We start from the raw sequence: 72,089 nt of genomic DNA on the forward strand, positions 1-72,089 counted from the left end.
TCATTAGCCATTTGGCTTTTTCAACCTTACCTTTGAGACCTTGAGACCTTCTGTGGCAAATTGGACAGTTGGTTTAGTATAAGAGGAACACATTGATCATTGTTCATCAATCCTCAATATTTGGCTAACGTACAAATAATTATACCTGTCAGCTGTTTCGGGTACACACTGGTTGGTCTCCATCTATTTCTCAGGTTATAATTAGCTTAAAATTTTGATTACAGATGGTAATATCTAATTTATTTAATATTAATTTTAACACAAAAGCTGGATAGCCTCATAGCTGACCATGGTGTCAACTACCTCTGGACCAGAGTCACCCTTCACTCCTTCAGTGCTCAGAAAAACAAACCCCTTTTTTTGGGGGGGGGGCACTGGGGAACCATGGCTTGAAGAAAGCCTTGGGATGCATGATTATTCCTCCCTAAGCTGATTTATTTGACTCATTGAGCTTTTGTTTACTCCTCCCCTATTTCGAACCATCTTCACCTCTCCCTTACAAACTTCACCTTAAAACCTCACTTTCTATACTCATAATTTGAAGCCAGTTTCCACCTCAATACTCTGGCCTCAACCAATTGCCCTATAAGCTAAATAGACAATGGGTATAATTCCACATAGTCTCTCTCTGCCTGGAGGTTCCACATAGACTAATGGAGCATTCCTTTATGGAAAAGAGAAACGTCCTGTGTAGTTTGGCCCCATCCTTACCAGCTTCAGGTCTACCTGTAAAAAAAAGAGTAGCAACAAAATAGTAGATGCTATTCTGAAACTCATTGCAAGTTAAAAAATAAAGTTATTGTTAGTTCTCTAAGTGAGGGAAGGGGTTGTATTAATGTTAAACACAATGTCTGTATTATTTTATTATTTTATGTTTTTTTTATAAGATTGGAATGGATTCTATAAATGAGAAAAAAGTGAAGCACTGGTGCAACCATTGGATTTAAAAGGACACTCCAGCCATCATATGCACTTTAATGTATATAACAGATAAGAGGTCCCTGGAAATGTACATGATCTTCCCCCTGCAAATGTGTGGGAAATTCTGTTTTTAAAATTTATTGGAACCAATTTAATGCATTTTTTAATACATAAATCAATGTGAAATGAGAAGGATGTGAAAACTGTTGAAAAAACTTGGACAGACTTTGGGCACTCAACAGGTTAAAGTTACGTGTTGTTCCCAATGCAAATACTTTGGGATTTCTATTTTCAATGTAAGACACATGTTCAGCAGAAAACATCACCTGATATATAATTTAATTAGCACTGGTCTGCTTCAGTGATGATTAGATAAACTTTGTGGCGAAGGTGTCTAAGGAGACCACCAAGCACATGTGCAGAAAAGGAGGGGGAAGAGGGGGGGAGGAATGGGTTGATGTGTGAGCTGCAGAGAGGGAGGGAGGAAAGAGAGCAAGAGAGTGGGAAAGAGTGAGAGATAGAGAGAGATAGAGAAAGAGGAAAGTGTGTGTGTGTGTGTGAGAGAGAGAGAGAGAGAGAATGAAGGAGCTAGAGAAGGTTTGAATGTTTAAGTGTATGATGGTATGGTATGTGTGTATATAGTGTTAGAGTAAGTGTACGCATGTGTGTGTGAGAGAGAGTGTATAATGTTAGCTTCTCCAAAATTTAAGGGACTTCTTAGCTGCTCAAATGCATTAAAGTAAATGGCTGGAGCGTCCCTTTAAAATTAGACATATGCCAATCCAGATAAACTCCTCTAAACATGGAGCAATAACCATGCAACGGAAACAAAAATATTCTTGCTGCTTCATATGTAGCATTTTGATACAAATATATTCTAGAAATATTGTCTCAATTTATTTAGAAATCTAGTTAATGTCACGTTATTGACATTGATACTCATGACGTATTGCGGTCTGGTCTTTGTAGCGTTCAATGAAGCTGCAGCAAATCAACTGCTATATAGAGAGAGATGTGAATCTTATAATTTATACAGTCCTTTGTGGTCAAATCTTATGTTTATAAGAAACTGTTTGTTGTGTATATAAATGTTCTTTCAAAGAAAAAGATGAAGCCGTGGACACTGTAATTTTCTTTATGGGAACTATCATGTAGATTCTAAATAGCATTTGTGTTATGTAATAACGTTTGTCGGTAATGAACTGGCTACACTCTGCTGTCTTAGTCCTGGGGCATTGTTTTCTGTGGAGTATACTCCATAGGTTTAATCACTGTCAGAAAAATAATCAGATGTTCTGTGATATTATATTCCTCTGCTTCTTAAAAAATGAAAGCATACTTTTAGCAGATCTTTTGGGACGAAGGAACTCTACTCATCTCTCTTTGTGCTTTGGTACTTAGAAGATACAAATTGCTGATTTTTCCCCTGATGCAAAGACCCTTGGCAAACACACTCCCTCCAAGCCAAAAGGAACTCTAAGGTCGCCAATGTCACCAGAAGCAGAATGGACCAGCAAGACCTAAGGGTTCAACAACTCCTGAATGCAGCTTTTGCTAGAGGCAGCTGAGCTGACATCACGTTAACTCTTATGCATGCAGCAATGGACTGGCAAAGAGCATGCAGTTAGATATTCGTTAGTAATTTAAATAACTGATCAGCAATGTTATATTTTATTAAGACATTTGCTGCTCAAGGAACTGTCAAGAACCCTCCTGCATGTGGTGGTAAGAAGAAAATTGATAAGAGAGAAGAGTTGGTGCGAACTCTGGAAAAAGCATAAGCTTAAGGCTTACCTGGAGCAATCCGGCGTGATGGTTTCAACCTGTACCATCCACTGCACATGAAACAGAGGCCCTGGCATAACAGGCAAGGGCCCCCAATGCCAGCACAGCCCCGCCAAACCTCTCCTCACCGCAGGCCCTTCCTCAGTCTCACCATGCTGAAGTGCCAAGGTATGATGTCATTTCCCAGCGCTCAGACGCAGCCAGCGCGTGAGGACCATGAGGGAGCAAAAGAGGATGGCTGATAGACAACACATGCATGACAGTGAGGGATTGGGTGTGTGTTCAAGTATATTTTTGTGTGCTAAGTTAAGAATGTTATTGTGTGTTTTTAACTAAGTGTGTTTGGATGTTTCAGTATGTATGTTTAAGTATGTTAGTGTGTGTGTCTTTAATTAAGCATGTTAGTGTAAACAAGGTAAAACAGATATGAAGAGCCTTGGATTTATGGCCTAGGATGCTATTATACACTAACAGCCTTGTAATATAGAGCCCCAATGGCACATTTGGATAAGCAACTTCAACACATTTTTCAGTAGTTCAGGAACAGAAATTTTCAGTATAAAGATATTGGTTTCCTTAGAAAAGCTTCTCACTGTGTGCTTCCTCAGCTTGGGCTCTACCAGCAACCTACCACCACAGATTTATCACAATGTGATGTCATTATTATATATATTTAAAAAAAATATACTATATGTGTTGTAATTCTAAACTGGTCTATATTTGACGTGTTGAAGGTAGACCTCCTAAGTCTATAAAAAAAAAGAGTTTCCTTTGTGAAAAAGTTCATAAATAATGCAGGGAATACGAATAAAAATCACTTCTGTAATATATAGGAAATAAAAATAAAGTATATGAAACACAATTCGAAGTAAAATTAAAAAGAACAATCATAAATGTCCTGCTGATTGTGTTCTGGTCATATCTGAAATCTGTGTTTTATAGCAAAGGAACATGTTGCTTTTGCTGGATAAGAGATCAGCTTAAACTAAAATACATGAGAAAATAATCTCCTTGGTGGCTGAAAAGCAATTTTGAAACCATATGGAATATGAGAATTTACCCAATATTGTATTTAATATACCAGCGCATGTAGAGCAATAAAGGTCTAGGCTCTGATTGTAAGGGCGTTCATATTTTTTACAGAAATTTACAGGCATCCAGTTACTGAAAATTTATCTGAACACTACATTGGATCAAATGAGAAAATCAAGATTTTGTTTCTGAAGAAAATAGAGGGACTTGACTAACTTTTGTGTTTACATGAGACAAACTTTTCTCTCCGATATCACTAAACATTATGAAGGACTAGCGCTGTTAGAAGAACTGAACTGACTCTTCAGACTTTCTTTATAAGTGATTCTGGTAACGACAATAGCATTTACTATTACGTCCTCTAGGTCATCTTGCCCGCAATTCTAACAATGTGATAAGGTCATTAAGTGGTTAAATTACTTAGAAGTTAGAATATTTGAAGGTGTTTTTCATTGCCTTCAGTGTAGCTTTTTTTGTGGTCCTAGGTTAGAGTTTAGACAATGATTTGCATTCCAAAGCATACATTGTCCTACACAATTAACCCCAAATAATGTTTACTGTAGATGAACCCTTGAATCAAAACAAGGGGGTACGGTTTTTCAGAGTATAATCCCACCTGAGATTATAGAGCTGTTATTAAAAAGTACAGTGGACATATATGAAGAATATGGTCATTGTTGTAAGAAACTAATCTTAGCAATGTAGATTTGATTAAAGTAGGGCATGCCTACAATAAATTTCTCCCATCATGAGATACTTATTACCTGGCAGGTCCAGAGCTGGCATGGCAAACACGGAGGGGACCCTCAAGTACATGCGTGGAAAGTGATCCCATTGATTATAACAGGAGCACTTTCTTCCCAGTTATTGGCTATTTTGTATTAAAGAATTGTTGGACCACTGTAATGGATATGGTTTTTGAAGATGATCTATATCATAGAGCTAACATCACAATGAAGATTGTACTGAGGATGATGGGAGTTACTTGTTAATAATGGCTCACCATACCTGACTGCCAATAATAGCAGGCCACAATGGAGAACTTCACAAGTCTACCTCAGGGTGCAGTCTAACTAAAAAGCACCTCCAGTATGATCAGGTGTTATCTAATGTAGACAGGTGTACTCTGTGAGTCTATAAAAGGATAGCATTAACTAGGGCTAGTTAGACTTTAGTTATGGGTTGATCATTCAACAGGAATAAGACCATGTGAAAAAAAAAGATCCAGGACTCTCACTGATGCCCAGGGCCAAGATGGCCGTGAATATTTATTTCTGGTAATTGTATTTTTGTTGGGGTCATTAGTATCGTTCTGTTTTTGAAGAACGCATATTAAAGTACTTACATAGTACTTAATATGCATTCTTCTGTATTGGGGCTAACAAGGACAGGGACTCTTTAAATTTCCACTTGGGCTCCCTCTGCTTTCAAGGCTCCAAACCAGACCATTGACAGGATTAGAGGTCAGATGGCCGTGGATTGGGGACAAAGCTGGCCACAAGGCAGAATTGCACAGTAAGCTTTGCGGCAAAAGTCTTAGGGCATCACTGCTCTCAAACTAACCTTTCCAACATGACTAAACATACAACTCTCTAGCTGCACTTACATATTTTATGAAAGCACTTTTATCTTAGTCATCAGCATTACATATAAATAAAACCTTGCCTGCATCATTCACAGTGTAGCCATTTGAAAATTAGAGAATATTATGTATTCAACTGAAAACGCTCATCTTGAAAAGCAAAATGCTGCAATATTATGCATTTTTCTTTCACACACTTTCTTTGACATGTAAGGTGACTAACCTCTTAATGCAAGCAGAACAATGCATTTGAGATGTTTAACCTCCCTCAATAACTTTTTACTGACGTCTGTTAAATATTCTTAAATTCACATTATACATCTTTGCATTAGATCAGAAGGTTAATGAATGCTTTCACATAAAATTATATGAACAATAATACCCCTTAAAGCACTACTGAAGGTTGTTCCATAGGTACAATGACATATTTCACAATGCATATAGTTGCTTTCACTAACCCCTTTTCAGTAATTTTACATATATTTCTCCAATACTCATCAAAACTATATACTGAAAGTTTGGGAGCAGAGCCATCTTTACCTAATCTATCGGATCGTCTGTTAATTCTAGTTTTTTAGACCCTTTGAATATATGTATTGTAAGAAGCACTGCATACATTGTTGCCACTGTATTAATGAAAGATAATAATATATTGTTTTATCAAGGCAAGCACAGCATTCTTTTAAAATTATACTTTATTTATAGTATTTATACTGGAGCATATACTTAGAATAAATATGTGCTAATGAGTGATTGAGTATTTGTGAATAAGTATATGCGAATGAGTGAATGAACGAGTGTGCAGTAGCATTGATGTGTAAATGGACAGGCTGTTGGGGCAAAGGGAGGCTGTTTGGGGCAAAGATGGCACAGGGAGACTGCTTGGGGCACAGGGGGTATACTGAGGATGTTTGGGGCACAGAGGGCATATGCAGGCTGTTTGGGGGCAAAGATGGTAAAGGGAGGTTGTTTGGCACAATCCATGTGATGTAAAAGAAAACGTAATTCATCAGACCAGGCCACCTTCTCCCATTGCTCTGTTGGCCAGTTATTATGGTCATGTTCCCATTGTAGGCGCTTTCAGCAGTGGCAGTGGACGCAGCGCCATACGCAATAAACTGTGATGCACTGTGTGTTATGACACCAGAACCAGCATGAACTTTTTCAGCAATTTGAACTACAGCATAAATGAACCCTGGCTGCTCATGACACTGCTTTTCCTTCCTTGGACACCCGACAAGAGCTGCAGTTTTGGCGATGCATATGAAGATATAAGATTGAAGATAGAAGAGAAGAGAGAAGGAAGAGAAGAAGCAAATAATTCACCTCTTTGGAGTTGCAAGAAATGCAATATTCCCGCCCCCACCCGCCCTGTGTTTTTGGTTATTATTTTTGGCTTTATGAGGGTGGCACTTGATGCAATTTTAGAGAATGTTTTTACCGAACATTGTTACTACATTATTAGTATTAATTGAAAGTCGTCTTTGTTAATAATAAAATCATGTCTTTATAATCCAGCACACGCATCAGTCCTTTATTTTATTTTGTTCAGTTAATTCCCCTATCATCAGTGCGAAGGTCATGCCTCTAAATATACTTACTTTTTGCACAACTTTATTGCATTTCATGCTTATCTTTAAGTCCCTTAAGAAATAATTACTCACAAGTCTCTTTCTCTTCTCTTGTCACTGGATTAGCTTAGTCAACTAATACCAAACCTAACACACAAACTCAACCTTGCCCTGCCAACATTGGATTCAAAAGTTCAGTTACCATAGCTGCAAAAAAGCATCTTAAAAATGTCTTTGTCATTGAAGGTTCTGCTACGGTTAATCTGATAAACGTGTCTTTGTGGAACAGCACAGATTTATAGTCAATTTGACATTTTTTTTGACAATACATTAGAAATAATTTTCACTCAGCCTTTCCAGGCTGAGTGAAGAGTTACATAGAAACATCAGCAAACATATCTGCCCAGGTTATTAAAGCAATTTGTTTCTTACTGACTTAAGCCGCAGTATGAATTCGAAATAGGAAGAAAAATTTCAAGGGATTATTGTAATTAGTTTTATTTTGCCTAATCCTTTTTTTTTGTAAAAGCAATTATTGGATTCATTTTATAGTCCTAAAATTTGCAACAAGTATTACATTGGTATCAGTGTACCAGTGTACCAACAGCATGTGCGACTGTTATCACTAACTTTCCTGGCTCTTGAATCTTTGACCTTAAAAACCCATGGGTTGAATATAAGGCACCTTTCTTCTTGTATATTTAACAAAGCCAAACTGGGGATGCTTTAGGCAATATTGGACATGCCTTGGAGCATCTCAGACATGTCACTGTAAGAGCTCTCCTACTCTTACTCCATATAAAGATGGAGCAACTAAGCACCTTGTGATACCTGTTAAAAAAGAAATAACATGAATTATAACTTAAAATCTATAATATTAACCTACAAATGCAAGTATATTCACAAATAAATTACATAGCTCATCAAAACTACACAATGTAAAATTAATGAATAAAAACTTCTATTATAACTCCTCAACAACCTATGAGTCGGTCTGCATTGCTTATTTTTGTAACTGTGTTAAATGTTTTAAAATTCTTGCATTTCCTATTCTCTATATATTGATTGTAAAATGTTAATAACCTGGATAGTCAGTGCTTTTTGTAGGTTAATATTGCTACAGTAAAGCTGTTCGCTCTTTCCAGACAATTCTTTCTCTTAAATATTAGACGATAGTATAGAATATTTGTGACATAGCATTGCAACCATACACGCAATTTTTGTTTTTCCGAATTGTAATTGACCATTATCAATAATATGGACTCTAAAAAAACTATTAACATAATTATGTTACTGTACAATGGGCAGACAACATTTGAGCATATGGAGACATTATTGTCCTAGGAACATTGGAGAACAGATGGAGAACACCAAAAATTTTAATTTCTGATGATTTTTGTGACGGATTGTCCTGTGCCCCAGACTGGACACATCCGCCCGTCAGCTCCTTCCCTCTCCCAGTAAGCGGACGCGCTGTGGCTGTCCGAAGAAAGCAGTCACAGACCAGCACTTCCCTCAATCATGAGACAGGACTTCATACTTTGAGGTTAAAAACAGAACTCTCTTTATTACAAACACACAGAACTTGTATACACTCTCCATTCACTGTGCACCGAACCCAACCCCCAATCCCATGAGCCACATCCCATCACCAATCCCATCAGCCACATCCCCTCACAAATCCCATCGGTATACAGGGGATGTATCAGGTGAGGGGATTAAGGGATACAATGGGTTTCCCCCACCTGTGTTATCCCCCCTGTAGTGCGGGTGCCGTCTGGGCAGACAGGACTGTGCTGGCTGATTAAGAGCCCCAGCCAGATTATAGGATCGTCTTTTTGAAGGCTGGAGCTGCAGCCACATTCAAACAGGGTACAAATAAATATAATAATAATAATATAACAGTGAAGATCAGACAGGGTTCTTTTTTTATTTTTTTTCATTTTTTAATCCTGAATTATGGCTGAATTGGCATTTTATGGGGAGCCTGTAGGCACATGTTATTAAAAAAGCCTTTGAGGCACAGTACAGTAGGTGGCACATTAAAATTAGTAGGACACACTATGCAAAGATTTTCAAAACCCTGTGGATTATGAGCAAAAGTGGGCAGAACTTGGTCACAATTCGATGGACTATTAGGCACCTCTGTTGTTAGTTTTCATATTGCTGCCTAAATAAAAAGGTAATAGATGCACGATCCAAAATAGTCATATGACATACCTGGATCTGACATGAATAAAGTGGAGGAATCATTATAGTACAAACAAAAGTGCATCTTGGTTATATGACAAACAGTAAGCTTCGATTTTTGCACTGGTTTGTATAAAGTAATAGCACCCAAAGAGAATTATCCTCAGAATGTTGTGTTGACAATTAAAATGTAGAAATATTATTTCTGAATCAACCTCTAAAAATATAAAAAAACACCAACTCTTTCTTTTGTCCATTTTGGCCCTATGAATAATTCGCATTAAACTGTGTAATAAGCTACAAATGTTTCTGGAACTTTGAGACTCATCTATTAAGAATAAAATACTTCTACCATTTAATACGCTTTGGCATAGCACTTAGTCAAGTAAGTCCACCCCAAACATATTGTAAAATGTTACTTTGGTCACAATGCAGGTAAGCGTTTAAAATACTGCAAAACAGTTGGAGACTATTTCAGATTTTTTTACCTCCTGTCAACTAATCGTTTTCATAGGGAACATTATTAGAACCATCTGTTTGCCACCATTGGTGAATCACTACTTGTGATGGATTATTAAAAACTCCTTGGATCATCTCATGGAAAAGGTGTAAATGAGACCTATATAGTTGATTTTTTTTAAATTAAAAAGATTAAAACATTATTACTATGTCCATTTATTTTTGCACCTATTCGCTAGAAAACAGGGTGTAACTTTATTATAATATAATACGTAGTAAATAAGAGTAAAATACATGTGAATAAGAGTAAAACACAAATCTCACTAAACCACAATTTTTCATACAAAAATCCAAAGTGAGCCCAGAGCCCCTGCCATTCTTAATAAATGATGTATGTAATACATAGGACAGGGCATTGGAGGAATGGCAGTACTGTTACTAGACAATTATAGTCTTCACAGGCAGACTGAGACCATCCAGGGTTCCGGGCAACAAAATGTCATGGGCCCCCATGGCGATGCCCCTCCCTTAGCCACTCAATATCATGACCACACCTCTTCTTGGTTAAGTAAAAATATATCACTGTAAACAAGAACTAACACAAGGAAGTACAAGGCTCATTAAAATCATATTAAAATTCAGACACAGAATATCTCTTTTTAAATAGAAGTGTTTTACCAAAAATGAATTCACCAACTATTAACATGAATGTTTACCCTAAAACTTACAGGAGAAGAACAGTAGGTTGGCCTGGCTAATGTTTTGGTACCTACTTACGCACACTACATTGAAGTTTCAACTTCCTTTTGCACCGGAGACCCGGGAAAATGCTTTTAACTCAAGAATGTTGTAATAGTGTTCGGACAGTCCCATGGCCCGAGGGGAACCACATTTAAAGGAAAAAATCAGCTCTGCACAGGGGCATAACTAAAGTATTTAGCACCTAGGTGGATTCTATATGTGGTCACACACAGGTCCAATGTGACCACTCAGTCTACTCTGCAAAAGTAAATAAATTTACTACCTCTGTCTTAGAACCCCTATTTCTACAATTTGATCAGTGAGTTCCTCAAAGATATATTTATGTTTACTATATACTGAGCCAGGCATTTATGGTATAATTATTATTGTTATCTTTTATTTATATAGCACCAACAATTTACAAAGTGCTTCTTACCATACATATATTGAAGGGGTATGACAAGACTAGAATTGACAGACTAAAACAAACTGATACATAGAGAAAGGTAGTGTGGGGGTAAAATATAACTCTCTCATCAATATGTACTGACCCAGACATTGATGCTGGTAAAGTATAACTCCCATCACTATACATTGGGCCAGACACAGACAGTCGTACAGCATAAGTCTTACCACTATATAGGAGTCAGACACAGATGGTGGTTCAGCATAACTCCCATCACTATATACTGAGCACAAAACAGACAATGGTACAACATAACTTCCATTACTTTACACAGAGTCAGGCATTAACGGTGGTACAGCTTAACTCCCATTACTATATGCTGAGCCAGACATTCACAATGGTACAACATAACTCCCATCAATATATACTGAGCCAGACATTGACAGTGGTATTCTATAACTGCCATCCCTTTCTACTGAGCCAGCCACATATTGTGGTACAACTTAATTCCAATAATTTTATACTGAGCCAGTCACTGATGATCGTACACCATGACTTCTATCATACTCTCACTCACACACTCTCACAATGTTTCCCTGCCTTTCCCATTTCCGTTCCTCTATCAGTAAAACCATTTTAAATGCAATTTAAGTGACAGAGAGCATTGAGGCAAACATACAATGCAGCACCTTTCTGGGGATATTCTAAGAGACACCCAATGTGGAACAACATCTTTAAAGATAACAAACCTAAAAAAATCTAAAAGGCTTGATTTTTTAGATATACTATCATAGTTAGCTGGCACTGGCAGTTGAACTGCAATGGGAAGTTTAATGCGTGTTATGTAACATAAGAGATAGCTGTGGAAGTGGGCTCCGACAAGTATATAATTTCAAGAAACATGTAATTAAAATAGACTTGTCTCCATGTTAATTTTAGCCTGTTAGCAATGTTAGTCATACTACATTAAGTTAAAAATAATATGATCATTAAATCAGATTTGTGCATTAACAAAGAAACAGAATTTGACGGGAGATAAGATTTCAGCCGATCAAGTCTGCCCATTTTTCCTAACTCAGACATTAATCAGTCCTTGATCTTGTCTTAGATTCAGTATATATATATGCCATTTGCATGCATATTAAAATTCCCTTACTGTAGTGCTACTACTTCTGATGGGCAGCTATTCCATTTATCTAAAACATACTCAGTAAAAGTAAAACTTCTTATTACATCGAATACGCCGACCCTCTAGTTTTAGATTATGACCACTTATTCTAACATTTCTCTTTATTTGAAATAAATGTCCCTCCTGTACTTTGTTAAATGCCTTAATGTATTGTAATGTTTCCATCACATCTCTACCTTCTCTTCTTTTCTCTAAGCTGTATATATATCCTGCAAACCATTCACAATTTTAGTGAAAGGTTTGATTAAGAGATCACACAAAATGTGTTTTTAATGGTAAATGTCTTTTAGTAGCAGGTCAGTTCATCGGACCTGGAAGCTCAAATCAAAAATATATGCTATTCCATGCCTTCCCCTTGTTTGTATGTTTTTTCTTTATTTCAACTAATTTTCTTATTTAATGTTATCTTCGTAATTTAGGTTTTTATTTCAGACCATATCTTCTCTCTTCCTTTCACTTGTACCTATTACGTCAAATTGTCTTTCTGATTAATTTGATAATGGATTTAGCCAGAATAAGATTTACATCCGGCGCTCAACATGAAATGCCCGCACCGCGGCAGAGCGAGAAGACGGATGCCTCCCGCTCTCACCGCAGGACTCCAGCAACAAGGTAAGTTGGGGGGGTGTAGTTTGAAGGGGCAGAGGGGGGGGTGTAGTTTGAAGGGGCGGGGGGGGTGTAGCTTGAAGGGGCAGGGGGGGTGTAGCTTGAAGGGGTAGAGGGGGGTGTAGCTTGAAGGGGCAGAGGAGGGGTAGTTTGAAGGGGCAGAGGAGGGGTAGTTTAAAGGGGCAGAGGGGGGTAGTTGGAAGGGGCAGAGGGGAGGGGTAGTTTGAGGGGGGGTAGTTTGAAGGGGCAGAGAGGGGGGGTAGTTTGAAGGGGCAGAGAGGGGGGTAGTGAGGGGGGGCGCCAGAGGAGTAGTCCGCACAGGGCGCCACAACGCCTAAGGCCGGCTCTGCCAGTGGCCTAACTACATGGGGCCCAGTGCCCAGTGCGACCCTTGTGACCCCTTGTTCCTGTCTCCTCGTACCTTATGGCCTGGACCGCACCAGTCCAAGTTGGAAGAGCCCTTTCTAAACTATTTAGAACTGGCACAGGGAGACAGGAGCGTATCGGGGTCATGTAACGTCAAGTGACCCCGCGGTGAAACCGAGGCTGCCGGCACAGTGTGAGAGCCGGAGACAAAGCTGCTGGAGCAGTGAGAGGTAAGCAGGGAAGGAAGGGAGGTGGGAAATATGTATATTAGTTTGTATTTATGTATGTATGTGAGCATGGATGTGTAATTGTGTGAAAGCATGGATGTGTAATTCTGTGTGTGTGTGAGAGAATGTATGTGTAAGTGGGGTGAGATGGAGTGTGTATTACAATTAATGTGTATGTGTATATTAGTGTGTATGAGTAGGTGTGTGTACTTTGTGCAAGTGTCTTTACGTATGTTTGCCAGAGTGCATGTTGGAGGGGAGAGCAAGGGGCAATGATGGCACAGACTAGCTGTTGGGGGCCCCGGGGTAATATTCACACCAGGGCCGTGTGGTTTCTAAGTACACCCCTGCAAAGTGTGATACAGAAACTGGTGGTCACTCACCACAAATTACACACATTTATTCATACTCACTAACACTCACGTATGCACTGTACACATACATGCTCACACAAACACAAAATTACACTTCTGTGCTCATACACACAATTACACATCTGTGCTAACACACATAATTACACATCTATACACACAATTACACATCCATGCTCACACACACACATAATTACACATCCATGCTCACACACACACACAATTACCTATCCAATGCTCAAAAACAATTACACATCCATGCTCACACACACAAGATTACACATTCATGATCAAAAGTTTGCATACCCTTGGAACTGGTAATAAATGAGAATATAGAAAATATGAATGAGCAGGCAAAACACATTTCTTTTCTTTCTACATACCCTTAGTTCCTAATACTGTGTATTGACCCCTTTAGCATCAATGACAGCATACAGTCTTTTGTAATAGTTGTCCATGAGACCCCAAATTCTTGCAGGTGGTATAGCTGCCCATTCATTGTGACACAATGCCTACAGGTCATGCAAAGTCTTTGGTCGTCTTGCATGAATCGCACGTTTCAGATCTCCCCAGAGTGGCTCGATGATATTAAGGACAGGAGACTGTGATGGGCACTCAAGAAGCTTCACCTTTTTCTGTTGTAACCACTGGAGGGTCAACTTGGCCTTGTGCTTAGGGTCATTGTCATGCTGGAAACATAGTGCATATTGTTGTGACCATAAAGCTCTATTTTGGTCTTGTCACTCCCTGACAATAGTATTTGTATCTTTCACATATTTAAGACAAAAATTCTGAGCTTTTTAGTTCATTTTCCTCCAATTTATGGGGGGAGTCTGGCCTGGTTGTTGTGGCTTAGTACTGATCGCCAAATTTACCAAAATTCTGTAAATTTGCAATTCATACGTGTCCGAAAGCTCAAGTCTAATGTCTACCATATCTACTACTCCTCCCTGTTCCATTAACTTTAGTCACCCAGTCAAATGAATAAATGAAATCAGTTTGACAGAATCTCCCTGCAGTACACCCACAGCTGTGTCTGATCATGTTAACCATTTACATTCTGATATTTAACAATCCTTTCCTTTAGACATTCATCAAAACGGTCTCCATAGAAAACCAATAACCAATCATGGTCTGTTTGTTACCTGACTTAATATTTGCCCAGACCCTTACTCTGTTGTGCGATCACTGTTACTATAGACCTTAACATCACAACATACTGTGAAAGGAACATGGGACAGTAACACACAATGTCCACCTCTTTTATTTAAATGCCTCTTTTCAGAGCATTTGTGAACAAAGAAAAATTAGGTTCCAGGGGCTTAATCAAGGAGCTAATTTAACATACATACCACACAATATTTAAGCTGATTAAAAAAATAAAAGCCCGCTTCATATTAAGAAAAATGCCTATATGACAGACAGGGCCGGCCCAAGACAAAATGCCGCCTGGGGCGAAGTTTAAAATGCCGCCCCCCCCATTCTCTACCCTTGCTCTACCTCCCTCCCTGCCCCCCCCATTATCTACCCTTCCTCTCCCTCTCTCTCCCTCCCTATTATTTACCCTTACTCTCCCTCCCTATTATCTACCCTATCCCCCCCTTTGTACTTATCTTTCAGCAGTCCTGCGGCGAGTCTCCCTGCTCGGTCTAGGTGCCGGCTTGTAATGCTGAGCGCCGGAAATGACGTCATCTTCCGGCGCTCAGCATTACAAGCCGGCACCGAGACCGAGCTAGAGGGCCGGCAGAGGAGAGAGAGAGGGTCGCCGAGCGGGTACTGACAACTTGGTATGCGAAAACCAATTGGCGCCGCTCTCTCTCTCTTCCGCTTTAAAAAAAAAGGGCTTGGGGCAGTTGCCCTACTCGGCTCCATCGTCGGGCAGGCCCTGATGACAGATCCACTTCAGAAGCTCCATGAATAATTCACACCATGGTTTCTGTCCTTAGATACAGTGATATTTAGACAGAGATATGGGCCAATTATCAATATTACTTACAAAAAAGAAGTTGAAATGTAGTTCTATTAAACCCAATTAACATAATTATAAAAAATACAGGCTGCAAAATGTTTTAGAAGCTATAGAGCACAAAAATTAATGAAGCATAGCAGACATTTGTTTTCTAGAATTTGTTGAACGAATTCAATTTCACTAATCCTCTTTATATACACAGACAACAAAGACATCTGCTTGCTTTGTTTGGCTAAGTGCATTTATTGTACATCTCGTTCACACTACTGGCATTGTACAAAATACAGCTATAATTTGCGTTAAGTCCCATCATATTTAAAGCAGACAACGTTAACTGCACAGACAGCTAGAGAAAACCCTCCAAGTCACATTTAGGACATCCTTATTATGACATTCTAAAATGCATCTTCAAATTGTATTATCATTTTACGGGAACAGAATGTCATCTGCAATAAATAAAACTCAAGGAGAGTGGTTGTAATCCTTTAACACACTCAGGATTAGGGATTTCCTTCAACAACCAATGCTTTGGCGTGGATTTAGACCAAATACTAAAAAGAACATTATGGGAAATGCACAGGTGATATTTATGTTTCTAAAGATAGGCACCTTTATTTTCAGTCCATTACCCCCTGAACATGGTACATATGCTGCTGACTTCCCTTTAACATGCCATAACATGGCACAAGCTGACGTCAATACAGTCTTATATAATACTGCTATTTTTACATTTCCCGTAGCCACTTTAGCTACAACTGAACAGCAGAGGCGGGAGGTGTAGAGCTAGCCCTTAGCATTAAATTTCATTCATCAGAGATATATTTTCATTTTATTTTTTACAAAAGGTGCCTCTTAAATTTCTCTCTTTTCCAAAATTCGCATTTTCTTTTGCTTGAGTTCAAATCCAAAATTCTGCCAGTTATTGATCTATAGATCAGGAATATGAAACCACAGGTACCCAATTTTCTCTTGCTAGTCCTGCCACAATACTCGTCTATAAGTGTTTTCCTAACAGATGAGATCACAGTGAGGCAGGAGAGAATTATTAGCTATACACCAAGACATTCTGACATGTTAATGTAAGCTATAAAGTAAACTAGGGACACAGCAATTTTCAAGGCAGCCAACTCAGGAAATTGGGCTACTTTTATCACAACCCAAGTTTTACAATTTGTATCCCTTGATTTGTTTAGAACAACTCAAACTTGGACAGATCAAAATATACTAAGGTGAGAGAACATGTGGATCAAAATGATCCAGTCATGGCAAGGAAACTACCCAAAGATCTGAGTGCAGGTTATTCTAATTACAATCAAAACGAAGAAAAATCCCCCCCAAAATAGGAAACTCTGACAAATTACATATATCACATGAAGGCATGTTAAGTCATACTGGAAATGCAAGCTAGGAATGGTCACGGAGCAAAGCTTACTGAGAAGCATCTATAATGATCACTGGAAAAACCCTATATAAAAAAAAAGGCAAAGGGGTAGATGAGGTGCAGGTGCTTTAGATGGGTAAGCTTAATTGCAATAATATTAAATGCATGCTGCTATTTGATGTACATAGGCTATATATGAGGTATTTTCTGTGTGAGGAATCCATCTATATAAGGCTGCAATAGTTAGCCTAAATAATGTGAACTAATTGATGACTGAAAAGAAATATTGACAATTGTATAGTTGTGGCTTCCTAATTTATTTATATGGAATGTCTGATTGTGATGGTGCAGTACACATAATTTGCCTGCAGGTGGAGCACTAACGAAGCATTTAAATCATTTGTTCTCTGGTGAATACAGCGCAGTGTAAAGTGGGCGAAGCTAGAGGGTAGTTGGGCCCCATGAGACGTCTGTCACAACTACACTTTCTCCGAACGCTATAGTAATGAAAATGAATCATGACTGTAACTACTGAACCAACTTGTCTCAACTTCTTTGCAATAGTTACATTTTATTCAACAACCCAACCCACTTTCGTGCTACCTATTCATCTAAGCAGTAAGCCTTGCCAAACCTCTGCTTGGTAGCTTTTGTGGACTAAAGCGATTCATGTTCAGACAACCATGACAAGTACCAAGCACAGTATAAAGAAATACAAAGGACATAATGTTTGACCACAAGCCAGTTGGCCCAGTAAGGTTTAGGGACAAGCAAATTAAGTCTGTGCCCGCCACATCTGCCAATTTAAAACAACATTTAAAACCATGGTAATTTTTAAAGATAAAGATAAACTAGATGAAAGCAAAATGAGCAAGGAAATAAACAAAACAAAAAAAGAGAACTATTGTATATACTTGCAAGGTTCAATAATTAAACCATTGGTGCATAATACCTTTATTAGGACAGTATCACAGTATCACAGTATTTAAATGTACCACAATACAAATAGACATTCAAAGATATGTACTAAAACAAGGTTCTACAAAGGGTTAGCAGTGGCACTATGGGCATGAACATGTTATTATTTGCAATGGCAAATAAAATGTTATGTGGAAAGGTATGGTAAATTTCAGGCAAGGATATGCAAGTTTACATTGACATTGCATAACATCTGCTCTAAAATGCAAAAATCAAATTGCCTTGTATGCCCACAAAAGCAACTTGCAGATTAGTGTTATACATCATGTTAAATTGGCTTAATGCTGATGTGAATGAAAATATCTAATCTAATATCTAATAATATTTTTGCACATCTTCCCCATTTGGCTACTCTCAGACCAGGAAGAGCAGCTCTAGCCAGCGGAAGAACCACAACCATATTGCAGCAAATGGGAGCCACCAATAAATAAGTGGATGTCCTCTTTTCACATGATGGTCTCTTAAGACCAACCAACAATGGATGCCACCACCTCACCTCCAGCATAGCCATTGTTTGAGCCCTAGACATATACCACCCTGGAACATATGGCTAGGGGGGCACCCTATTATACCCCCAGGTGGCTCAATCATGAAAGCAGCTGCGTTTGATCCTTCCACCATGAGCAGCAGCAATCTCCTCTCCTGTCAACTTTGATAACAATATAACTAAAGTACTTAAGTGTTAAACGTATGTGAAGAAAGGCAGGGACAATTTAAGTAGTGAAAAGGGAACACCCAGATTCAGTAGTTTAATGGCCTCTCATGGCACTTCAAAGATTTAAACACTTTAATAGTTCCAATTGTCTAATGGAATACTTCATGTGTCTAATTAATCCATGCCTGAATCTGAATCTGTTTGCTAAATGAGCCATTGTTTCATAAAAGCCTGTTATATTTTATTGATCTCTTTGCTTTGAAGTGGGGTTTGTATATTATGTAATTTAATTTGCAATTCACCATAAAATACTCTGCAAATTTTCTTTAGAATGCTACATTTAGATTATTTTTTAACTACGATAACAAAGAGCATGAGTTCAGTACCCTGATTGCTCAATTCAGTCTTTTGTCGCACATTAAAATGACATTTATTTTTATCCATGTGACTGAAAATTGGCTTTTTCACAGAAATTCTTTGCAGTCCTGCTACTGTAGCAGCACATGCTGTCTCCAAATGAAAGAAGGTTGGTTGGACACCATATTTCCTGCTGTTGTATTGTTACTTTATTTTGCTCCAACATTTCCTAATTTTCCTAACCTATTTTCCAGGTGCTATATCTATGCAAGCAATCATTACTAATTACTAATTAATACAAATTATGAAGACCACAAAAAAACGAACATTAAAAATGGATTATGAACAAATTGTGTGTGTGTGTGTATATATATATATATATAGTAGGACAAAATTCGAACTGATCATTAGACTCATTTTGTGTTCCAAACAACTTGGATGAGCTATATGCACTGTCTAATGGGGCTGATGCCCTGAATTTCAACTTCGCTTCACAATGTATTGTTGTTTTGTATACACCTGATACACTCACAGGATAATACGGTATATAAAAGTGTCACTATTCTGTTCCTTTTATGTGATTCTTCAATAGTACACTTAAATTAACTTAATCCAATACAAACATTTTGAGACATCTAAAAGCAGAAAAAAACAATTTTGCAATAATGTGTACTAATTGGTGTAATTTCATGTAATGAGATGTTTTTCCATCTTTTTCTTGCAAAGCTCTCATAATGCCTTATTTCTCCGATAAAGAACTGGTTATTTACATATCTCACTTCTAATCACATTCAACATTAGGACTTATGTTCCCCATTTCCCCCCAAGAAATCAACACACTTTGCATTAACTGGTTTTCTTGAATTTACAAAGCTTCTATATGTGTTGCAATACAATACCTACTCTGTAATTAAAGGATCAAGCACACTTAGAAACAGAAGCATTACTAGATTAATAAACATTTTAAATATGGCCATTTTCCTTGGAATCCATCCCATCGGGAAGATTTAATTTTCATATTCAACAAACATATGGTATGCTGTTAATTTTATTTGTGTTAGAGGTTTTCTATTATCCAGTGCTTCCTCCTGAAACCAACTTATTCAATGATTTGCTCTAAAGCAGAGTGGTATACTCCAGAGCTTTTACTGGTTCTATATAATGTATAATATATATCTGTAATTTCTTCCAGATTAATTGGTAATATACTTTTTCCTGATTTTTAATAATAAAAAAAATAATAGGAGAAGAAAGATGGCACTCTACTGAAGGATTGCGATGTACTCTACCATTATAAATATTGAGGTTCAGTTATGGCAAACTTCACTACAAAATCTTTACTTTTACAAGTAGCTGCCGATTGCAAGAACAATTGCTTAAATGGCACATTTTTGTAAGAAACGGCTAAGAAAGATTAACCTTCAGTGTTAAGCCACATTGAGCCTGAACCTTATCAAGCATGAACCTTAACAAGCTTGAGCCTTATCAAGTGTTAAGGTCATACATCAGCTATATACAATTCCAAAGCTAGAGTACTCACAACTGTGAAGTTTAAAATAATGCACACTGGATGTAAACATATGGAGCTACTGGTCTAATACTGATGACAACAATAAGGGATCATATTTCTGATGAGCTTATTTGCAATGACTTAAAGGTGTGAAAGCAATGTTAGAAAGCAAGGTGCTTTCAGAGGCAGAAAGTTCTCTGGACAGACCACATCTATGGTATTGTGTACAGCACTGGACATCCCATTTCCAATGGGATATATACAGATATTCTTGAGTGTTGAAAAATCAGAGACTAAAATAGTGTTTAATTTCATACATAGGTTATTATATTTTTCATAATTGATAAACTCAGGTACTATCGTTATTACGATGGTGGACACTGGGTGGCCAATTATTCAGAAATATCTATTTTAAAGCTATTTAATTAACTTATAAATGAAACTGATCTAAAAATAGCAGTATTTACTCAAAGGATATAGAAATTAGAACTTCTAACATTTTGTTCCAGTTAAAAAGTTATAACTACAGCTTGAATAATATGACAACAGCTATCATACCACTATGCCAGCAAACAACTGAATAAAGCATCAGGGGTATTTAAAGTAGACTTCCAGAAATTTGCGCACACATATCTTGTAAACAATCTGTCAGAATGAGTCAGTGTGAAGATACAGATGGTGCACATATTCATCAGAGGAGGTGAGATCCAGATGGTGGATTCTACTGCATGGTTGTGTGAAACCAGGGGCCCCACAGACTCAATTTACACTGCTACCTGAATCCTTGCTATTGACATCAATTTGAATGTTCTCATGTGGCGAGTTCCTGATCTTAATCCGGTGTTGCTGGAGTACACCATATATGTTTACATTGCTTTACTATTCCACTGCTGGAAGGCACTGACCTACACCCTCCAGTTTTAGACTATGGCCACATGTCCTAACATTTCTCCTCCTTTGAAATAATCTTCCCTGCCGTACATTTTTGAATCCTTTTAACCTATTACAATGTTACTATTCTATCCACTATCTTTTTTTCCTCTTTGAAGCTTTACATATTGAGACTCTTTAGTCTTTCCTGATAAGTTTATATCCTGCAAAACATTTGTAGCTATCCTCTAAACTCCCTCCAGAATATCAATATCCTTCTGGAGATGGGTTCTCCAGAGCTGTACACAACGTTCTTGGTCAGAGATCAGTAGGGTAGCAGATCCTTCTATCTGTTTTTAATGCTTGCATTTCCCCCACTTTCTTTTACTTTGCCTGCCTACATTTAAATCCTTAACAATTATTGCTCCCATATCTCTATCTTCTGTTATCGCTGACAACGCAGTACGCCTAATACTGTTTTATTACTACATTATTTTATAACTGTAACAGCCCCACTCTTGATCGTTCCTCTAATTTACTTGAGGACTGTGCTTGATACTAACAATGCATCTATATTATAAGTAGCTTATCTATAGATAGAATTATTAATTGCCAAACACACGCTACTCAAACCAACATGGATCTTGAGATGATGAAACAGGTACATGTCGTGTTCTCAGTCCGGGAGTGTATTAAGAACCTGGTAAGTGGAAATAAAGCTTCAGTCCAGTAGCTCAGATACCGCTGACCCTTGGATGAAATGCTGCCGGTTTTGAACTTACATCCTCCTGGTTGCTGCTGATAAACACGGTCTTACTCCTTTCCCTCAAAATAAATAGAATTAGCATTTTTATTGCATTTTTTATCTCATTACGGTCCCAAGGCAATGAACTTTTTTTAAGTCAAATAAAGTTGCCTCCGCTAGGTGACAGTTGCATGTATTATATGTTAAATAATGGCATCGCAAAGGGAAACAAATATTAACCCCTTAAGGAGAAAGGCTGTTTTACACTTAGGGATTAGTCCATTTTACACATACAGCAGATAACTAATACAAGTTTTGTTTGTGAAAACAAACACAGGCGGTGTATACTGGCAGAGTCGCATGTATAGATAAACTTAGTGTGACGTTAGTACCATCTACTAGCATCATATAATGACTACAGAAGAAAAACCAGTACTGTTGTTGCAAGATGTGGAGATCTCTGCCTCTTCCAGCACACATGTTTATCTATTGTGTTCGCTAGTGCACGGATAGTGCAGATTGCCAGGATATGACCAATGGGCGTCCACAGAAACGTTTCCCTTTTTTCTGTATGTTATGTTTTATATTGTAAATGTATATGTATCCCATTATTGTCTACCACTGTGATTTAATGTAATTAAGGGTCAAAAGCAAAAGGATTACAGATGTTATACCTCTTTTTAATGGAGATATCTCAACAAAAATAAGTTTTTTTAAAGATATTGTGCTATGTTTCTTTTTTAACAGTTTTAGTTTATGCATAATATGATCTTGTCAGGCAGCTGCGTATTAATCATTTTAATGTCTACTAGCTATTATCCTGTCCCAACCTACTAGCCAAACACCCTGACCCCATATTATAAACAATAGAATCGCTTACCCAGCCTGACACTGTGACTAATAGGAGTAGGAAACAACAGCATTAGCGCTTCTATAAAGAATCAGCTCAGTGTGGTTTCTCAGCAGGGAAAGTCACCAAAAATATCACATGACTGCTTAGCCCTATAGCATCCATAGATATATCAGTAGGATAACTTTACTATTCCCTAATAAGACACCAGACACTGGCTTGGCCACAGCTTTATTGAATATATATTTACTGCCAGGCCAACTTGAGGACATTAACCCCAACGGCTAATGGCTTATTTAGCACATCAAGCAGTTACACCCAACAAATACACCAAGAGTTTCAAACCAGTATTGCACCTCAGCCAGAGCCGGCCTTAGGTTTTCCGGCCCCCTGTGCGAACTACTCCTCTGGCGCCCCCCTCACTACCCCCCTCTGCCCCTTCAAACTACCCCCCCGTGCCTTCAAACTACCCCCTCTGCCCCTTCAAACTACCCCCTCTGCCCCTTCAAACTAACCCCCTGTCCCTTCAAACTACCCCCCCTCTGCCCCTTCAACCTACCCCCCCTCTGCTCCTTCAAACTACCCCCCCTGTGCCTTCAAACTACCCCCCTCTGCCCCTGCAAACTACCCCCCCTGCCCCTTCAAACTATCCCCCCGCCCCTTCAAACTACCCCCCTCTGCTCCTTCCTTCAAACTATCCCCCCCTCTCCCTACTTCTCCTTATCCTAACTTACCTTGAGGAGTCCTGCCGGCATTTCATGTTGAGCGCCGGAATAGTGCGGCGCTCAACATGAGATGCCAGCACCGCGACAGAGTCACGGAGAGTAAGGGGCGTCGAGCGGTTGCTGAGAGCTTCACGAGCAACCGCTCGGCGCCCCTACCCGGGACATAAATGAAAACATTGTTGGTTTTTTTTAACTTTATTTAACATCCTCTATGTTAAATAAAGTAAAAAAAAAACTTTATTTAACATGGAGGATGTTAAATAAAGTTAAAAAAACCAACAACAAAAAAAACCAACAATGTTTTTATTTAGGTGCAGAGGGGGCGGCAGCGGACCCCGCGGCGGCGGAGGAGGAGGACCCTGTGGCAGACCCCGCGGTGGCGCCCCCTGGAGTGTGGCGCCCCCTGGAGTGTGGCGCCCTGTGCGGTCGCACAGGTCCCACAGGTCGCACACCCCAAAGGCCGGCCCTGACCTCAGCCCACACTGGATTGGTCTCTTGGTCTCTTGGTCTTGGTCGGGCTTGGTCTCTCCCAATTTCCGCAGTTGCCGTTACCATAGAGTCCTCTTAGGCACTGGCAAGGTGACCACAAACCTTAGCTGTGACTAAGCAGAATATTAATCCATATTAAAGACCAGAGAAATTGAGAAATAAATCACTGCCAGCTGACAACCGGTTTAGCAGGTCAGGCAGATACACCCATCATATTCACCAGGGCCGGCCTTTGGGGTGTGCGACCTGTGCGACCGCACAGGGCGCCACACTCCAGGGGGCGCCGCCGCGGGGTCCGACGCCACCGTAGCGTACCGCTGGCGCCAGCAGCGTACCTAGCGGGGGGGGCGGTCCGCACCGGGTGCCACTCATCAGGGGGGCACCCGGCACCCCTCCAGAGATGGACAGTAATGTCCGCCGCTGGAGGAGCAGGCTCGCAAGGGAGCGGTATCGGAGGTCTTTAACAGACCTCCGGCTCCCTTGAGTGATTTTAAGCCGGTTCAAGAACCGCTCCCTTGTGATCCGCGCGGCAACAGCTGCTGTGCGCCGGCGTTTGTTGTCAGATCCCGGCGCACAACACTGAAGCCGCGCCCACCACTGTCCGTGCCCTCTGACCCGGAAGAAGACAGAAGAACTGAAGAAGAGGAGCGAAGAGAAGGAAAAGGAGCTGTAAGGAGAAAAGAGGAAAGGTAGGAAAGCATTCAGTGTGAGTGGAGTGGTATATGTGTGGATTAGTATATGTGTGGATTGGTATATGTGTGGATTAGTGTATGTGTGGATTGGTATATGTGTGGATTAGTATGTGTGGATTGGATGTGTGTGGATTGGTATATGTGTGGATTGGTATATGTGTGGATTGGTATATGTGTGGATTAGTATGTGTGGATTGGTATGTGTGTGGATTGGTAGTATGTGTGGATTGGTAAGTGTGGATTGGTATATATGTGTGGATTAGTGTATATGTGTGGATTGGTAAATGTGGATTGGTATATATGTGTGGATTGGTATACATGTGGATTGGTATACGTGTGGATTGGTATACGTGTGGATTGGTATGTGTGTGGATTAGTATATGTGTGGATTGGTATATATGTGTGGATTCGTGTATATGTGTGGATTGGTATGCGTGTGGATTGGTATGCGTGTGGATTGGTATATGTGTGGATTAGTATATGTGTGGATTGGTAAGTGTGTGAGAGTGATGGGTGTTATGCTGTACCATTTCCAATGTCTTTTTCATGATCTAATTATGCTCTAAAAGTACATCATAACTCCCATCATTCTGTACTGTTCCATACAGTGGCAGAGCTGGGAGGCAGAGGCCTTGCACCCCCACCGCAGGACTCCTGAAAGGTAAGTGAACTTCAAAGAGGGAAAGGGTAGATAGTTAGGAGGGGGTAGATAGGGAGAAGGGAGTGAGACAGGGGAAAGGGGGTAGATAGGGAGAAGGGAGTGAGAAAAGGTAGATAGGGCAGAAGAGAGTGAGAAGGGGTAGATAGGGCAATCATACTCCTATCATGCCAAGTCTGCGAGTACATCCTGGAATCTGGGTATGCCTGGGCATGATAGGAATGTGAATGCTGTTAATTATATATATATATATATATATATATATATAATATTATTATTTAATTGTTTTGTCCTATTTTGGTGTGTTACTTACTTTAAATAAAAGTGTTAGATTTTTTTATGGTGTGGGGGGGGTCATTCGGTTTTGGCCAGGTAAATGCTGCACTTTTGGTTTCAGTCCAGAATTCGTTTCGGTGCATCCCTACTACTAAGCCAGACAATGAAGTGGTAGGCCTACACCACATCAATGTTTGGCGTAGTATATAGTGATTGGGGTTTTGTTACAAGTTTTGTTACAAGTTTTTATTCCTTTCTTTTTTTGGGATGGGGGGCGCCAGAGCAGTAGTCCGCACAGGGCGCCAGAACACCTAAGGCCGGCTCTGATATTCACCAAGAGCTTTAAACCAGTTGTATTGGCCACCACTGACTTGGTGTCTCTCAATTTCTGCTGTTGCAGAAATACTAACATTAGTCTTCTTAGCAAACCATTCCCGGCTAGAGGGTGGGAAAATTCCTGCCTGATCCTGATTGAAAAGGAAATAAGAAAGTGCCACCTCTATTTATATACCTGCTTTGATAAGATGGGCAATGAATGAGAGGGACACAAAGCATTCCTGCATAGGCCAGCAGTCATATCCCCCTTCCCCATTGGTCCAGGGGGGCCCATGACTGACAACAATAACAGCCTCCAGGTCTAACATTTATTGGAACAAAATGAATTGAAAGCGCAAGCTGCCTAAGCGGCGCGCTAATTGTCCATTGCTGGACATTAGTTATATAATTGGGGTCACTAAAAGGTCAGGAAAGTTAAGGCATAAAGTTTTGGCGGGCTAGGTTAGCTATATCTAATTCTAGGTTGCTGGGCAGGCAGTTTATTTAGCGCAGCTGATTGGTTAATAAGCTGTGCTGCAGCACAAGGTTTGAGTGGGCATTCTGTGCGGCGGGAAAAATAAGCGCAGCTGATTAGTGCAGTCAGCTGTGTTCACAGCGTGAGGCAACTCTAAAATAAATAAATAGCTGCGCGCAGGGAGATTAAATTCACCTCAAGAGAAATCTGCAAGGAGCTGTTGCTGAGCAAGCGTCCCACCCCCCCTCCCTTTTGTGTTTAAATGTAATGTATGTGTTATGTTATATTGTCGTAGTTTTATAAGGGGTAAAGGTCGCCTCTGTGTTGAGGTGGATAGAGGCTTGGTGTTACACAATCTGGCTGAGAAAGGGGCGGATTGTATTTGGTGTATTATATATATAAGAAGTTATTTGGTTATTACGTTAAATGGTTTGTGTTGATGATGCCTCTTATACCCTTTTAAATAAAGCTACGGCCAATTTTATCCAATTTACAATTCTGTGTCTGTGGTTATTTTATTGATTTGTTAGGTGTTAATATGTACATGCAATGGACAATAAAACCAGGTTTTATTCAATGCTAACCTACATTACTGTATAGAGCACTATATTTTATGCTGAAGGAGAAACATTTTTTTTTCAGTGGGCCTGCCCCCTCAGGGAACCACATAGAAATACAGAGTCTCGAACAGCTGTTTAATCTTCTTAGATGGTACCACCACCAACACTATATGGACAAAATTGTTGGTACACACCTCTTAATAATCAGACCTGTTGCCTCATGTGTATAAAATCAAGCACTTAGCCATGCAGTCTGGATTTACAAACAGTTGTGAAAAAAATAGGTTCAGAGCTCAGTGAATTCAAGCGTGGTGCTGTGATAGGATGCCACTTTGCATAAGTCAGTTTGTGAAATCTCTTGTACTTAAGTGCTCAGGGGATAATACAAATCGGCATAATTATCTGCAGATAATTGCTTGAGTAAGTTTAAGAGTTTAATTTTTTTCTCAATCATAGCTTTTATAAAAAAAAAAAATTGTTTACATAGTTTACATGAATTAACATTTACTAGTAACACTTACTATACTATAGGGTCATCTTATATTGAGGCTTTTTCTTTTTTCCTAAATTAATATTCAGATTTAGGGGGGGGAGTAATCTTATAATCGAGCAAACATGTTAATTATGCAGTGATGTCACCATCAGGGGGACCATCCAGTTCCAGCAAAATGTAAAAAGTCCAAAAATAATAAAAGAAATAAAATAACAAAATAAAGTTTATTATTATGAGCAAGTGCTAAAAAAAGTGCTGTATCTTACCAAAAATGCTTACATGGAAAGAGTTAAGATTAAAGCATTTCAAATACCCAAGGGGTGTCTTCATTAAAAAGAAAATTAATGGTTTAAAGGGAGAAAATTGAAGGTTTCAAAGATAGGGCATAGACACAGACTAACCAAAATGGGGGAAAAAAGCGCACTTCCCAAAAACAACCAGACAAACCCATGCATGAGTGGTATCGCTGTAATCAAAATATGTTGCTGAACACACATGTTGTTTGACAGTGACATACACCAGAAGCTGTAAATTCAGTACAATTTTAGTGATAAAAAATTAAAAAAATGACGACCACAATTTTTTACAAACGCTGGTGGTAAAATTAGTGCAAGGAAAAGGTTAAAATACTTGTACTTATTTCCTAATAACTTGCAGAAAAAAGCAAAAAAGCATAAAAATATTGAGTATTTCTAAACTCAGGACAAATAGAAGAATCTATTTAGCAGGTTTTTTCATTAGCTTTTTTGGATGTTTCTTTTTCAATTAAAAAGTGAGAAAAGGTGTTTTTTCAATCTTTCATCATATTTTATTATTTCTTTTATAGGAAATTAGATGATATGATAAAAAAATGGTATCTGAAGAAAGCCCTTCTTGTCCTGAAAAAAACTCCTCAATATATAACTTGTGTGGGTTCACTAAATGGCTGAGGAGAAAAGTACAGCTAAACACGAGCAAAAGTGTTAAAACAGCCTTGGTCACAAAGGGTACAAAAAATAAAAACAGCCTGGTTCATCTCAACAACAACGTACTTACTTGCCTCACATTAATAATATCGGAAGTATCTATTTATAAAGAAAATCACACATTTATGGTGTTGATTAAATCAGGAAAAATAAATTATCTTCTTTCAGGTGACAGCTGTGCACATCTTCAGAGAAGAATATGTAAATGCAAAAACATAATTTTTCTAGAATCATATCTTAAATGGGTAATATCAAGGCTTCATATTTTGCTTTTTGAAACATTGAAAGAATAATGACAGGCTTTCTTATTGCTTTGAAAATTGGAATAAGCTTTTTTTCAAGAGAATGTAAGAATTTTAAGAGAATGTAATCAACCATCCCTACTAGACCTTTTTGAAATTCATGTTTCCATTGTGGTAAAAAAGCTAGGCAAACAAGTCCAAGTTGTAGATATTCAGTCAGTAATACCGCATTTGCTCGATTATAAGACAAGGTTTCTTCCAGAGCAAATGCTCTGAAAAATACCCCTCGTCTTATAATCGGGGTCGTCTTATAATCAGACCTCAAATAGGTCTGACTATGAGACTAAGATCCAGATCACCCGCAGCGATGCAGGGGACCTGGATCCTCCTGTGTTATGCCCCCACCTCAACTTACCGGTGCTTTTGAGTCCCCGGTGCTTAGTCCCGGCAGCGTGTAGAACTCTACGCGATTCGCCAGGTCAAAAGGCATACCATGGGGCACAGTGGCATATAGAGGGTTAAAAGACGTATCATGGGGCACAGTGGCATTTAGAGGGTTCAAAGGCATATCATTGGGCACAGTGGCATATATGGGGTATAAGGCATTTCTGGGGCAGAGTGGCAAGCCTGGGGCAGATGTGCATAACTGGGGGGGCAGGTTGAAAAAAAAGGAAATAAAAACAAAATCTTTTTCTCAATCGTAGCTTTTATTAACAAACAATTGTTCACATAGTTTACAGGAATTAACATTTACTGGTAAAACTTTTTTCCCATAGGGTCGTCTTATATTCAGGCTTTTTCTTTTTTTTCATAAATTAATATTCAGATTTTGGGGGGTCGTCTTATAATCAGGGTCATCTTATAATCGAGCAAATACAGTATTCAAAAATGTTATAAAGCAATGTGAGATACATTAATATGAAATTAATTCAAGAGGAGTGGGAATTCATAAACATCCAGGATGATGATTTATTCATAAAGCAGGCAATAGTCCTTGTATAAGTTGATCAATCATCATCAGTACCAACTTGAATCCCAATAATAGAATTACCCTTACGAAAAATTACTGCAGTTTTTTCTGAAGTAATACTGCAGTTTGTTTGTAGAAAACTGTTTTTTGGACATGAAAAAACGGCAATTGCACCTTTACTGCAGTATTACTGCACATTTACTGCACTTTTTTTTAATATTGCAAACCTACAGTTGTACTTCAATGTACTGCAGCTTTATTGCATTGTTCTTCCTTACAAAAATAACTGCAGTAAAACTGCAGTACAGTGAAGTACAAATGCAGTAAAACTATAGAGGACAAACAATATACACAAGCAGAACGGAATCCAATACTATAGAACTTTACCCTGCTTGTATCTGTAATACAAATGCATTTATAACATGACAAAGCCCAAGCATCCCATTTGAGTTTGCTTCAACATCAACTTCTATGACCTCTTCGAAATGTTGACATGCTTGAAATATTGTGACGGACATTTTCTTGGAACTCAGTGTTTTCAAAACAGATAAGTCATCAGCAACAGAGAGGTTCAATATAATAAATGTGATTGATGTACATACAGTCTAACTTAGACACAGGCCTGGAAACAGCTGGGGACAGTTTGCAGGTTCTTAGGTTGTGGTTCTTAGGTTGTGGTTCTTAGGTTGTCTTGTCTCCCAATTAGACCCCTGAAGAGTAGAAAAAGCAGAAAATGTGTTGCTATCTTAAGAAAAGGGATAAATAGAAACATTTAAAGTAAAATAGAAATTGCATCTATGTAATTGACTACAAAACTGTTATTATTTATTTTTTTAGAGACTTCCTGGATGCAGATTGGTTATGCTTAAGTGGCTGCTGTCATAGAAAACTGTCTGACTCCCACCCTACTTTGTTGCATATTTGATTTCTATTAAGAACGGAGTGAGGATAAAAGTGGCCCTGGCACTTTAAGGCTAGAACCTATAGATAACCCCTGCAACCCCTTGTTCCTGTCTCCTATTGATTCAAAATAGTTTAGAAAGGGCTCTTTTAACCTAGACCGCACAGTGTATGTGTGTGCAGGCAGAGAGAAAGCTGCAGGGGCAGTAAGAGATAGGCAAGGGGGTTGGTGGTGTATGTATGTATGTATATGTGATTGTATTTATGTATGTGTGTAATTTTGTGCAAGCATGGATGTGTAAATGTGTGTGTGAATGAGCATGGATGTGTAATTGTGTGTGTGAGCATGGATGTGTTATTGTGTAGGTGTGTAAGCATGAATGTGTAGGTGTTTGTTTGTGAGCATGTATTTGTAAGTTGGCTGAGATAGAGTTTGCGTTAGTGAGTATGAGTAAGTGTGTGTAATTTGTGTATGTGTGTTTACTTATGGGTTTCAGAGTGTATGTTGGAAGGGGGCATGAGGCAAAGAACTAACAGAAGGCACAGACAATTTGGGCCAAAGATGGAACAGACAAGCTGTTTGAGGACAATGATGGGACAGACCAATTGTTTGGGGTAAACATGGCACAAATAAACCATTTGGGGACACTGACAAGCTGGGGCAAAGATGGCACAAACAGGCTGTTTGTGGGTTAGGATGGCCTTGATAAGCTGCTTGGGGCAAAAGACTCACAAGCTGTTTGGGGCAAAGGTGTGGGATACGTTGCTTGGTGAAGTTGGGGGTGTGTGTGTGCTATTTTTCGCACCAGGGCCCTGTGGTATATAGTGATGCCCCGGGCCAGAACTGATAAATGATATGCATGTGGCCACTTGCTGGATACACATTGTCACATTTTTGCAGTATGTGGCTGTGTGTATCCAGGAGGCAACTGGACACCAACACCAAATAGGGATCTATTCACTAAAGTGAGAGTTGCCAAGAGAATTTTGGTTTTAATTCCCTCACTTAACTATTTATTATGAAGTACATAACACTGGAAACTTTCTCTAAGAACAATGGTTGAGCTGGCCTTATATGATGCATAATTCAGTGAGCGAGGAGACTAAAGAAATCTCACAAGTGTAACTGTGCATTACACATGGCCAGCCAATTCCTTTTTGCCACCGAGGCTCACTGGAGTAAGTCCCAATGAATAGAGAATTAAGGTAGCAGGTCTTTTGGAAACTATCTCTGTCAATTGTCCCTTCATTGAAAATGACTCGATAGGATCAGCCACATGAGGCACCGGGTAACAGGGCTTTTGCCCAGTGTGCCTGATTTTTATATGTTGCCAGGTAAAGAGCCAATAAATGTACAAATTGTGATGTGGGCCGCTGTGAACCTACGTATTAGACTTGGGCACCAGGGGGCTCTTCGTGTTCGTCTTCGTGCTCGTCTTCGGGGAAAAAAAAATCTTCGTATTCCGCGAATATTCGCCCGTTCCTGTCTTCTCTTCGGGCGAATATTCGCGGACATTCTTCGTGCTCGTTTAATCTTCGTTTTCCTCCTGGTTGCCTAGCAGGGGTTAATACGGGGTTAATAACACATCACAGCAGCAGCAGCTGCCGTGAAGGTACGTGTGTGCAGCTCTATTGGTCGTTTCGGCAGGGGGCTGGTCTGGCATCAACGAGTGAATTGCAGAACTGCAGAATGCACTTCATTCGTTGATGGCAGGCGAGCCCCCTGCCGAAACGACCAATAGAGTTGCACACACATACCGAGGTGTACTGTCCATAGATGTTTAATAAAAGAATAGGGAATATTTTACATTTTTAAATTGATTTTGGACCACTTTACATGCCTAACATTTGCTACCTATTTACAATGGCATACTTTGCAACAACCCAACTTACTTATTGGACAGGACTGGAAAATAGCAGGACTGTCCACCAAAATCTTGGGTGTGTTGGCAGGTATGCTGATGGAAAAATGTTGGACAAGAACTAAAAAATAGCTTAGGGTTAATGTACGGTTATGTTTAAGATTAGTAGCAGTGCACTGGTTTGGTTAAAGATGGATTATGTCTAAATAATAATAATTTAATTTTAATGTTTTTTTTAAAAAAAAAATAGGGGTTTATTTAAATGTATTTTAAAGTTAGATTTATTATTTAGTACTTGATTATATTTATTAAATGTTTATAGTAGCGTTACCTACCGAGCTATAACTACCTATGTGTATTTGCATTTTGCATACCTAGTTTAGCTAAATTAGATGGGACAGGACTGGAAAAAAGCAGGACTGTCCCTGAAAAAGTTGGGTCTGTTGGCAGGTATGTGGATGGAAAAATGTTATAGGGTGAAGTGTGAGTTATAGTGTTAATGTAATGCTATTAGTGAGTGAAGGCCAGGGCAAATAACAAGGAAAAGGTCCTTGTGTTTTGTGCATTGTAAGTGTGTGTGTATGTGTGTTATGTGTGATGTCACTGTGTGTTATATGTGTTATATGTGTTATTGTGTGTGTTATGTTTGGTTGGTTGTGTATCAGAAGGAAAATAATGAAATGGAAAAGGAAATGGGAAAGGCAAATGAGTGGGCAATTGGCGACCCGCTCACCTGTTTCACCCCAGGGCAAAGCACCCAAACACTGTCAGTCTTAGACGTTTGGCAGCAGACTTCCAGAGCTCAGACACAAGGCCCTAGCGTAAGCTGGCCACTCCGGCGGAGGTAGCAGGCGTTGCCACACCGCAAACAGAGGCAGCCAGGGGGGAGAAACTGCCCTTACCATTAGGGACATTTTGGGCATGACTCTAGCCAGGAAGCGAACTGGCAGAGAAGAGATGCTGGCACCACCACCAGCAGCAGCATTGAAAAGGCGAATGAGTGGGCAATTGGCGACCCACTCACCTGTTTCACCCCAGGGCAAAGCACCCAAACACTGTCAGTCTTAGACGTTTGGCAGCAGACTTCCAGAGCTCAGACACAAGGCCCTAGCGTAAGCTGGCCACTCCGGCGGAGGTAGCAGGCGTTGCCACACCGCAGACAGAGGCAGCCAGGGGGGAGAAACTGCCCTTACAATTAGGGACATTTTGGGCATGACTCTAGCCAGGAAGCGAACTGGCAGAGAAGAGATGCTGGCACCACCACCACCACCACCACCACCAGCAGCATTGAAAAATTGGAAAGGCGAATGAGAGGGCAATTGGCGACCCGCTCACCTGTTTCACCCCAGGGCAAAGCACCCAAACACTGTCAGTCTTAGACGTTTGGCAGCAGACTTCCAGAGCTCAGACACAAGGCCCTAGCGTAAGCTGGCCACTCCGGCGGAGGTAGCAGGCGTTGCCACACCGCAGACAGAGGCAGCCAGGGGGGAGAAACTGCCCTTACAATTAGGGACATTTGAGGCATGACACTAGCCAGGAAGCGAACTGGCAGAGAAGAGATGCTGGCACCACCACCAGCAGCAGCATTGAAAAGGCGAATGAGTGGGCAATTGGCGACCCACTCACCTGTTTCACCCCAGGGCAAAGCACCCAAACACTGTCAGTCTTAGACGTTTGGCAGCAGACTTCCAGAGCTCAGACACAAGGCCCTAGCGTAAGCTGGCCACTCCGGCGGAGGTAGCAGGCGTTGCCACACCGCAAACAGAGGCAGCCAGGGGGGAGAAACTGCCCTTACCATTAGGGACATTTTGGGCATGACTCTAGCCAGGAAGCGAACTGGCAGAGAAGAGATGCTGGCACCACCACCAGCAGCAGCATTGAAAAGGCGAATGAGTGGGCAATTGGCGACCCACTCACCTGTTTCACCCCAGGGCAAAGCACCCAAACACTGTCAGTCTTAGACGTTTGGCAGCAGACTTCCAGAGCTCAGACACAAGGCCCTAGCGTAAGCTGGCCACTCCGGCGGAGGTAGCAGGCGTTGCCACACCGCAGACAGAGGCAGCCAGGGGGGAGAAACTGCCCTTACAATTAGGGACATTTTGGGCATGACTCTAGCCAGGAAGCGAACTGGCAGAGAAGAGATGCTGGCACCGCCACCACCACCACCACCACCAGCAGCATTGAAAAATTGGAAAGGCGAATGAGAGGGCAATTGGCGACCCGCTCACCTGTTTCACCCCAGGGCAAAGCACCCAAACACTGTCAGTCTTAGACGTTTGGCAGCAGACTTCCAGAGCTCAGACACAAGGCCCTAGCGTAAGCTGGCCACTCCGGCGGAGGTAGCAGGCGTTGCCACACCGCAGACAGAGGCAGCCAGGGGGGAGAAACTGCCCTTACAATTAGGGACATTTGAGGCATGACACTAGCCAGGAAGCGAACTGGCAGAGAAGAGATGCTGGCACCACCACCAGCAGCAGCATTGAAAAGGCGAATGAGTGGGCAATTGGCGACCCACTCACCTGTTTCACCCCAGGGCAAAGCACCCAAACACTGTCAGTCTTAGACGTTTGGCAGCAGACTTCCAGAGCTCAGACACAAGGCCCTAGCGTAAGCTGGCCACTCCGGCGGAGGTAGCAGGCGTTGCCACACCGCAAACAGAGGCAGCCAGGGGGGAGAAACTGCCCTTACCATTAGGGACATTTTGGGCATGACTCTAGCCAGGAAGCGAACTGGCAGAGAAGAGATGCTGGCACCACCACCAGCAGCAGCATTGAAAAGGCGAATGAGTGGGCAATTGGCGACCCACTCACCTGTTTCACCCCAGGGCAAAGCACCCAAACACTGTCAGTCTTAAACGTTTGGCAGCAGACTTCCAGAGCTCAGACACAAGGCCCTAGCGTAAGCTGGCCACTCCGGCGGAGGTAGCAGGCGTTGCCACACCGCAGACAGAGGCAGCCAGGGGGGAGAAACTGCCCTTACCATTAGGGACATTTGATTCATGACACTAGCCAGGAAGCGAACTGGCATCGAAGAGACACTGGCACCACCACCAGCAGCAGCAGCAGCAGAATTGGGAAAGGCGAATGAGTGGGCAATTGGCGACCCACTCACCTGTTTCACCCCAGAGCAAAGCATCCAAACACTGTCAGTCCTTGGCGTTTGGGAGCGGACTTCCAGAGCTCAGACACAAGGCCCTAGCGTAAGCTGGCTACATTGGCGGAGGTAGCAGGCGTTGCCACACCGCAGCAAGTGCAACCAGGGGGGAGAAACTGCCCTTACCATAAGGGACATTTGAGGCATGACACTAGCCAGGAAGCGAACTGGCAGAGAAGAGACACTGGCACCACCACCAGCAGCAGCAGCAGCAGCATTGGAAAAGGCGAATGAGTGGGCAATTGACGACCCGCTCACCTGTTTCACCCCAGGGCAAAGCATCCAAAAACTGTCAGTCCTTGGCGTTTGGGAGCGGACTTCCAGAACTCAGACACAAGGCCCTAGCGTAAGCTGGCTACACCGGCGGAGGTAGCAGGCGTTGCCACACCGCAACAAGTGCAACCAGGGGGGAGAAACTACCCTTACCATCAGGGACATTCGAGGCATGACACTAGCCAGGAAGCGAACTGGCATTGAAGAGAGACACTGGCACCACCACCAGCAGCAGCAGAATTGGGAAAGGCGAATGAGTGGGCAATTGACGACCCGCTCACCTGTTTCACCCCAGGGCAAAGCATCCAAGCACTGTCAGTCCTTGGCGTTTGGGAGCAGACCTACAGAACTCAGACACAAGGCCCTAGCATAAGCTAGCTACACCGGCGGAGGTAGCAGGCGTTGCCACACCGCAGCAAGTGCAACCAGGGGGGAGAAACTACCCTTTCCATTAGGGACATCTGAGGCATGATTTCAGCCAGGAAGCGAACTGGCAAAAGATACTGGCACCACCACCAGCAGCAGCGTTGGAAACGGAAAAAGGTGAATGAGTGGGCAATTGACGACCCACTCACCTGTTTCACCCCAGGGCAAAGCATCCAAAGACTGTCAGTCCTAGGCGTTTGGGAGCGGACTTACAGAGCTCAGACACTAGGCCCTAGCGTAAATTGGCTACACCAGCGGAGGTAGCAGGCATTGCCACACCGCAGCAAGTGCAACCAGGGGGAGAAACTACCTTAAACATTAGAGAGAAAAAATTTAACTTTCCAAGCTAAGAGCTGGGTAACCCAATTTGGGCAGATTGAATTTAAGAAAGGCAATCTGCTCCATCAGATGAGGTGCCATGCGTGAGCGCTGTGGACTCAGTATGTTTCCAGTCATAGAAAACACGCGCTCACTTTGAACAGTGGTTGGCGGACATGATAGAAGCTGCTGCGCAACCCATGAGAGTGCAGGCCACACACTCTTCTTTTCATCCCAGTAGCTAAGAGGATCAACATTAGGAGCAGAAGGAACTTCACAGAGGTAAAGTTTGACCATTTCAGCAGCACTACTCTCCTTTCTGCTGCTAGCTCTGTCAGATGGTCCAACTATACTGCCAAGTGCCTCTTCCCAAAACGCAGCTGCTCCACTCAGCTGTGTTGTGCTGCTTGTGGCACTGCTGCTGATGCTGCTGCTAGGGGTAGCAGACCACATCATCTCTTCCTCCTCCTGCACCTCACCCTCCTCGGACAGCATTCCCATTTTACGCTGCCAGTCACGCACCTTGTTGACCAATTGCTCCCGGTAGCTACTGAGAACATTGAATTTCAAAGCTAGCTTTCCCTTAATTCTTGGATCACAAAGGCACGCTAGCATCATTTCGGGACTCTCTTCCATTCGCTTGCGAAGGTGTACTTTTAGCAGATCCTTCAGCTTCCTGACTATGGCTGCTACGTCAGGATGTAGAGTGCCACCTTGAACAGCCTCACGGTTTCCAAGGAACACATCCATCTTGCTGCCTAGATGGGAGAACACTGGGATTACCTGGGCCAGACTGGCAGTGTTTGAGCTTAAATTTTCTGTGGCATCCCTGAATGGTTTAAGGACTGCCACTAGCTGGGCGATCACTGTCCAATCCTCCCTATTCAATGGAGAGGTAATCCCAATATTGTGCTCTGAGGCAAGATTATGGATTGCCCTCTGCTGCTCCAAAATCCTCTCTAGCATGTCTAACGTGGAGTTCCACCGTGTACTGACATCCTGACGTAGGCAGTGTACGGGAAGACCTGACCTCTCTTGCTCTTCCCTCAAAAGTTGGCTAGCCTTAACACTATGGTGAAAGTGCCCAGCGATCTTTCTGCAGCGGGACAGAACTACTGCTGCCACATTAGTTCCTTCTGACATTGCTGCCTTCACTACAAGATGGATGATGTGGGCTGCACAGCGCACACCAACAATATGACCATCTCGCAGCGCTTTCACCATATTGGCACCTCCGTCAGTTACCACAAAACCAACTTCAACATTGGTGCCCGCCTCTGCTCCCACCCAAAGGCTAAACATTTTCCTAATCGCATGCAGAATATTTTGGGAAGTGTGCTTTTCATCCATCACTTCTGCATGGAGAAGGAATGATCGGTAGCCTGCTGCAGCAACTTCCTTAGACACACCGGGCTGCCACCAGTGTGCTGTCAAAGAAAGAAAGGCATGCTGGGCGCTAGGTGCACTCCACAAATCTGTAGTGAAATGAACACACTGACCAGCAGCCTTGGAAAGCTCCTCTTTCACTGCTGCAACACAGGACCGATACAGCGAGGGGACAATGTTCCTGCTGAAAGTGGAACGTGACGGAACTGTGTATTGTGGAGCCACAGCCGCCATCAATTGTTTGAAAGGCTCCCCTTCAATCATGGAGAAGGATGCCCCTCCAACAGCAATGAACTGACCAATAAGTCGCGTTACTTTATTGGCCTGCTGTTTGGGCATCGTTCTCTTGGAGTGGAATGCCCCAAATTCTTCCAGGGTGGGCTGGGCATGCAGTGCTCCAACCTGCCTTGGTCTCTGGCTGCCAGCACTAGTTGCTGCTGCTGCTGCTGCTGCTATTGGCTCAGAAGAAGAAGCTGTTGGGGTTTTTCCACGGCCACCAGCTATGCTGCCTGCACTAAGTTTTACCTCTGCATCTTTCCCCAATAGCACAGCGTTGTGTTGAGTGCTGAGGTGATGCTTCATGCTAGCACTGGTAAAATGGCCAGACACTTTCCCTCTGCTTATTAGCTTCCCACAATGTTTGCACTTTCCATAGCGCCCTTCTTCAACATTTTCAAAGTGCTCCCAAATTGGGGCGCGCATAGCCTTGGAGTGTGCCTTGGGTGCTGCTCTTACTGCTCGGGGTGGATGAACAGAGGCAGAACTAGTGGTGGTGGGACTGGTGGTAACAGTACTGGCCATAGTGGGACTGCTAATTGCTTTAGATTTGCTAGGTTTTGCTGCTGCTGCTGGTGGTGGTGATGGTGATGATCGTAGCGGAGAAGGTGGAGGCTCAGGGGAAAATTGTGCACTAGTCATTTGGACACTGCTCCCTGAGGAATCTGATTCCTGACCACTCATCTCCTCTACTTCCTCTGGCTCATAGTCTAGCTCTTCATTAGCCAGATCGAATGGAATTCCTGCTAGGCTGGAGCTAAGACTGATATCGTCGTGAGACTCGTGACTAGTAGTAGTGCGAGCAGGAAGAATAGACTCTGCACTTGGCCTCTCAGTCTCAGGCTCCTCTGCTACCTCGCTAGGTGGAGTTCCACTATGTGTAGCCCTCTCTCTAACTGTCTTTACAAAAATTTTGTAAGGACTTGGTGGCTTGCTAGAGGTACTAGGAGGACATGGCGTGGCGGTACCAGTGGGAACAGTAGGCGCAGCACTAGTGGTGGTAGAGGCGGGGGTGGTGGTGGTGGTGGTTTTCCCTACAAAGGAATGAGATCGCTTTGGTTTGGGACCCCTCTGAGTCTTGCTGCTAATTTGGCTCTGCTTGGTACCTTGCATGCTGCTGGTGGATGGGGAAGATGCTGCTTGGGGCAAAAGGCACTTCTTTTTAGTCACTGGGCTGGTACTACTTGTGCTACCCTTTAACTTTGAACGTGCTTCTGGTGCTTTAGGCTTTCCGTAAAAAACCATAGAGCTTGTGGGCCTAGCCGCACTACTACTGCCTGCTTTTGGTGCCTTTCCTTTACTTGATGATCCTTCAAGCAATGCTTCCCCAAATGATAAGCGAGAGCTTGGCCTACTTGGCCGACTAGACTGACGCAAAGGCTGCATCTTAGAGCTGGTGGTGGTGCTGGTGGTGGTGCTGGTGGTGGTGGTGGTGGTGGTAGATGGAGCTTGTCCCTCCTTAGTCCCAAAAGGAGGATCCATTTCAAATTTTGTGTTGTGTGTGTAGTGTAGTGTAGTGTAGTGTAGTGTAGTGTTTAAAAAACTATAAAAAAAAAAATAAAAAAATAAAAATAAAAAAAAGGAAAAACGAATTAAAGACAAAAAAATTAGAGGAAGTTCTCTTCAGTGCTACTGCTTAAAAAGTAAAACTATGCACTACTGCACTGTGCTGTGTGCAATCTGCCAAAATCCTAAAGTTATTGAAATTATTAACTCAAGATTAACTATTTAATAACTAGCAGTATTTTATTTTTAATTTGAATTTACACGGGCCTAAGAGCTTAGCCTACCACTATGCTAGCCTAAAGCTATATTTCCTTACTATAAGTCTACCTCTAGGCAGACGCTCTCAAACCCACTAAGCTAAAGTGAGGTTAAATCAGATTCAGTATATGATTTATTAATTAATATTAAGTTATATAATATTAATAGATTAGAACTAATTTACTTATATATTATGTATTATAGATAGAAGAATATAGATTATGAATTAGAATTTAGAATTAGAATTACTTATATTATAGATTATGAATTAGAATATTATTATTTATAATATATTATAGATTAAGATTAAAGAAGATTAGAATTATTTTAGTACTACAGCTAGTAGCTTGAAGCTTTGCTTAGTACAGCTCGTCACAGTCAATTTTTCTTGAAAAGAATTAGAAATAAAATAAAATGTCACAGCAAAACAGTTATCTTCACTGCTTGCTGCACTCACTAGCCCAACAAGTTCACTTCACTGATGGACTGAGGTGAGCAAAACACTAAGGGTACTTTTAATAAAATTGAAATAAAATGTAAAATAAATGAGAAAATCTTTGCAAAACAGTTAACGTCACTGCTTGCTGATCAAAAAAAAACACAGCACTTATGCGGCTGCACTCACTAGCCCAACAAGTTCACTTCACTGATGGACTGAGGTGAGCAAAACAAATGAAATAAAATGAAAGATTAATTAAGAAAAATTGACTTGGTCTCTTACTGTTGCTAAAACAAAGCACAAACTATAGAGCTGCAGCACCAGTACTAATAAGATTAGCTGAACTATACGCTAGTAGTAATTAATTAATATTATTACTTTTATTTATAGCTAATTTAATTAACTATTAAGATAAGAAAGAATTAGAGAATTATTGATATTACTGATTTTAGATTAGACACTAGTAGATGTTCTGAATGTCTACAGTACACTCTACACTAGTATACTATTACTAACTATAACTGACAAATATATATATAATTTTATAATGAATTCAATTATTAATTATATTAATTAATATTACTGATTTTAAATTAGACACTAGTAGATGAATGTCTACAGTACACTCTACACTAGTATACTATAGTATATATATATATATATATGACTGACAAATATATATATATATATATAATATTATAATGAACTATTAAATTATAGATTCTATTAAATTGTAATTTATAAATTCTATTTAATTTATTTAAGCAGGACAGGCAATAGGCACTAGTGCCAGCCCAGGGCAAGGGCACCCCAGTGCCACTGAGGCACTGGGTGCACTGTCAACTCAACAGCACTTACACTAAAGTTGATGACAAATTAATTTTAAAAAAATTAAATTAATCAAATTATTATTATTAAATATATTAATTAAGTAGCACTGAAGTGAGGATGAAGTACACAGTGAGAAATGGCAGGCTAAGGCTTACCAGTCTCACACAGAACAGAACAATCTCTCTCTGTAACGCTCGGATGCAGCACAGCAGTGTTGCCAAAGCAGTCACAGCGAAAAATGAATGGATCTCTCAGGCAAGCTCTGGTCTTATAAAGGCGCCTTCAGAATTAAAAAAACAGCAGCACAGGCATTGGACGAGACCCTTAGCGTTACGTCACAAGAGTGAGCTGATTGGACAGACGAGGATCAGCTCACTCCTGTTTGAAATTTTGGCGGTTGCGCGGCAAAAACGAAGACGATCACGAAGAATCTTCGAATCTTCGTGATTGTGAGTCTTCGTCTTCGCCTACGGTTTGCCGGCACTGTATTCTGTTCTACGTTCCTTCGGAACGAACAAAAAAACGGCCTCTTCGTGCTCGTTTTCATGTTCGCCCGAAGACGAATGCACAAGTCTACTACGTATATCACAGCTTGCTTTCACGTACCCTTACTAGAACATGGTGCACTAAAGGAACCATTTGAAAGGCGTGCCAGTATGTGTACTTGGTCTCAAAGTCCTCTAATTAAAATTCTAAACTCTTAATTTTTGACCTTAAATCATGAATAAATTGCAAAAACACCAGAATCCAAGGGAATTTTTCTTTCCAGATCTTCTCTGGTCTGTTCTGAACTGTGTCTCTGACCTGTTAATGTTTTTTTCCCTACCTTTTCCGCTTTTTTAAAAACGTTTTTAAAGTTCTCACAGTGAGATATACTGACAGATCGATACTCATTAAAATAATAAAGTAACAGATTTCTTAAGTGCTCAGGAAGCCAGAGAGCGGGAAAAATCTTGTAGGCCACATCTGCTCATCATGCCCCGACTTGGACTATCTTTCTTTTCTAGTTTTGCCGACATTAATTATTTGATTAAATAGATCTATGTGGGATCTCTCTATGTTAACAGATTACAGGCTCATCCTGTTACATTCTTATTGTGAGAATGTTTAAAGACATAAAAAGCTAACCTATTTTCAAAAAGATGCAGGGAGCCGGTATCTCAAATTAGGCATAGAATAGCAGTCACAACTGTGGAAGTTAACAAAGAAAAGTTGAAAGCATACAAAGATGACCTTTAGGGCACATTCAGTTAAGATCCACAATAGAGGTAAAAATAACAAAACATACTGTTTTTGGGGGTTATCTGAATATGGTTTTGGACCCTAGTAGGGACTGCTCTACTGGGAGCTCATACATCCCCTTCACTCAGATCAAAAAGGTGAAACGCTGTTTACATGTCTCCCAACTAATTGACTCTTGGAGGGCTCTCCACCCCTCGGGTCGCGATTATACGTTTTACTCGGCGCCTCATAATCGTTACACTCGAATAGATGCTTTATTCATCTCGCATTTTCACCTGCCCCTCTTACATTCCTCTATCATTGGGATCCAAATAATAGGGGATCATGCCCCCGTCCACATGATCATTAAATTCCCGACGCTTTCTAGGAAAGAATGGCATTGGCGTCTCAACGACAATTTACTGAATGCTCCTACTGAGCTGGCGGGATTGTCCTCACGCATGACCTCATACTTTGACATTAACTGTACCCCAGACGTCTCTTTTCCTATAGTGTGGGAGGCGCACAAGGCGGTGATGAGGGGCCATTTTATTCAGCTGGGGGGCCAAATTTAAGAGGTTGCAATATGGCAAGATCTTGGCTTTATCGAAATCGATTTCCCACTTGGAATTGCAACATAAAGCAGTCCCTACTCCCCCCGTGCAGGCTCAGCTAGAAGCACTGCGGCTGCAATTGTCTAACCTCCTTGACTCCAAATGTCAAAGAGATTTCCTATTTACCCAACGACTTTTCTACGAGATGGGAAAATATAAGCCGGGGAAATTGCTGGCTAGGGCTTTGAGGGCTAAACGAGCATCCTGCTTTATTCCTAAGATTCGCGACGCTCGGGGTAAACTACATTACACCACACAAGAAATTTCCCGATGTTTTCGAGATTATTATCGCGACTTCTGCCCGCGATGGACCACCAGGGTCGTCCCCGAGACTCCCTAATTGACTCTTACTTAGACAAATTCCTCCATCGGAAGCTAAGAGCCGAAGAGGGCTCATCCCTGGAGGCTCCTATCAGCCTAGCAGAGGTTGAATGTGTGGTAAAATCTCTCCCGCAGGGTAAGAGCCCGGGTCCTGATGGGTTCACCACTACGTATTACAAACATTTTTTGCCGATCCTGGGCCCACAATTGGTTACGTTCTTCAATGACCTTGCCACTGGTCGACCCATGGACCCTCAATCAAACCTTGCACACATAACAGTCATCCCGAAACCGGGTAAAGATAACGAGTTGTGTGGCAGCTATCGACCAATATCTTTACTAAATGTGGATCTTAAGATTCTGGCGAAAATATTGGCCACCAGGCTGCAGCCACTCCTCCCGTCCTTGATCCACCCAGACCAAGTAGGCTTTGTCCCGGGCCGAGAGGGAAGGGACAACACAATGAGGGTCATTGACCTTTTGTCCTTGGCAAAACATTCTGACGCCCCCTTCGCATTAGCGTCGATGGACGCAGAAAAAGCCTTTGACAGGGTGGCTTGGCCTTACCTGTTTCGGGTGCTGTGAGGCATTGGCCTGGGCCCTACCTTCCTACACCTAGTCGGTGCCTTGTACACCGCCCCGTCGGCCCAGATTAGAGTTAATGGCTCTCTCTCAGAACAATTCACCCTGTCGAATGGTACCCGGCAGGGCTGCCCTCTATCGCCCCTGCTTTTCATCCTCGCACTGGAACCTTTAACTAATGCCTTACGTGACAATGATGGGATTAAGGGGTTGGAGGTACATAAGCAGATACATAAACTTTCGGTATTTGCTGACGATATGTTATTTATGATCCAGGAGCCACTCGCTTCTCTTTCCCGTATAGTCTCGGAACTAAATCGCTTTTGTATCTTCTCGAACTACAAAATAAACATTCAGAAGTCCGAGATTTTGGGTTTTAATATTCCTCCCGCCTTAGAAATGCAAATGAAAGCTTCGTTTCCTTTTAGATGGTGTGAGACTTCCATACGATACCTGGGACTGCAACTCTCCTCGGACACCTCCCAATTAGCCTCATTGAATTACTGGCCCCTCTTCTCATCGATCACTACTGACCTACGTAAATGGGCATACCCACACATCATGGTTTGGTAGGATGGGTGTAGTCAAAATGACTATCCTTCCTAAACTTTTATATCTACTACAATCCTTGCCCATATACTTGCCAAAATCCTTCTTCAAAGCCTGTCACAAACCGTTCCGTAATTACATATGGGGTGGTAAGCGGGCAAGGCTGGCTTTTGCCCATTTTACTCGTCCGCGACGGTGGGGGGGTATGGGACTCCCTGACATCGAACTATATTGGATCGCAGCACATTTACGGAGGGTGGTGGAATGGTCCCGTTATATGCCCAAACCGTGGTTATCCATTGAAAACCATTTCTTTACGTTACCTCTTCCCAATGTCCCATGGCTACCCGCGTGCCACCCTCGTCCCTTAATGCCTAGTCATCCTCTAATCGCCCCGACTTTGAAAGTACTGCGGAGATCAGTCAGAGGCCAGCCCATTGTGCCCTTCCCTGGCCCGCTTCTGCCCCTGACTGACAACCCCGATTTTGCTCTGGGTATGAACCACAACTCCCTGCGCCCTCTCACTCTGGCTAACCAACAGACTCTCCAGTTTTGTCACATAGTTCACCTTGGTGCAATTCGGCCTCTCGAGGACTTATCACTTAATGCCCCTGCCACGTTCCGTCTCCAATTCCTTTTGCATCAACTCAAACACTTCGTTTCTATTTTACTCTCAGATCCTAATATGACCAGGCCACTCTCCCCCCTGGAGCAGTTATGTGTAGCTGACGAGGAACCCACACATCTTCTGTCGCAGCTATATGCCACCCTGATACTCACTTCCACGGATACTAAACCGTATTATATGAGCCTGTGGGAAAGGGATTTAGGAATTGCCATGGAATCGGGGGATTGGGACAAGATTCTCTTACTGACGCATAAGGGTTCACCCTTCAGTAAAATTCAGGAATCAGCCTTTAAACTACTGGTTAGGTGGTACAAGATTCCGGCTGAATTACACCACTTCCTCCCGCAGGTGTCACCTCTTTGTTGGCACTGCGGGTCTGCTCCGGGTACCTACATACACCTTTGGTGGCCATGTCCTCTCATTCAGGTGTTTTGGGATAAGATTTTACGCGTTATCCGTATGGTTGGGGATCCAGGTTTCCAGGCCTCTCCTGCAGCTTTCATCCTACATCACAACAATATACCGTATGGGAGATATAAAAGTTCTCTTACCTTCCATATCATTAGCACTGCAAAGTCTGTCATACCCCGGTTCTGGAGACAACCCTGCGCTCCCCCTATCGGGGCTTGGCTCAGTAGCATGTCATTTGTTTGTCAGATAGAACGTCTGACTATGTCCTTGAGGGGTTTGGACAGCAAAAACACTTTAAGGTGGCTCCCTTGGCACGATTTCGTTGCCTCTCCTACCTTCATTGAAATTCTGGGCATCAATATTTAGATTGCTCTCGCTTTATATTACCTCAGCCCCCGGGATGGGCCCTCGCACTCCCCTCTACCCCCTGGGTGTCTCCTTATTATCTTTTTTATAGTTATAACTGTGAGGCCTACGTTCATTACGCCTCTCAACACACAGACTGCCACCAGCCCTTGTCATGCCTGATCGGCTCGCCACGCACCATTTTTTCGGTTCTTTTTTGGTTAAGTTACTTGCTCCGTTCATTGTCTTTTCCAACATGGCTAGACTCTGATACTCAGTCGGGATTGTGACATTATTGATTCCCTGACGTGATCGGCTGATTTATAGATGCTTGTAGTATTTATTACTGCGTCATTCATGTTGGTCTCTGCCGATCCTTTGCTTGTCAGACATCTCGTTTGTACTGTATTGTTACATTGTTTTGTACCATACCTCAGATATGTCTGTACAATGATTTTTTGATTCGCTTTCCTATGTATCGTATTTTTTATGTCATTTGTCAATAAACGGAGAATAAAAAAAATAAAAAAAAATAACAAAACATTCCATTGTGGAGATGATCAACAGATTGACATCAGGAAGAAAAGGCCAAATATACATAGACATCACGGCAGAGACAGCATGAATTTTATCATCCATCAGCCTTTTTTCTTGACAACAAACCTGCAAATTAACTATTTCTACCTTTTTATCTCATACACAAATTTTTTTTTGTTTTATGCTTATTTTATGTTAGCAGAACCCTTTTTGCAGGACACTGTGAGATCAGCATTATCATCTGTAGTTACAGTAAAACAGAATACTGCATGGAACAAACATGATACAAAATAGCAAGGTCAGCCACATTGTTCATCTTATCAGTGAGGAGTAAATGTTGGAGGGGGAAAATAGGGTGACACAGCACAATTACAGCAGGTGGGACATATTTAGGTTTCCTTTAAAAGCCAAGAGGGTGACAGAGGGAGACAGAGCTCTTGACATCTCTCACTTGAGTCTTAGACACTCTCTAACCCCAACAATCACCATGGTTCACTTTACAGCTGAAGAGCGTGCCGCCATCACTTCCGTGTGGAAGAAGGTTGACATCAGCAAGGATGGCAGCGACACCCTGACCAGGTAATTAGCAGAATACTTAGCTGGAGTTCATTCCAGAAGTAGAAGGGACCTAGAATAATAAGTGTTAACATGGGCTTGTAAAACCCTATATGTATTTTATAGGTAACTCATAACTTATGAACGCATATATTAAGGGTTCTCAGCTTTTCTGGTCTTTTGTGAAAACATCTGCATTTCCTAGTTAAGAAACATATATGTATTTTATATAAAATATATAATATATTGATGGTGTTTATGTTAAAGCACATCAAAAGTTCTTTACTATTTTAGATTATAGCTTTTTATCTAAATCTAATAAAACATATTTAAACACATAGATTTAATGTGTTCTTCGATATGTTGATATATCTATATTACTAGTTACAATATTTTAGGTCAATATACAAATTACCTTTCAATATAGAAACATGGAATTTGACAGCAGATAAGATCTATTTAAACCATCTAGCCTGCCATTCCTGTTAAAAACATTTTATCTAAAACCGGTTTCTCTATCACTCCAGGCTGCTCGTTGTCTACCCCTGGACCCAGAGGTATTTCAGCACTTTCGGAGACCTGTCCAATGAAGCCGCTATCGCTTCAAATGCCAAAGTGCAGGCCCATGGCAAGAAGGTTCTGGGTGCCATCGGCGGTGCCATCCAACACTTGGATGATGTCAAGGGCTCTCTCCGTGCTCTCAGTGACACCCACGCCAACAAACTGCACGTGGACCCTGAGAACTTCAAGGTATGTATATTTTTTGCTGCAATTGCCCTCAACTGGAGATATTTATATAGTTTGAAAAGGTGCAGAGAATATTGTGAACATATTCATGAATATATGATGCCACTGCTAGGGTCCTGGTGTCCTCTAGTTCCTGCAGACTACATATCCTATATTTCTTAGACAGTCATGAATAAAAACAAAGTTGTTGAGCTTAATATAATAAAATAATAAGCTTTTCAATTACAAGTTAGTTTATCTTCCTGCTAAACAGAATTGGTATCGCAGTAACTGTTACAGCAGTGTTTGTGTGATGTTATATAAATGAACACTGTTTTCCTTCATTTTTAGCGTCTTGGAGAAGTGCTGGTGATTGTTCTGGCTGCCAAACTGCGATCCGCTTTCACCCCTCAGGTCCAAGCCGCCTGGGAGAAATTCATCGCTGTTCTGGTTGCTGGTCTGAGCCACGGATATTATTAAACAGTCCATTTGAAAATTTGGATTGCTCTTAAGCATATTCAATAAAAATTACCTTTGCATAAATTGTTGTTTCTTGTAGGTTCTTTCATAAGCATTAAATAAATACCATGGATTAAAATAAACAATGATATTAAAATTCCATTATAAACATAAGTTTAACATTCATTTAGAAAATATTTATGTTAAAGCTTACATTGGATCATTAAATACGGATTCTGTTTTAATTTTGTACCTTTTGTATATAATTCATCATTTATTCTTGGCAGGTTTACTCATATGGGATATTTGCCGTCACATCCAGTTTAAAGCTATGTAAGCCTTGTGTCAGAGTGTGATCATACTAAGAGGCAATGGCAAAAACTACTATGTAGATTTTCCACCCTTGTATCATCTGTGGTGGTAAATCCCTTCCACCAATATCATCAATTATCTCTCATATGACATCATACCATCTCACCTGCTCACCTTACATCATTACCTAGTCCTGTGCCTAATACACATTGTACTTTAATAATCCCCTTCACATCAGTTTTCAAAACATTATTTTGCACACTACACAATGTAAATTAAAGACTATTGCTTATTCTTATCACTCAAAAGCAACTGTAACATTGATTAGCTTGGACAGATGTGCAAATGGTCAACGGGGCCACTCTCAAAGCATATGGGAGTGTGAAGCACAGATCATTCATAAAGGGATATCACTATACAAGGGACAACTTGTGATTAAAAGTGTTCTGTTCTTTACTTCATGTAGACATATTCTTTTTATCATTTTTACTTTAAACTGGGGACTCTGGATTTGGCTCTGAGGCTATGGAAATCATAGTTGATTAATGTGGATAGTGGGTTTAATCTCCAGGCATGGAGCAACATTTAGCACGGTCCACTCCTTGCCCAGGTCCTGTCCACTAAACAAATGCAGCCCGCTGCTGGAGACAATGGAGGGGATATAGGTTTGTATGCAATGTATTTTCCTCTTTATGGATTTCAATAGGTTGTTTTCTTTTGGCACATACTGCCCCTCAAACCAGGTATTAACTGGACAGGGGCCGCCCTAGGCAAATGACCTGTGTGCCTGATAATGCCTCGTATCTCCTGGTACCTGGTGTAATACTTTAGGATGAGGCACCAAGCTTCACTTCTACAGTAAAAGAGGCTGAAAAGTATCCACATAGTATATGAATGTTTAAAATGAAGAGCAGCTGTTGCTGGCATTCAATAAGGGATGACTCAAAATTTATGGAGACCACCATAATCTAACATTGATTGTCTGATCCACTTAGCATAAAGAAATGTCACAATCATAGTACTACATCATAGACAGTGCCGGCAGTTAGTGGAACACCACCTCGGACATGTTATTCTTAATTTTGTATGTTATTAATGTTATTGTTAATTTTGTATGTCATTAATGTTATTGTTAATTTTGTAGTCTCCCCTTTATTGTCATAGTCCTATGAATTCTTAGGTAAATGGCCATGGTAAGGTAATGAGCACAGAAGACATTAAAAGCAATGTAAATTGGCATAGGGGCATAAAGGAGAACAGACATGAGGGGTAGTAAAAAAAAAGGGCTGTAGATAAAGTAGAAGAGTGAAAGAACAGGGATGGGCACCAAGGGCAGTCACTACCTCGGATGAGACATTATATACGTTTGCAGATTTTTATTTTACGTTATTGTATTTATTGATAAATTACATGGCCAAGTGTCCAAAGCATTAAAATAAACACATCCAAGTATATATTTCCACAAAGCCTATTTCCAATACCATCTCCTTTGGTTTAGAACATCCAACGTTTCCTGAATATCACAATACACTGTGTGTTATATTACATTATTATAAGGTCACATCATGCCTCCAAATCGTAATCGCAATGCGACCTAAAAAGCATAAAAAGGCATACATGTTCATCTTCTCAGGTTGTTGCTAAAATAAAAATGACCAATAAATACACAAAATAAAGCAAGAATTCAGTAAATACCCAGTGAATACCATTTGTAAACACCTATGTAAGGTTTAAATAGTGGGGATTCCGTCGTACTGTATGGCCATATATTGCTACTATCCGCTACTACGTCAAAGCACGCCAAATTATCTAACTTTTCATGGCTATATTGCTTAGCAAGGAGCTGAATTTAAAGCATTCTATGAGGCAGCCGTCTGGCAGGTGGGGCTGCTCAACCCTTACACTCTTACACAGTAAATATCCACACACTAACATTAACCAGGCACACACATGCACACAATAACACGCATAGACACATACAATAACATACCCACACTAACATACCCAGACACACTAACATACCCAGACAAACATATGTCAACAAAAACATACCCAGGAACACATGCACAGAGTAAGACCTTCAGATACATACACCTACACCAACATACCCAGACAGATACACACGCTAACACACCACCTTCTAGAACTGCCCCTTCAGTGCAGCTTGCAGTCACTACGCTACTACTGCAGGGTCACGCAGCATGACAAATGTGCAGTATTTCAGTATTAAATGGTTACAAGAAATCCCTAAATCAGACACTGAACTTGTCTTCACAAGGGTGGCATAGAGGCTATGATTTTTTGTATATAGTTTTCAGAAACCTCTGTGAATTTTTGTTATCCTTGAGAACCAGGAGTGTGAAAAATAGCATATTAACATTAATCTGCATTAAAATTCCAAATTTCATTTCATAGAATGTTTTTTTTTTTACTATAGAATAAAACACAACTAATTTGCAATTGACTAGGTTTAGACAAACTGGTCCAATGATTTAAAATCTGAATATTATTATTAGGGGTCCATTCACTTAAAAAGTTCCATTTCATCTTCCAAAATGTACTTTGCATAATGAAGGGCTAAAGCCAGTGAACTTCTGCTCCAAGAATAGCTTTGGTGTACCTGTATTAAACATGTGGGAATTAGTGAAATTGAACTGATTGAACTATACATAATGCAGGGCCAGCTCAGCCCACCATGCTGAGAAATTTGCTAGGTTTGGTCTTTTAAAATGCATCGTGAATTTGGGGAATTGAAACTACGGAAAATAAACTAATGCAAGAACGTTATCATTTTAAAAGAGTAATAAATAAATGAATACATTGATTAGTTCTGTTTTCAGCCAGGTTGTCCATCAGACCAGAGTCCCTGTCATCCATAGCAGGTTTTATCTCTTACCCACATTGCTAAGACTTTTAAATCACTTTAAGAAGTAGCTTAGTAGTCCATAGATGTGTGGTGGTGCCCCTCGAAATATTCCTCAAGTGACTTTTCATTGTAGCACCCCAGAATGATTTTGCCAGGACACTTTTTTATGGGCTTATCGTCAATTTACAGTTAAGTGTCTCTCTCTTGTCCGATTACCTGTATTATCTGTGATGGGGACTTGGAAGCTCTCGTTATTCAACAATAAACATGAAGTTAACTGTTTAGCATCATCTTAGTTTAAAATAGAATTAGTTGACTCAGGTACGGTTTATTTGTAGGCAATGTAAGAATTGAATGGAGCCAATATGTGATAGTGATAGAACACCCAGCAATTCTTTGTGAATCTAAATATCAGAACACTGCATTTAAGTACATTACATGTCTGCCTGCCATTACCTGCAGTGACTGTGAAAGCGACCTTATGTTATAGGACCCAACGTAGTTTATGTATAAAAGCAATTCTAGTTCAGAGCGCAACAGTCGGCAGGAACATTCAATTGGTTTCCATGGTGATTGTACCACCTTTACCACTTTGTACCAGATTTTTTTTTGTGCATAAATCCCAATATTTATTTGCAAGAAAAGGGAACAAAAACATAATACACAAGCACTGTGGTGTACAGGGATTTAGGATGCTTGCACACATATTTTTTCATCCTGGTTAGCGGTGCCATTCATGTGTTCGCTTCTTTGATTACAACAACAGACGAAATGTTAGCTACGCGGCCAGACAGACATGGTTATTTAGGGGCAATAACCTTATATAAGTTTTGTATATGTCATAAGTATTTAGTGGCTTAGGGATTTAGAGATCCTGGAAATGTGACCAGTGGTTTACAAAATGACGAAGAAACAAGTATTTTAGTTAACAGTACATTTTATTGCATTTGTTTCCATATAAACAGTAATCCACGTTTTCAGATAGGGGTGTACTATAATCAGTTTAATGATATCCGTGGCTCAGACCAGCAACCAGAACAGCGATGAATTTCTCCCAGGCGGCCTGGACCTGAGGGGTGAAAGCGGATCGCAGTTTGGCAGCCAGAACAATCACCAGCACTTCTCCAAGACGCTGGAAATAAAGGGAAAAAATATTTAATGGACAATGTATAAGCCTTCAGAGTAGGAAGTGTAAACTATGGATCACATTATGGTTATCGGTAAAGGAAATACTTTGTAATTGATAAGCTTATTTTGTATGTAAGCAGCATGAGCATTATAGTCTCCCAGTAGCTGGAGTACATGAGAATGCTTGCAAGAGAATCCCAGAATTATGAATATTACCACTACCAGGGCCAGCCCAAGACAAAATGCCGCCTGGGGCGAAGATTAAAATGCCCCCCCCCATTATCTACCCTTCCTCTCCCTGCCGCCCCCCCATTATCTACCCTTCCTCTCCCTGCTGCCCCCCCCATTATCTACCCTTCCTCTCGCCCCCTCCCCTTACTTACCTTTCAGCAGTCCTGCGGTGAGTCTCCCTGCTCTGTCTCGGTGCTGGCTTGTAATGCTGAGCGCCGGAAATGACGTCATCTTCCTGCGCTCAACATTACAAGCCGGCACCGAGACCGAGCTAGAGGAGAGAGAGGAGGGCGCCGAGCAGGTACTGACAACTTGGTAAGATAAAACCACTCGGCGCCCTCTCTCTCTCTCTTCTCGGCTTTAAAAAAAAAGGGCTCCATTGTCGAGCCGGCCCTAACCACTACCCAAATATCTCTAACAGAGGTCAGTTATGGCACATAAGGGAATTATATTATAAAAAATAATGAAACTCATATACCTTGAAGTTCTCTGGGTCCACATGCAGTTTGTTGGCGTGGGTGTCACTGAGTTCGCGGAGAGAGCCCTTGACATCATCCAAGTGTTGGATGGCACCGCCGATGGCACCCAGAACCTTCTTGCCATGGGCCTGCACTTTAACATTTCCAGAGATAGCGGCTTCATTGGACAGGTTTCCGAAAGAGCTGAAATACCTCTGGGTCCAGGGGTAGACAACGAGCAGCCTGGAGTGATAGAAAAAGAGTTTAAAAAAAATAAATAATAATAATCACATACCTAACTAAGCTGATAAATTATATATATATATATATATACACATATAATTTTTATATATATAATTATATATATATTAAATATGGGTTATAGGTAGTCTCACTGGTTTAACAGATACATTAGCTTTCCATTTATAGTAAGACTCTGCAAGTTATTCTTCTAATTACCTGGTCAGGGTGTCGCTGCCATCCTTGCTGATGTCAACCTTCTGCCACACGGATGTGATGGCGGCACGCTCTTCAGCTGTAAAGTGAACCATGGTGACTGTTTAGGTTGGAGAGTGGCTAAGACTCAAGTGAGAAGTGTCAAGAGCTCTGAGAACCACAGCCAACCTCCTTGGCTTTTAAAGAACTAGTTATGTCCCACCTACCATAATTGTGCTGTGTAAACTCATTTTCTCCATCCAACATTTAGCCTTCACTGATAACAAGAGTACATCTGACTTAGCTATTTTGTATCATGCTTGTCCCATGTAGAATTCTGCCTGGTATAACTACAGCAGAATATGCTGATCTGACTTCTTTTAAAACATGAATGTGCAAAAATTTATTATTTTATTGTTTATCTCAAAAGGAGATAGTTAGACAGTTCTGCTTAAATGAGGCTCAGATCCATATGTGCCTCAGAAAACGGCATCAACATTAACACTTTTACCACGTGTGACACTTTTGCTACTACAGCCTATAATTTTAATAATAGTAAAGCAACATAAAATGTTGATTTATTAAGCTTTAGAGAACAGAATTTTACAGCAGATATCAATCATTTGGCTGTTTATCAGTCCAGTCATAATCTTAGACTCAGGATAGCCATATGCCTATCCCATGCATAGTTAAATCGGATCCTCTCATATTTGTGGATCTAGGGGCAAACTGACAAGGGCATGCTGCAAACAACACATAAAACCAAGCCAAGGCATGACACAAAGTAGAGATAATCTGGAAATTGTTGGATTATTGGATATTGTTACCATTCCCTACACCTATGGTATTGTCACACATATACTATATCTACATAATAAAGCATACTCTAGTTGCATGCTTAAGCATGACAAAAAATACATTCCACATACAGTATATAGAAATAATTTTGATTCCATGATGAATAAATAAATAAGTTATAATAAATCTAAATACATAAATAAATATGTATATATATATATATATATATATATATATATATATTATATGTATATATTTTTATATAGTCTTTAAGACACGTTCAACACCCTAAAACTTAAAATAAGTTGAAGCTCCACCACTGCAGGTCATAAAGTGTTTGCTGGTTAAATGTTCTCTTATTCTCTCTTTTAATTGAAGAGTTGTTCTCCCAACATATTGAGCACCACAATTTTCACATGTGGTCAGGTGAATGACATTAGACAATTCATATATTGTTTAATTTCAAATATACGATTGTTTATTGTAGATTTAGGGCAGCTTTTACATAGGGATGACCGCATGGAAACATACCAACAGTATCTAACCATATCAGAAGTTTTCTTGGTTTGCTAGTAAAGAATGTAGGAGCCATTCTGTTACCTAAAGTTTTCCCCTATTTCAGTACAAACGTAATACCATTATCTACTTGAGGTGGCATGAGATTTAAATACCCAAAGATGTTTTTTGAAACATTTTTGAATGGTCATTAGAATTTCTTTAGGAGATACCCTTTATTCACATTCTGAGAATTGCTACTGTTTTTGTGATGATATTCGAGCCCTTTGCTATCAAAACAAGATCTAAAAACGAAATAATATTAATATGAAACTCATGAGTAAAAAGCAGAATCAACAACATTTTTAACCGATCACTCATGACCTTCCCACACAAAAAGCAGGTCATTACTATATCTACCAAAGAATGCAATATGTTTGGAAAACTGATCCTCAAAATGATAAATGATGTGCTCCTCCCAAAAAGTCACATCGAGATATATGGCATAGGATGGCGCACAACATGTCCCCATTGCTAATGGAAATAAGTTTGTACCGAGCATTGTGAAAACTTTGGGTAACGTAACATCTTAACTAGCAATCCAAGAAAACCTTTTAGATAATGTTGGATACTGTTGGTATGTTTCCATGTGGTCATACTGTATGTAAATGCTGTAGTTTTGTCAACTCAGCTAATTGTTTTAAATCTACAGTTAACAATCGTATATTTGTTATTAAACATAGAAACATTGAAAGTGATGGCAGAAAAGAATCATTTGCACAACCTCTAAATACTTTCCTTAGTCCCTGGCTTTATCTTATATCTAGCTTAGCCTTATGCCTATCCCAATGTTTGCTTAAACGCCTTCACTGTATTAACATCTACCATTTTTGCTGGAAGCCTTTTCCATGCATCCACTACCCTTCAGTAAAGTAATATTTCCTGATGTTACTTTTAAAACTTTGTCCCTCTAGCTTATGACTATGTCTTCTTGTTGTGGTAGGATTTCTTCTCTTAAATAAACGCTCTTCCTTTATCATGTTGACTCCCTTTAAGTATTTAAATGTCTCTATCATATCCCCTCTGTCAGGTTTTTCTTCCAGGCTATATATGTTAAGATCCTTTAACCTTTCCTGGGAAGTTTTATCGTGTAATCCATGAACAATATATGAATTGTACAACATCTAATGTAATTTACCTAAACACATGTGAAAAATCTAGTGCTCGATAACAGGGGTGAACAACCCGTAAATTAAAGTAAAGAATAAGTGAACAATGAACTGGAAATTAAATTGTCTCCTTTCCACCCATCGGCAAGCACTTTATGATCTGTAGTGGTGCAGAGTCTAATTATTTTAAGTTTTCTCCAGGAGGGGGCGACATAGTCACACGCTTTAATCAGAGGGAGGCATACTGGGTTTATAGGTTAGGCACTGGGAAACTACCAATATGATGTTTTGTGTTTACATTTATATATTTATTTATGTATTTATATGTATGAATTGTATTTAATTATTTAACATGAAATACAAATAATAACTGTAATTAGTGCTAATTTTTATTAAACAATAAATTAATTGTAAAACATCTAATGTCATTTACCTGACCACATGTGAAAAATGTGGTGCTTAATATGCGGGGAGAACACATATAAATGAGTCAGTGAAATGGAAGGGGTAGTAGACAGTGTCATAAAGAACAAGGTGATAACAGGAGTGAGCAGTGTAATAGACAGGTGAGACTGCAGTCCATGGACAGGAGGGCAGAGTAATCAACTTAGGAGAAAGTAATAATAACAAACAGCACCAATAGTGCTCCATTCCAAGGAATGGAGCACTATAGTTATGAAGAAAGTTAACAAATTTAAATCTGTATAGTTTAGAAAAACGTTGCCTCAGAGGGGATAGGATAGCATATATGCATAGGACACGTGGTCACGCGTTTAGACTGGAAGAAAGGAGTGGAATTCTCTGCCTGCAGAGGTGGTTTTATCGGAGTCTGTACAGATATTTAAACTGCAGCTGGATGGATACTTGGAAAAACATAATATTCAGGGATATAATCTTTAATTATGGAGAAACAGCTTATTGATCCAAGGAGAAATCTGACTGCCATTTTGGAGTCAAGAAGGAATTTTTTCCCTGGTTAGTGCAAAATTGGAAAGAGCGAAACTGGGGTTTTGCCTTCTTTTGGATCAACAGCAACAAATTAACCGATATAGGAAAGGCTGAACTTGATGGACACGTCTTTTTTCAGTCTTTATAACTATGTAACAATGTAACAGATGATAGAGAGACAAGCGGATGACATGGGCAGTGTAATGGACAACAGGAGAAGGTGGATAAGGATGGAATTAGAGGACTGCAAAAAACTTGCGGGCGCGGGCGGTCTTGCTGGGGCTGCGGGCGGGAGCGGGCGGTCAGGCACTGTACCTGCGGGTCCCGGTAATCCCGCGCAGTCCCGCAAGGCTGCCTTCTTGCTGCTCCCTTACAGTGTCTCCTAGCTTGCTCCGCCCAGGAACAAAACGGAGTCACGTGATGTGAAGTCACTTCCTGTGACTCCGCCTTGTTCCTGGGCGGAGCAAGAGAAGAGACGCCGTGAGGGAACAACTCGAGGGCAGCTGCGCGGGACTGCGCGGGAAATCAGGTAAGGAGGCGGGCATGATTGGCCACAAATGTGGCGGGAGCGGGCGGGATTGGCCACAAATGTGGCGGGAGCGGGCGGGAGCGGCACACCCACATTGCGGGAGCGGGATTAAAAACCGCGGGAGCGGGCGGGAGCGGGATTAAAAAAGTAGTCCCGCGCAGGGCTCTAGATGGAATCATGGACAATGCGTATATGGGTATGTGAGTGATAGCTATAAAAAGAAGAAAATAAATATTTGGAGGAAAAGACAGTAGGGATGTAGCGAACAAGATAAAAGGACAGGGATAAAAGGGGCTAGATAACACAAAGGAAGATAGAGAATAACAAAAATGAGGAGTAATATAAATACATATTGATGGAAATAATAGATTAATAAGGTAGGAAAATGAAGGAAAATTGAGGTGTATTAAGGCAAGATTGGGGAGTGGGGAGCACTATTAGTGTTCTACATAAAATATTCTTAGCATTATTTTGATTGCTTCCCATGATTACATAAAAGTAATTTCTGTTCACTTTTTAAAAAAATGTAATAAGGTAAATGCTGTTTATATTTGAATTGAAAAAGAACGCATCAGTGTTTAGTAGCTGCAGGAGATCTTTGACCATGAACTCCAAAACATGGAAAAATATATGTGTTCCCAGACCCATTGTTGATTGTACCAGAATTGTTCTTTACACTTAATCTAAAATATATGTGTTAAGGTACTAACAAAAGAGCTAGCTGCGTTTTAGATATAAAAGAGGCAAAAACAAGAAAGCACAGATCAATGGAATATTCAATGTGACTTCTCCAAATGTACACCTTTACCCAAAGTTTGCTCCAGTTATGCCCTGATAAAGAGGAAATTATAAAAATATTAACAATCTCCAAACACTTCTGAAGCCCGCAGCCAACTTTCCCCAGACAAAAACTTGGTAGAAAGTGGGAATTTCCATGTAAGCCAGTATTACGTACTGGTACGCTATAGGCAGGTAAATGTTATTTAAAGACAATGATATGACAGCATGTGCACATTCTTAAAAAAGTGACCAATGGTTTACAACATGAAACACTTTACAACATCTTTTTATTTTAAAATATATTTTATTAGGTATGTTTCAAAATGAACACACTGAAAGCACACTACAAGATGGAGTACAATACAGTCAGTTTAATAATATCCGTGGCTCAGACCGGCCACCAGAACTGCAATGAATTTCTCACAGGCGGCCTGGACCTGAGGGGCGAAAGCGGATCCCAGTTTCGTAGCCAGAACAATCAAAAGCATTTCTCCAAGACGCTGTGAAAGAAAGAGATACAAATCATACATAGGTTTTCTTGCACTTTTCATACCCTTCTACAACTCAAAGCATTAATATAATGTGTCGCCTTTGAAGGTATAATCTTAACCTTAACTTTATAAAGATTTTCCATAAACGCTTAACTTCCTTTAAATCTTTCCAAAATTGTATTGTTAGTATTATGTTAGCAGTCATTACTATCAGAATAAATTGCATAGGCATTAAAACTCAAATATTATATTTAATATATTAAATATATTCATTATTTCTGTTTACAGGAATTTATGAAGATTGAGAAATTATAACTAAGATTGTGGGTCTCATGATCATGGATTTCATTATTGAAGGATTAGAGTCACTGAATAGCGAAAGGCTGAACTTGATGGACACATGTTCCAAACTTGAGGTAATCTATGGTAGAAAAAACATACAAAATGCAATAATAATAATATTTACATACCTTGAAGTTCTCAGGGTCCACGTGCAGTTTGTTGGCGTGGGTGTCACTGAGTTCGCGGAGAGAGCCCTTGACATCATCCAAGTGTTGGATGGCACCTCCGATGGCACCCAGAACCTTCTTGCCATGGGCCTGCACTTTAACATTTCCAGAGATAGCGGCTTCATTGGACAGGTTTCCGAAAGAGCTGAAATACCTCTGGGTCCAGGGGTAGACAACGAGCAGCCTGGAGTGATAGAAAAACAGGTTTTAAACACAATTATTTTGTACATTTGTACAGGAGTTATTATATACCATGATAACTTTATCTTTTACTGAATATAGTTTTAATATTCAAAAATGTTCATTATTTCATTATTTGGAAATTAACTTATATATAAAAAAACTTGAATTATGTTACAGGTTAGAATTTGGATTAAAACAGATATACATGCCTTCTATTTGTAGCAAGACTATAGCAAATTTTTTATGTTAATTACCTGGTCAGGGTGTCGCTGCCATCCTTGCTGATGTCAACCTTCTGCCACACGGATGTGATGGCGGCACGCTCTTCAGCTGTAAAGTGAACCATGGTGACTGTATGGGTTGGAGAGTGGCTAAGACTCAAGTGAGAAGTGTCAAGAGCTCTGAGAACCACAGTCAGCCTCCTTGGCTTTTAAAGGAGAACTAGCAATGTCCCACCTACTGTAATTGTGCTGTGTCTCCATTTCCATCCAACATTTAGCCTTCAGTGATAACATAATCCATACATCTGACCTTGCTATTTTGTATCATGCCTGCTCTTGGGGAATCCTATCTTTCTGTATCCACAGTGGGTTATGCTGATCTCACAGTCTTATAAAACATGAGTGTGCAAAATTGCACCACAATTCACATCAACTAGAGATAATTGGGTGGTCCTGCTTAGATAATTAGAGTTTAAGTTCCATGTGTGTTTCAGAACACACCAAATGTGATGCTAAAACAGTTGTCCGTTGGAAAGCTAGTTTCTGCAATTTCAAACTCCAGTGAACCTAAAACTGCTATGAATAAAAGTCAAGTAAATAAACTTTTTAACGAGAAGCAATGGGCTTACCTGGATGTCCCTGGTAGTCGATGCCTTTTTAATAGCAAACATATTACAAATTAAACCCCTGTAAATCAATATAAAATTACAATCCCAATAATCTTTCTGAAATGGGGTACCAGTATCCATGATCAAGGCACTAGATACATTTGTGGGTCATGTTAAAAGTGTAAGAATATAAATAACGACAGACACCGATTGGATTTTGAAAGGCCACAGTTTTATTTATGGTAAGTACTGTGACACGTAAAACTTTATTTAAACTTTAAAACATACATTTGTTGAAACTTGTGTAACCTCCAATCTTAATGTATAAACCGCCAGATTTAACCCCTTTTAAAACCAAGGAGGTTACAACCACCGACCGTGCGACAACTAAGTACATAACATCAATACCTCATCACAGGTAACTCACACTAACATGTTGCCGCGTACACCAACCACGAGCCGTAAAACCGCACTAGCCCGTGGTGTAAACACAAAGGCCCCCCTTTCCCATGGGACCCTGCCGTGGAAAAAAGGCCCACCAGAACTTCCAATACCCACAGATTCCATACCTCGGATGAAAACCGCGACAATTTTACCACGTACCATGAATAAACCAACCATAAACAACCTGACGGGAACCTCAGTTCCCCGCCACACCAAATACCGGCAGAAAAAACACAGGGAGGGTGGGAGGGGAAAAAATTATTTCTGCCTCTCCTTCCTGCCTTATAAAAAAAGGTAGAGGACCATAGAAAAACGTCCCTATTTAAGGACCTCTTAAACCCACCATGACCCTGACCTATAGGGAACTGGCCACAGGGTGATCATGCCCCACTAGCATGATCCAGGCCTGATCATGAGGCCCCTTCTTTTATTGTTGTGTATCCGGGGCCCACTTGATCAAGGCACTAGATACATTTGTGGGTCATGTTAAAAGTGTAAGAATATAAATAACGACAGACACCGAATGGATTTTGAAAGGCCACAGTTTTATTTATGGTAAGTACTGTGACACGTAAAACTTTATTTAAATTTTAAAACATACATTTGTTGAAACTTGTGTAACCTCCAATCTTAATGTATAAACCGCCAGATTTAACCCCTTTTAAAACCAAGGAGGTTACAACCACCGACCGTGCGACAACTAAGTACATAACATCAATACCTCATCACAGGTAACTCACACTAACATGTTGCTGCGTACACCAACCATGAGCCGTAAAACCGCACTAGCCCGTGGTGTAAACACGAAGGCCCCCCCTTTCCCATGGGACCCTGCCCGTGGAAAAAAGGAAACCTCAGTTCCCCGCCACGGCCAGCGCATCCGACCCAACTTGAATGGGCTGGCTCCTCCACAAAGAAACAGCCTTTTCCCGCCACACCGAACATCCAACAACCATATGTCCGAACCAATGTCGGTCAAGTGAACACCATCCTTGCGGAACAGAGCCACATTGTCACCCTCCAGGTCAGAATGAGGCACCACAATACCCCCAAACCTGGACACAAGTCTAGACACAGCCTTGTTAACCTTCACCCTGGCCCTGTTAACCCCCTGCAAGGACCTGGCACCGCGCCAAAAAAGCCGAGGAGTGATATGGGACCACACCATCACCATTCCCGGAAAACGTGTCCACAACCGCACCAAATCACATTTAATGTTCCGCATTAAAACCCTCAATGGAACTCCACAAAGGTCGTTACCACCTCTGTGCAACACTAAAACATGCGGAGGAGAATGGGACCGAACCCTAGCATAAAATTCGGCAATAATCTCCCCCCAAGTCTTGCCCCTAAAACCGAGCCATCTAACCTGAGCGTCGTCAACTGAAAGGCCCAATTGAGTACCCCGTTCCCGAATGGCCGCCCTCCTTTCTACCCAGTAGACAAATGAATGGCCAAAAATCCACACCTGGCAGCAGGCACGATCTGCAAAAAACAAACAAACCAAAACCGGTGAAAACAACATGCAGCAGAAAGGAGGGGGCAAAAAACAACAACATCAGACGAGGTGAGGCCGCACATAAGACCGAAACCGGGACGACCTCCACCACCGAATGCGCTGAACGGTCTCATCAGGAAGGCCCCACCTAGCCGCCTCCGTGGCCGCGCCGATCCGGAACGAGTAAGACGCGAACTCACCAGGAGACAATCCCAGCAGCGCAAGCCCCTTACGAAATATCGCTACGAACTGATAGCGCGATAAAAAGGAACCATCAGCGTGCACAAAAAATGGCCCCTGAACACTAGGACACAATTGTAAAAATCACGACAAGCACACAACCGGACATAAGGACGACCTGGACAACTGAAACAAGGAGACTGTAAAACCCTTACCCAGCTGATCCGTTTTGGACCGCCGAATAAACAACCTCACCACGTCAACACCGACCAACACGTCCTGAAAGCGCACACCACCACTGACCCCTCGCGATGGACTAACGAACTCGCTGATGCGTAAGGCCCCAAAGAAGGCCACCACGAAAGCAGCACGAAACAAGACTTCCTCATACGGGTCCCTGCAAAGCGCCCCCAAACCATCGCAAAGCCCGCCCAGGATCTGAAAAGTAACCGACCGACGAGAGTCCCTCGTCCGGAAACCCTTGCGGAAACCTTTTAAAGCCTGTTGAACAACAAAGACCTTACAAAAATCAGCCTCCCCCGTCATTTTACAACGAAACGAGAGAGCAGAGACTAACTGGTTCACCTTGGAAACAGACACCCCTCTCTCAAACGAGTCGCCCAAATACCTCAGCAACACCAGCACCTTGTCTTCAGCAGAGGAAGGGTTTCTGCAGGACCCCATGAAAGCATCCCAGGACGTCCAAGCCTTCTGATAGGCCGTCCAAGTAGAGGGAGCCAGCGACCGACGTATCAGGTTCAAGGCGCGACGTCCCCCATCATCCAAAGCCAGGACGGGCAAGGCAAGCCCACCTGAAGGGCCGTAGGTGCCAGCTGCCGAAACCGCGACCATTGCTGTCGAGACAAAGCATCAGCGATAGAATTCTCAACACCGGGTATATGGACTGCCATCAAAAACATGTTAAGTTGCAAAAAGCGCAAAACAAGATGCCGTAACCGAAGAAGCAGACACGTTATTAATGGCCATCACCACACCCAAATTGTCACAATGCAAAAGCACTCGCTTATTCTGAAACAAATCGCCCCACAATTCCACAGCCACGACCACCGGAAAAAGTTCGAGGAACACTAGATTCTGACAGAGGCCAGACCCCTTCCAATCTGTGGGCCAAGTAGAGGCACTCCACTGACCCCCCAAGAAAGCCCCATAACCGTCACCACCAGCCACATCCGTGTAAAACTCCAGATCCACATTAGAAACCACCTCATCTATCCAAATGGTTCTCCCATTAAATTCACTTAAAAACACGTCCCAGACCGCAAGTTTACCAAAGAAGAGATTGTAGCTGCCTCAAAGTCACCTTCCGAACCGAACGAAAATGACCAACCAAAAAACGCAAGTCATTCACTTTATCCATAGGTAGCTGGAAAATCATGGCCATAGAATTCATTTCTATTCCTAGAAACTTTAACTTAGTAACTGTCCCTTCCGTCTTGTCTGGGGCCAAGGGAACCCCAAAACGCCTCATAACACTCTGGAGCGTAGACAAAATCATCGCACAGACCTGTGACCCACCAGGACCGACACACAGAAAATCGTCCAAGTAGTGGATGACAGAGGCGACCCCAGCCTCCTCCCTGACCACCCATTCCAAAAAACAGCTAAAAGTTTCAAAGTAGAAACAGGAAATCGAACAGCCCATAGGCAAACACTTATCCACGAAATATTTCCCATCCCAACAGCAACCCAAAAGGTGAAAACAATCAGTATGAACAGGGAGGAGCCGAAAAGCCGACTCAATGTCGGTCTTAGCCAACAAAGCCCCCCGCACGTAACGCCGAACCCAGTGTAACGCCGTGTCAAAAGAAGCATATGAGACGGTACACAACTCTTTGTCAATTCCATCATTCACTGAACCCCCTTTCGGAAAGGAAAGGTGATGAATCATCCGAAATTTGCCGGGTTCCTTTTTGGGAACTACTCCCAAAGGTGAAACTCGCAAATTGTCGAGGGGGGGGTAAAGAAAGGGCCCGCCATACGACCCAGAGCCACCTCCTTCGCTAATTTTTCCCCCACGACATCAGGGAAAGACAGGGCAGACTTCAAATTCTTGGGAACGTCAAAAACACAAACTTCAGTAAACGGAATGAAAAAACCTTCAGAAAAACCAGCTTCCAACAACCCCGCAGCCGTCCTGTCAGGGTAACGAGACAACCAGGGCAGCATCTTATTTAGTTTCACTGGAGTCATCCCCTTTTGAGCCAGAACCAGAACCAGACCCCTTTCCGGATCACTGTAAGATTCGGATCCCTGTAAGATCCGAATCTTTGAACGACTCTCTGCCTTCATTGACATCACTGGAGGCAGGGGGGAGGATTCATAATGAAAGGGGCGGGGCCAATCGTTAGTGTGCCTGCACGGAGTTACTGGAAAACAGTAACTCCTGTGAGTAACACTGAGTGATCCGAAGATTCGGATCATGAATCGGATCATTTCAGTGAACGAATCGAAATGATCCGATTCACTTTAATGATCCGAACTTCCCATCACTACTATCGCAAGCACTGTCAGCACTGGAATGTTTTGAACTCACTCGAGGAAAGATGGGCAGGCACTGTCAGATGATAGCAGCAGATCTATGTTTGAGCTAGAAGAAAATGAAAAAGAAAAGGGAAGGTCAACCCTTGTAGCAGAAGCGGGCCTTACTCCACCTCATCGAGAATATTAATTATAAGCTATATGAGGAATGTTAAGTGACACATCTTCCAGTAATTTCTCTTTTAGATGTGCAAGGTGCGCATGGTTTCATAAGGAAGTGAGATGAGGTAAGGTGTTAGGAGATCTCACCAATGTAAGACAGCACCTACATACACATCACAGTGCAGTTTGCTTTGGGGAAAACTGTCAGTAGTTGCTCTGAGGTGATCAATTCTTTTAATTTTGTGAAGTTTGGGGATATTCAATACTGCATCAAGGGGCTGTATGTGTCTATCTGCCAGTGCCTGCACAGGCCCAGATCCCTACTGCTGCTGCTCCTCAATCTTCTTGTGGCTGAATGTGTCCGTCTGACAATGTCACATTTTAGAGGGAATTTAGTCCTGTACAATTGGGATTTGTCTGTGTGGTTGTGCTTGTCCTGTGCTGTGACCTGCTTCTGCTGCTGTGGCTCAGTCTTCTTTCTTTTTCTGGGGGATCAATTCTCGTTCTTTTTTCTAATATTCAATCTGGTACTAGACTTGGGCACCAGGGGGCTCTTCGTGTTCGTCTTCGTGCTCGTCTTCGGGGGAAAAAAAATCTTCGTATTCCGCGAATATTCGCCCGTTCCTGTCTTCTCTTCGGGCGAGTATTCGTGGCCATTCTTAGTGCTCGTTTGATCTTCGTTTCTCTCCCGGTTGCCTAGCAGGGGTTAATACGGGGTTAACAACAGATCGGAGCAGCAGCAGCTGCCGTGAAGGAACGTGTGTGCAACTCTATTGGTCGTTTCGGCAGGGGGCTGGTCTGGCATCAACGAGTGAATTGCAGAACGTACTTCATTCGTTGATGGCAGGTGAGCCCCCTGCCGAAACGACCAATAGAGTTGCACACACGTACCGAGGTGTACTGTACACAAAATGACCTAGAGACAAATGCTCCAAGGAACTTGGCCTCCTTTTTATCATACACAGTCACACATCCATAGATGTTTAATAAAAGAATAGGGATTATTTTACATTTTTAAATTGATTTTGGACCACTTGTAATACATGCCTAACATTTGCTACCTATTTACAATGGCATACTTTGCAACCACCCAACTTTTACTGGACAGGACTGGAAAAAAGCAGGACTGTCCACCAAAATCTTGGGTGTGTTGGCAGGTATGCGGATGGAAAAATGAACTAAAAAATAGCTTAGGGTTAATGTACGGTTATGTTTAAGATTAGTAGCAGTGCACTGGTTTGGTTAAAGATGTATTATGTCTAAATAATAATTAAATTTTAATGTTTTGTTTTTTTTAAATTAGGGGTTTATTTAAATGTATTTTAAAGTTAGATTTATTATTTAGTACTTTATTATATTTATTTAATGTTTATACTAGTGCTACCTACCGAGCTATAACTACCTACGTGTATTTGCATACCTAGTTTAGCTAAATTAGATGGGACAGGACTGAAAAAAGCAGGACTGTCCGTGAAAAAGTTGGGTCTGTTGGCAGGTATGTGGATGGAAAAATGTTATAGGATGAAGTGTGAGTTATAGCGTTAATGCTGGTGAGTGTAGAAGTGAAGGCCAGGACAAATAACAAGAGGAAAGGTCCTTGGGATTTGTGCATTGTACGTGTGTGTGTTATGTGTGTATGTTTTATGTCACTGTGTTATATGTGTTATATGTTTTATGTCACTGTGTTATTTGTGTTATTGTGTGTGTTATGTTTGGTTGGTTGTGTATCAGAAGGAAAATAATGAAATGGAAATGGAAAAGGAAATGGAAAAGGCGAATGAGTGGGCAATTGGCGACCCACTCACCTGTTTCACCCCAGGGCAAAGCATCCAAACACTGTCAGTCTTAGACGTTTGGCAGCAGACTTCCAGAGCTCAGACACAAGGCCCTAGCGCAGGGGCGTCCACGTTTTTTCTGCAGTGGGCCACTTCATCAGAATTGTATACGTGCGCGGGCCGCACTCATTTTTCACTGTGAGAAAATAGGGCCTTTAATAAAATATGCAGATTAAAATAAATTAAATGACACAAAACCTTTACTTTTCCTCTCACTGATTTCTGGGCCTAGAAAGTTTTGTGACTACAAATGCAGGATTCTGTATAAGTAAAAATAAAATAGTTCTATTTATTTTAGCGATGCACTAAAATGAAAATTCTGGACCAAAACCGAAAATTCAGGGTATTCAGGGTTCACTTAGCCGAAACTGAAAATGACCCCCCACACACTTTTAATAAAAGTAAGTTACACACCAAAATTGTACCAAAAATTATATATTATGATTGTTAACAGCAATCTCTGGTATACCCAGATTCCAGCATGTACTGGTTGGCTGGGCATTGTATTTTTTGTCCAATTTTAGTGTGTAACCATGCTTTTATTAAAAGTAACACACCACAATTGGACAAAAAAAAAATCAACAATATGACTTGGCATGATAGGAGTCTGATTGCTAACAGCAAACACACGCTTTTTATACCCAGGCAACCAGTAAATGCTGGAACCTAGGCATGAGGGAACTGTGATTGCTGTTAGCAGATTGCTGTTAGCTGTTAGCAATCACACTCCTATCATCCCAAGTCAGCCAGTACATGCTGGTACAGGGTGGCTGTAAGTGCAGACCCCATACTGCTGGCAGCATCAATACACAAGGGGACAGCTAGCCAGGTTTCAGCATGTACTGGCTGACTTGGCATGATAGGAGTGTGATTGCTAACAGCAAACACACTCTTTTTATACCCAGCCAACCAGTAAATGCTGGAACCTAGGCATGATGGGACTGTGATTGCTGTTAGCAGATTGCTGTTAGCTGTTAGCAATCACACTCCTATCATCCCAAGTCAGCCAGTACATGCTGGTACAGGGTGGCTGTAAGTGCAGACCCCATACTGCTGGCAGCATCAATACACAAGGGGGCAGCTAGCCAAGTTTCAGCATATACTGGCTGACTTGGCATGATAGGAGTGGGATTGTTAACAGCAATCACAGTCCCATCATGCCTAGGTTCCAGCACTTACACATCCATGCTATCACACACACATAAATTCATTCATTCACAGATTCATTCCCTCAATCAGGCATACTCATTCAAACACACTCCCCCACCCCCTTACCTGCACTACAGCTCTCTCAATGCCGATCACAGACTTCAGCAGGGGGCGCGGCCTCCCTCGTTCTCCCCACAGAGGAGGCAGGACTGGAGCAGAGAATAGACCCTCCCACAAGTAAGCAGCAGGGCTCTTGTGATCCTGGCTGCCGATCTCACGCGGGCCGCATGTTGGACGCCCCTGCCCTAGCGTAAGCTGGCTACACCGGCGGAGGTAGCAGGTGTTGCCACACTGCAGACAGAGGCAGCCAGGGGGGAGAAACTGCCCTTACCATTAGGGACATGACTCTAGCCATGACTCTAGCCAGGAAGTGAACTGGCAGAGAAGAGACGCTGGCACCACCACCAGCAGCAGCATTGGAAAAGGCGAATGAGTGGGCAATTGGTGACCCGCTCACCTGTTTCACCCCAGGGCAAAGCACCCAAACACTGTCAGTCTTAGACGTTTGGCAGCAGACTTCCAGAGCTCAGACACTAGGCCCTAGCGTAAGCTGGCCACTCCGGCGGAGGTAGCAGGCGTTGCCACACCGCAGACAGAGGCAGCCAGGGGGGAGAAACTGCCCTTACCATTAGGGACATTTGAGGCATGACTCTAGCCAGGAAGCAAACTGGCAGAGAAGAGACGCTGGCACCACCACCAGCAGCAGCATTGGAAAAGGCGAATGAGTGGGCAATTGGCGACCCGCTCACCTGTTTCACCCCAGGGCAAAGCACCCAAACACTGTCAGTCTTAGACGTTTGGCAGCAGACTTCCAGAGCTCAGACACTAGGCCCTAGCGTAAGCTGGCCACTCCGGCGGAGGTAACAGGCGTTGCCACACCGCAAACAGAGGCAGCCAGGGGGGAGAAACTACCCTTACCATTAGGGACATTTTGGGCATGACTCTAGCCAGGAAGCGAACTGGCATTGAAGAGACGCTGGCACCACCACCAGCAGCAGCAGCAGCATTGGGAAAGGCGAATGAGTGGGCAATTGGCGACCCACTCACCTGTTCCACCCCAGAGCAAAGCATCCAAACACTGTCAGTCCTTGGCGTTTGGGAGCGGACTTCCAGAACTCAGACACAAGGCCCTAGCGTAAGCTGGCTACACCGGCGGAGGTAGCAGGCGTTGCCACACCGCAAACAGACGCAGCCAGGGGGGAGAAACTGCCCTTAACATTAGGGACATTTAAGGCATGACACTAGCCAAGAAGGGAACTGGCATTGAAGAGACGCTGGCACCACCACCAGCAGCAGCGTTGGAAACGGAAAAAGGTGAATGAGTGGGCAAATGACGACCCGCTCACCTGTTTCACCCCAGAGCAAAGCATCTAAACACTGTCAGCCCTTGGCATTTGGGAGCGGACTTACAGAACTCAGACACTAGGCCCTAGCGTAAATTGGCTACACTGGCGGAGGTAGCAGGCATTACCACACCGCAGCAAGTGCAACTAGGGGGAGAAACTACCCTTTCCATTAGGGACATTTGAGGCATGATTTCAGCCAGGAAGCGAACTGGCAAAAGATACTGGCACCACCACCAGCAGCAGCGTTTGAAACGGAAAAAGGTGAATGAGTGGGCAATTGACGACCCGCTCACCTGTTTCACCCCAGGGCAAAGCATGAAAGTCTGTCAGTCCATGGCGTTTGGGAGCGGACTTCCAGAACTCAGACACTAGGCCCTAGCATAAATTGGCTACACCGGCGGAGGTAGCAGACGTTGCCACACCACAAACACATGCAACCAGGGGGAGAAACTACCTTAAACATTAGAGAAAAAAAATTAACTTTCCAAGCTAAGAGCTCCATCAGATGAGGTGCCATGCGTGAGCGCTGTGGACTCAGTATGTTTCCAGTCATAGAAAACACGCGCTCACTTTGAACAGTGGTTGGCGGACATGATAGAAGCTGCTGCGCAACCCATGAGAGTGCAGGCCACACACTCTTCTTTTCATCCCAGTAGCTAAGAGGATCAACATTAGGCGCAGAAGGAACTTCACAGAGGTAAAGTTTGACCATTTCAGCAGCACTACTCTCCTTTCTGCTGCTAGCTCTGTCAGATGGTCCAACTATACTCCCAAGTGCCTCTTCCCAAAACGCAGCTGCTCCACTCAGCTGTGTTGTTTTGATGCTTGTGGCACTGCTGCTGATGCTGCTGCTAGGAGTAGCAGACCACATCATCTCTTCCTCCTCCTGCACCTCTCCCTCCTCGGACAGCATCCCCATTTTATGCTGCCAGTCACGCACCTTGTTGACCAATTGCTCCCGGTAGCTACTGAGAACATTAAATTTCAAAGCTAGCTTTCCCTTAATTCTTGGATCGCAAAGGCACGCTAGCATCATTTCGGGACTCTCTTCCATGCGTTTGCGAAGGTGTACTTTTAGCAGATCCTTCAGTCAGGATGTAGAGTGCCACCTTGAACAGCCTCACGGTTTTCAAGGAACACATCCATCTTGCTGCCTAGATGGGAGAACACTGGGATTACCTGGGCCAGACTGTCAGTGTTTGAGCTTAAATTTTCTGTGGCATCCCTGAATGGTTTAAGGACTGCCACTAGCTGGGCGATCACTGTCCAATCCTCCCTATTAAATAGAGATGTAATCCCAATATTGTGCTCTGAGGCAAGATTATGGATTGCCCTCTGCTGCTCCAAAATCTTCTCCAGCATGTCTAATGTGGAGTTCCACCGTGTACTGACATCCTGACGTAGGCAGTGTACGGGAAGAACTGACCTCTCTTGCTCTTCCCTCAAAAGTTGGCTAGCCTTAACACTATGGTGAAAGTGCCCAGCGATCTTTCTGCAGCGGGACAGAACTACTGCTACCACATTAGTCCCTTCTGACATTGCTGCCTTCACTACAAAATGGATGATGTGGGCTGCACAGCGCACACCAACAATATGACCATCTCGCAGCGCTTTCACCATATTGGCACCTCCGTCAGTTACCATAAAACCAACTTCAACATTGGTGCCCGCCTCTGCTCCCACCCAAAGGCTAAACATTTTCCTCATTGCATGCAGAATATTTTGGGAAGTGTGCTTTTCATCCATCACTTCTGCATGGAGAAGGAAAGATCGGTAGCCTGCTGCAGCAGCTTCCTTAGACACACCGGGCTGCCACCAGTGTGCTGTCAAAGAAAGAAAGGCATGCTGGCCGCTAGGTGCACTCCACAAATCTGTAGTGAAATGAACACACTGACCAGCAGCCTTGGAAAGCTCCTCTTTCACAGCTGCAACACAGGACCGATACAATGAGGGGACAATGTTCCTGCTGAAAGTGGAACGTGACGGAACTGTATATTGTGGAGCCACAGCCGCCATCAATTGTTTGAAAGGCTCCCCTTCGATCATAGAGAAGGATGCCCCTCCAACAGCAATGAACTGACCAATCAGTCGCGTTACTTTATTGGCCTGCTGTTTGGGCATTGACCTTTTGGATTGGAATGCCACAAATTGTTCCAGGGTGGGCTGGACATGCAGTGCTCCAACCTGCCTTGGTCTCTGGCTGCCAGCACTAGCTGCTGCTGCTGCTATTGGCTCAGAAGAAACAGCTGTTGGGGTTTTTCCACGGCCACCAGCTATGCTGCCTGCACTAAGTTTTACTTCTGCATCTTTCCCCAATAGCACAGCGTTGTGTTGAGTGCAAGCTTTCCCTCTGCTTATTAGCTTCCCACAATGTTTGCACTTTCCATAGCGCCCTTCTTCAACATTTTCAAAGTGCTCCCAAATTGGGGCGCCCATAGCCTTGGAGTGTGCCTTGGGTGCTGCTCCTACTGCTCAGGGTGGATGAACAGAGGCAGAACTAGTGGTGGTGGGACTGGTGGTAACAGTACTGGCCATAGTGGGACTGCTAATTGCTTTAG

The 72,089-nt window shown here is 41.8% G+C and overlaps 3 protein-coding genes across 3 annotated transcripts; 1 reads left to right on the forward strand and 2 right to left on the reverse strand.

Moving 5' to 3' along the window:
* Positions 1-46,944: 46,944 nt before the first annotated feature.
* On the forward strand, positions 46,945-48,218 carry LOC149305564 (hemoglobin subunit beta-3-like). Its single transcript, XM_089477408.1, has 3 exons — positions 46,945-47,036; positions 47,540-47,762; positions 48,090-48,218. The coding sequence occupies exons 1-3, from the start codon at positions 46,945-46,947 to the stop codon at positions 48,216-48,218; spliced, it is 444 nt and encodes a 147-aa protein (XP_089333534.1).
* Positions 48,219-52,378: 4,160 nt separating this feature from the next.
* On the reverse strand, positions 52,379-53,743 carry LOC149305565 (hemoglobin subunit beta-2-like). The gene is made up of 3 exons (XM_089477410.1): positions 53,652-53,743; positions 53,213-53,435; positions 52,379-52,507 (listed from the first exon to the last, which is right to left on the reverse strand). Exons 1-3 carry the CDS (start codon positions 53,741-53,743, stop codon positions 52,379-52,381), a joined length of 444 nt encoding a protein of 147 aa, XP_089333536.1.
* A 4,974-nt stretch (positions 53,744-58,717) lies between these two features.
* LOC149305566 (hemoglobin subunit beta-2-like) lies at positions 58,718-59,875 on the reverse strand. Its single transcript, XM_089477419.1, has 3 exons — positions 59,784-59,875; positions 59,308-59,530; positions 58,718-58,846 (listed from the first exon to the last, which is right to left on the reverse strand). Exons 1-3 carry the CDS (start codon positions 59,873-59,875, stop codon positions 58,718-58,720), a joined length of 444 nt encoding a protein of 147 aa, XP_089333545.1.
* Between the last annotated feature and the right edge of the window lie 12,214 nt (positions 59,876-72,089).

This window comes from Sceloporus occidentalis, unplaced genomic scaffold, assembly GCF_023333645.1.
Source record: "Sceloporus occidentalis isolate IW3139 unplaced genomic scaffold, rSceOcc1.0.p SCAF_11, whole genome shotgun sequence".
NCBI classification, from domain to species: domain Eukaryota; kingdom Metazoa; phylum Chordata; class Lepidosauria; order Squamata; family Phrynosomatidae; genus Sceloporus; species Sceloporus occidentalis.

Coding starts and splice junctions, on each gene's coding strand:
- LOC149305564 (XM_089477408.1), top strand. CDS start 46,945: ATGGTTCACTTTACAGCTGAAGAGCGTGCCGCCATCACTTCCGTGTGG. Junction 47,037..47,539: donor GGCAGCGACACCCTGACCAG/GTAATTAGCAGA, acceptor CTATCACTCCAG/GCTGCTCGTTGTCTACCCCT. Junction 47,763..48,089: donor TGGACCCTGAGAACTTCAAG/GTATGTATATTT, acceptor CTTCATTTTTAG/CGTCTTGGAGAAGTGCTGGT.
- LOC149305565 (XM_089477410.1), bottom strand. CDS start 53,743: ATGGTTCACTTTACAGCTGAAGAGCGTGCCGCCATCACATCCGTGTGG. Junction 53,436..53,651: donor GGCAGCGACACCCTGACCAG/GTAATTAGAAGA, acceptor CTATCACTCCAG/GCTGCTCGTTGTCTACCCCT. Junction 52,508..53,212: donor TGGACCCAGAGAACTTCAAG/GTATATGAGTTT, acceptor CTTTATTTCCAG/CGTCTTGGAGAAGTGCTGGT.
- LOC149305566 (XM_089477419.1), bottom strand. CDS start 59,875: ATGGTTCACTTTACAGCTGAAGAGCGTGCCGCCATCACATCCGTGTGG. Junction 59,531..59,783: donor GGCAGCGACACCCTGACCAG/GTAATTAACATA, acceptor CTATCACTCCAG/GCTGCTCGTTGTCTACCCCT. Junction 58,847..59,307: donor TGGACCCTGAGAACTTCAAG/GTATGTAAATAT, acceptor TTTCTTTCACAG/CGTCTTGGAGAAATGCTTTT.